Source organism: Bufo bufo, chromosome 2, assembly GCF_905171765.1.
Source record: "Bufo bufo chromosome 2, aBufBuf1.1, whole genome shotgun sequence".
Classification (NCBI taxonomy): domain Eukaryota; kingdom Metazoa; phylum Chordata; class Amphibia; order Anura; family Bufonidae; genus Bufo; species Bufo bufo.
Window position 1 is genome coordinate 350,845,310 of NC_053390.1, and position 72,089 is coordinate 350,917,398.

Consider the following 72,089-nt stretch of genomic DNA (forward strand, 5'->3'; position numbering starts at 1 on the left):
GTACAAAATCAAAATAATACACTGATATTCCTTAAAATGTTGAAATGAATGTGTTTCTTCTTTAACTTTAAGCCTTTTGGAAAAATATACTACAGTTTTCAAACCAGCACCTGGATCTGAATACTTTTGTAATTGTATGTAATAAAAAAATTTGTATAGCCACTGAGTTATTCAATAAAATATATCTGTATAGCGTCATCTGCTGTTTGTTCTTTTTCGTATTTCTTTGTCCTGCTCACTTAGATGGCCGCACATGCTCAGTTTCATCCTTCAGCTGCCTCCTGAGCTGTGATAGGGAGAGCATGGACACGCCCCCTTTGCTGCAGCAGAAAAGACACTCCCCTGAGCTCTCAGCTTGATATAAATCTAGCAGATCAATGGATGGGAATATTTATGGATCCATGTGAGGTACAGGGCTGGTTCTAGCTTTGTTAGAAAGAGATTGTCATGTACTGTATGATGTCTTATTTTCATTTTTTACATTAATGAAGTGGTAACCCCTTTAACTGTTCACATTAATTTTGACTAGGGGTGCCCAAACTTTTGCACGCCACTGTAATTATAAAAGGACATAATGCAGTGTAAGATTTCCAAATGAAGGTAACCCGTTAAAGAGAACCTGTCCTCTCTCCTGACATGTCTGTTTTAGTAAATTCTTGCATTACCCAACAAACAACAGTTCCGGAGCATCTTTTCTCGTAGCTATGTCATTCAATTGTTATTCCTCCCAGAAAAGTCTCAAGGTTGCTAACCTCTACAGTACATCATGGAGCCTGTTACAGAAAAATAATAATAACAGCATTTACTAATCTCATCTAAGCATATATATGTTTACCTGGCTTAGTACTGGGTGGAGTAGAAATAATTATAGATCTGAAGATGCTTGCTGCTGGTAATATGGAGATTTATAAGACAATGAGGACACATTAGGTAGGTTTGTGTTATGAATTTAAAGAACATTACCCACACCCCTTCTAAATCTCACTAATACAGGATGATGGTATTTATCTATATATGTCCTTTTCTTGTGAGCTGTTATCTTTGATGGTATAATGTAATAAATTATAGGGTTGTATTATGATCCCTCTGACCAGTGTCGGACTGGGATACTTAGGGCCCACCAGTGTAACTGATTCTGTAACCTTAGGGCTCCTGCACACTAACTTATTTTTTTTCCATGTCTGTACCGTTCACTTCACTTCAAAGGGTCCACAAAAAAAAAAAAAAATTACTCTGTGTGCATTCTGTGTCTGTATGTCCGCATGGCCGTTCTGCAAAATGATAGGACATGTCCCTATTATTGTCGGCATTACAGACAAGGATACTACTGTTCTAATAGAGGCCGGCTGTTCTGTTCCGCATAATGTGGAATGCACACATCCAGTATCCATGTTTTGCGAATCCGCAATTTTTAGACTGCAAAACATCCAACGGTCGTGTTCATGAGCACTTACAGTGATAACAGAATATTAAAGATGAAGTATGATGGCAGACATTCACAGCAAAATGCACAAACATACATGTGGCAGAATGTACACATATATGAATATCCTGCACTTACGGTAAGTCAGAAACCAGACACATGCAGCGCACACCAATCACTATTATAAATAAAATTAAAAATCTGTCCCAAAATATGTGTCAAACTAAAATAGAAATGCTCGCTAGTTAAAGGACCTGTGTCCACTTTTCTAGTTATCATCTATCCACAGAATCGGGGATAACTAAGTGATCCGTGGGGGTCTGAATGCTGGAGTCCCCACTGATCCCTCGTCTTGATTGAGTGGCAGGTCGCGCATATGCCCTGCCTCTTGATCCATTCTCTATTGGGTGGCTGGAGATGGCAGAGTACAGCGCTGGCTATTTCCAGTGGTCCCAAAGAGAATAAATGGAGCAGCAGGGCATATGTGTGGGCTGCCACACTATCAAAAAGGGGGAACAGGACCCGTTCCTGGGATCAGTGGGGGTTGCAGAATCGGACCCCACTAATCATATAGTTATGCCCTATGGTGTGGAGAGGATAACTTGAAAACCTGGACAACCCCTTTAAATCATCCACTCCACCACCAGTATCTCTTTACATGGCAGCAGTGATGCCTGTAAATACGGAATATCATCACTACCGCCATGTAAACCATACGTGTCAATACTGGAGAATGTGATGCTCTGTGCAGAATTTTTCTGTCATAAGTCACAACCCTTAACAAAGCCCAAGCAAAGGTGCTAAAGGAGCAATGTGAGCAAAGGGCACAAACGGAGGGTCATAACTGAAACAGAGCATTAGGGTCACCTGAGGCAGGGGAGTAGTGTGGATCCTGGAGCAGGGGTAACTGGAGAAGAGACAATATTAGTGGTGCATTTAGAGTGGGGGCATCTGCAGCTGGGGCATTTATCGGGGTGCACCTAAAGCAGAGGCATTGGGGTCGCCTGAGACAAGGTAATAGTGGTGATCCTGGAGCAGAGGTATTAGGGGGGCAACTGGAAAAGATGCAATATTAGGGATGCATTTAGAGTTGGGGCATTAGGGGGCATCTGGAGCTGTGGCACTAATGGGGGTGCACCTAAAGCAGAGGCATTGGGGGTACCTAGGGCAGAGTCCCCCTAATGCCACTCTGAACTCTGCAGAGAGCAGCACACATTCATAGATCTGTGTTTGCTATAAACAAATCCGCTATTTTCCCCTTACAGTTTCCTACAGCTCACTACTGTCACACACCTGAGAAATCAACCCACCACCGCAGAGGAGTCCTTCTCTCCAGCAACTACAGTTTTCTGACAGCAGGGAGGGCAGGAGGATGGCCAGACATGTTCTCTCCTCCTTCACTGTCAGCAGCCCGGGAAGTTTAGAAGATACTGCGGGGTCTTCTGTACAATTTACACCAGTAGGAGGCTGCATCACTGTGCGATACTGCCGCCTAGTGGATACAATAATTATCTCCTGAGAAACAAGAGAAATAATTACTCCTCCGTCTTATCTCTGGGCGCAGGAGACAGGGGGCCTACCAAGGAATCCCCCGCCTCCCCGGTGGGCCAGTCCAAGCCTGCCTCTGACATTGACAAGTATGAAAATCACATCACCTATAACTACTGTGCAAATACATAAAAACCAATACAGATTTGTGTGGTGCTATATAAACAGTATCAACTCCATGAATATCAGATTGGTAGGGGTCCGATGCCTGGCATCCTGCTGATCAGCTGGTTAAAGAGAAGGCTGCGCTCGTACCAGCACTGCCCTCCCTTCATTGTTTACCTGCTTACCGTTGACATCGCAGCAGCAAGCAGGTGTTTACCGACAGTAGATCGGCACGATCTGCTGCCGCCAAACAGTTATTTTTGAGACCTCGTGAAAGATATGAAACGCTCGTTCATAGGACGAACACTGTTAGCGATTATGTGGTCGATCCTTGGCCAGGGTAATACAGTTCTTAGAAATAATGGACAAAGGAATTGTTAAAGATGAAATCAACAGTTGGGTCGCACCTCTTCCTTTCAGAATCCAAAGGCAACCAACGCCTGCCTAATAACAGAGAACAAGTGCTGAAACACCTTTGTTCTTTTAAACAATCTGCAGATAAATCACTTCTTCTCTTTCATGGAAAGGCTATTTGAAAATGGCCATGCAGAAACAGCTGCCGTTATCAGAGTTTGAGTGATGCTGGTACCCACTGACTTTAGGAGTATATCATCCCAAGAAACTAGGTTAGATTAGAGTGGTGTTTGATATGGGCAGCACGGTGGCTCAGTGATCTCTTGCAACACTGGGGTCTTAGGTTCTAATCTAATGATAACATCTCCATGGAAGTTGTATGTTCTTCCTGTGTTTGTGTGGGTTTCCTCTGGGTTCTCCGGTTTCCTTCTAAGCTCCAAAAGACAAACTGATAGGGAACTTCGATTGTGAGCTTCATGCGGGACATCGATGACAACATATACATTTGAGGAGGGGAGGATCATTTGAACGGTGTATAGCACCTGATGTATGAACAAGCAGCTGGAAGTGCAGATGATTCATGTGATGCCAGCCCAGAGCCTAGAAACAGTTTGGCATTTATAAAAACATCTTACTTAAAACTTGATTATTGTCATGTGCAAGATGAAAGAATAGAAATAATACCTGGATAAACCCTTTAAAGGAAAATAAGCAGAAACCTAATATGGCCATAACATGTCCATAAAACCGTCAGGCAGAGCTGCTGTAAAATTGAAGTCACTTTCTAGGTTGAGGACTACTTGAGAGTCCTGTATGGTACACACAGTGTACCAGAAAAATAAAGTGGAGACTTCCCTCTTCTGATGTAGAAAGGAGCAGCTCACTGTGGCATAGGTAAAGTACAGTACATGTGGTACTAAACTGTACCGTAGAAAAGCATAGCGCATGCACTTCACTAAGACAGATGTATTACCAGTGAAATAGTCCTGCACGTTTAGATGTGCACTTGTCAGCATATAGTAACGCTTTGTCCCATCATGCCCCAATGGATGAGAAATAAGGATGTTAATTGTATGCAAATTAGCGTCTTGGGGCAATAAGGCTCTAATCATTTTCCTTGCTGGCCATGCCCCCACAATTTTGATTGATAGGGCCAGGCAGTATATATGTACTCCTATCTAGCCCTGAAGTCCCGCAGCAGCACATGGAGATCGCTGGGCAGATGGAATCTGCATATCTGTCTGGCAATCTCCAGCCATGTACACATTAAAGTTAGGGTATTGAGTAAATTGTTCTAAATGATAATGTTTACCAAAGAGGTAAGAAAAATTGAAAGGTTCCATCTGGATTCAAAGTCCAGAGTGCTAACCATTACACCGTGGAACCTCATATGCCTTGTCAGTGTATCACAGCGTTGACTGACCTCTTTTGATGACTTATTTGTATACTGGGCTCATTATTAGGTGGAGTTGAAAAGTCAGAAATAATTATAGACCTGAACATACTTGCTGCTGTTAATATGAGTAACTGCAAGAAAATTGTCCTCAAGTGAACTGCAGTAAAGTATTAGGGATAGAAACACCACCACCACCACCAAACCTTTTTTTATTACTTTCATGTTTTGATTGTGTTTTGGTTCTTCACCTATGGCCCTTTTTTTCTAGATTTACTACAATATTTTAATATATATAATAAAAGCAGATTTTAATGACACTTTCAGTGATATGTGTTCCAGTAGTGTCATATTCCTATTGTTATAATGGTATACTTCAGTGATTTATTTTTCTGATGAGACTCTTGGCCATGCCCTCCCCTGCCTCCTGCCCATGACTGGCAGGTTTCTTACCTGTTATGCATTGGACAGTATCCAGACAATCATAGGAGGTGGGGAGGGTGGGGCCACGAGTCTCATCAGACTCATCTCCCTCGTAATTCTGGCATGAGTTGCAATTTTCGGCCTGCGAGTCCTATAAAAGTACTGAATAGTAGCCCAGAAGTAATAGGTTGCTGAAATCAGTGGGTTTGTCACAATGAGGGCAACATAGTAGAGTTAACAGGCATAACAAAGTCTCATATTATGGCACACGCCATGTTTGTGCTATAATTAGTGATTTAATTTTTTTTTTAAGTTCACACTGGTCAAAATTATAATTGAAATCTACGCCATATTTTCTAACAGGCCTGTGCCTCTTGCCAGTCTAACACACACTAACTGAGCAGACAATTATCAGGAAAGAACTTACTTCCCGATGACTGCCTGCTCATCCAAGGAAGTGAGAGCTGCATTTACTTGCAGCAATCACCTCTGCTGTGTGGAGACACCAATCCCCACTGTAATTGCTAGTACCTATACAGATTCATTAGGCCCCTTTCACACGGGCGAGATTTCCACACGGGTGCAATGCGTGAGTTGAACGCATTGCACCCGCACTGAATCCGGACCCATTCATTTCTATGGGGCTGTGCACATGAGCGTTAGTTTTCACGCATCACTTGTGCGTTGCATGAAAATCGCAGCATGTTCTATATTCTGCGTTTTTCACGCAACGCAGGCCCCATAGAAGTGAATGGGGCTGCGTGAAAATCGCAAGCATCTGCAAGCAAGTGCGGATGCGGTGCGATTTTCACTCACGGTTGCTAGGTGACGATCGGGATGGGGACCCGATCATTATTATTTTCCTTTATAACATGGTTATGAGGGAAAATAATAGCATTCTTAATACAGAATGCATAGTACAATAGGGCTGGAGGGGTTAAAAAAAAAAAAAAAAATTTAACTCACCTTAATCTACTTGCTCGCTCAGCCCGGCTTCTCTTCTGTCTTCATCTTTGCTGTTCACAGGAAAAGGACCTTTGATGACGTCACTGCGCTCATCACATGGTCCATCACATGATCCATCACCATGGTAAAAAGATCATGTGATGAGCACAGTGACATCATCAAAGGTCCTATTACTGTGCACAGCAAAGATGAAGACAGAAGAGATGCCTGCTGCGCGAGCAAGTGGATTAAGGTGAGTTAAATTATTATAATTTTTTTTAACCCCTCCAGCCCTATTGTACTATGCATTCTGTATTAAGAATGCTATTATTTTCCCTTATAACCATGTTATAAGGGAAAATAATACAATCTACACAACACCTAACCCAAACCTGAACTTCTGTGAAGAAGTTCGGGTTTGGGTGCCAAACATGCCGATTTTTCTCACGCGCGTGCAAAATTCATTGCAATGTTTTGCACTCGCGCGGAAAAATCGTGCATGTTCCCGCAACGCCCGTGTGAAACCAGCCTTATTTCTGGGCAGCAGATCCTTTTTTACACAGCACAATCTGCTGTCCATAAATGATGAATTATGTAACATAGTAACATAATATATAAGGCCAAAAAAAGACATCTGTCCATCCAGTTCAGCCTGTTATCCTGCAAGTTGATCCAGAGGAAGGCAAAAAAAAAACTGTGAGGTACAAGCCAATTTTCCCCACTTAAGGGGAAAAAAATTCCTTCCCGACTACAATATGTGTCAGCATAAACAAAGAATTTATCTGATTAATTTATCTGTGCATTTGGGCGGCACCTTTATATGGGCTGATTATCCGGAATGAGCGTCTGTACAAATATTTGTTTCTGAAAATCGTCCCGATAGTAATCCCGAGTAAGGCTACGTCTACACAACGACATTTGTCGCGCGACATTTTGTTGCACTAATGTCGCGTGACAATTTTTATAATAGCAGTCAATGGTGTCGCACTGCAACATGTGACATGCTGCGACTGCGACGCAACAGTCGCAGAAAATCCATTCGAGATGGATTTTTCTGCGACTGTTCCGTCGCAGTAACAGCATGTCGCATGTTGCAGTGCGACACCATAGACTGCCATTATAAAAATTGTCGCGCGACATTAGTGCAACAAAATATTGCATGACAAATGTTGCCCCCTATCTGTCGCGCGACTTATTGTCGCGCGACAAATGTCGTCGTGTAGACGTAGCCTAAGGCTACTTTCACACCAGCGTTTTTGCTGGATCCGGCAGGGTTTAGCAAAAACGCTTCCGTTACTGATAATATAACTATCTGCATCCGTTCAGAACGGATCCGGTTGTATCATCTTTAACATAGCCAAGATAGATCCGTCATTCAATGGGGGACTGATTTGTTTTCTATTGTGTCAGATTCTGTCAGAGAAATCCCAGGACGGAAAGCAAACTGCAGCATGCTGCGGTTTGCTCTCCGGTCGGAGAACGGAACGGAATGCATTTTGGATCACTCTGTTCTGTTCAGTTACATTTTGTCCCAATTGACAATGAATGGGGACAAAACGGAAGCGTTTTTTTCCAGTATTGAGCCCCTATGACGGATCTTAATACTGGAAAATAGAAACGCTAGTGTGAAAGTAGCCTAAAGAGATCATAAGTATATCTGCCCTACTGATTTCTTTGTAGTTTAGTCTCCTGCATAGAAAGTGAGCGCCCCCAAACATTTTCTGGTTCTGAAGAAAAATGATCCCATACAAGGGACAATGGGTAAACAGCCTTGAGTGAAGATTTTTTTTTTTTACATTTGACCACAGCATCTGAGGGGTTAAGTGTGTGTGGTCGATGTTATAGTTGATTGCATACATTAGCTTCGAGAGCCTGCTGGTGGGCAGCATATTTAAATACCTGACCACTGAAGTATATATATTCGTAAGGCAGTCGAGAACAGGTTAAAGACAGTATTTGTTTTGTTTTTTCATCTCTTCATTCTGAAAGCTGTAACTTTTATTTTTTCTGTAGACAAATTAGGGTTTCTTTTTTTGCAGATGAGATATTTTTAATAGCACCCTTTTGGAGTAAAAATTGTTTTATTTTTAATTATTGCTGAGGGGCATAGTATTGGAAAACAACAATTTTACCATTCTTTCTTTGAATTTTTTTCTGCTGAATTAGGCCTCATGCACATGTCTGTATGTATTTTGCGGTCCGCAAAAAGCGGTGCAAAAAATACGGATGACGTCTGTGTGCATTCCGTATTTTGCAAAACGGAACAGCTGGTCCCTAATAGAACAGTCCTATCCTTGTCAGTAATGTGGACAATAATAGGACAGGTTCTATTTTTTTGCAGAACGGAAATATGACATACGGAAACGGAATGCACACGGAGTACCTTCTGTTATTTTTGCGGACCCATTGAAATAAATTGTTCCGTATACGGTCCAAAAAAAACCCGGAACTTTTATGTGCTAGAGCCCTTGTTCAGTGGGTCATTATGATTATAACAGCAATAGCAAATAGATTTTTTTCACTTTTAACCTTTCACTCAAAGAGTTATATGCACCATACTTCCTAAGAATAAAAGATAAATTTATATGTGCATATATTCACTTAAAAAATCCTGAGAAATTGAAAGATCAAAAGTCTGTTTTTAAGCTGGAAATTAAAAAAAATAACCTATAAAAATCTTGTGTAAGGCCTCATGCACACGACCGTTTTTTTTTAAGGTCCGCAAAAACGGTTTTTTTCGTCCGTGGGTCTTCCTGGATCCCAATGAAGTAGCTATATAAATCTAACATAAGGGTGGGTATGATCCACAATGGATTCTATCTGAGCATTAGGCCTCATGCACACGACCGTTGTGTGCATCCGTGGCCTTTGTGCCGTTTTCAGTTTTTTTTCGCGGACCCATTGACTTTCAATGGGTCAGTGAAAAAATCGGAAAATGCACCGTTTTGCAGCCGAGACCGTGATCCGTGTATCCTGTCCGTCAAAAAAATATGACCTGGACTTTCTTTAATCATTATAAGTTAAATATCCATAACAAGAATTGTCCTTTGGCCGTAGAGTTCTTTCAGCTGCTGTCCCCCCCCCCCCCCCTAGAATGACTACTCTGTCAATCCTCCCTCCTTTGATTGCCGTTGTGAAGGCGCCAGGGAAAAGAGATAATTACTCTTACCGGTAATTGTTTTTTTCCCTCCCTTTTATTTTTTGTTATATAATGATGTAATTGTTTTTGGTTAATACATAATTTTTTCTTGCATGAAAAAAAAAATAAAAAAAATAGGACCTGTCCTATTTTTTTGACGGACAACGGTTCACGGACCCATTCAAGTCAATGGGTCCGTGAAAGAACACGGATGCACACAAGATTGGCATCCGTGTCCGTGATCCGTGGCCGTAGGTTACTTTCATACAGACGGATCCGAAGATCCGTCTGCATAAAAGCTTTTTCAGAGCTGAGTTTTCACTTCGTGAAAACTCAGAACCAACAGTATATTCTAACACAGAGGCGTTCCCATGGTGATGGGGACGCTTCAGGTTAGAATATACTAAAAGAACTGTGTACATGACTGCATGGGCAGACCCCCCCCTGTTTTTAACTCATTGGTGGCCAGTGCCCCCCCTCCCCCCCTGTAGTTAACTCTTTGTTGTCCAGTGCGGCCGGCCCCCCTCCCTCCCCTGTAGTTAACTCGTTCGTGGCCAGTGGGCCCCCTCCCTCCCCTGTAGTTAACTCTTTGTTGTCCAGTGCGGCCGCCCCCCCCCCCCTCCCTCCCCTGTAGTTAACTCGTTGGTGGCCAGTGGGCCCCCCTCCCTCCCTTGTAGTTAACTCTTTGTTGTCCAGTGCGGCCGGACCCCCCCTCCCTCCCCTGTCGTTAACTCGTTGGTGGCCAGTGGGCCCTCCCCCCTCCTAATTAAAATCTCCCCCCCTATCATTGGTGGCAGCGGAGAGTACCGATCGGAGTCCCAGTTTAATCGCTGGGGCTCCGATCGTTAACCATGGCAACCAGGACGCTACTGCAGTCCCGGTTGCCATGGTTACTTAGCAATTTGTAGAAGCATTATACTTACCTGCGAGCTGCGATGTCTGTGTCCGGCCGGGAGCTCCTCCTACTGGTAAGTGACAGATCATTAAGCAATGCGCCGCAGAGACCTGTCACTTACCAGTAGGAGGAGCTCCCGGCCGTCAGGAGAGAGACCCTGGTCCCCAAGAAGATAGTTTGAGCAAAGTGTCTGATCTGAACATAGAAATAACTGGTCGGAGAGGGAAGGTTATATTTGCTCTGAACAGGTGAGAAAGGTAATAGGTCCCTAGTGAATGGATCTACAATGTCTGCATATCGAAAGCCACCACTCTGAAACCACAGTCTCGTTGCTGAGGTGGTGATACTCGCTGAGAGTAGTGGATGATATAGAAAAAGTCATAGAAGAGTGGCAGGAGACCAGAGGGAATTTACTACTGCATGTCTGCCACACAGATTTAGTGGAGGCCATGGGCCCTAAAAGTTCACTAGGTGAGGACGTACTATATGGGCTAGACCATAGTAGAGAATTAGGGTGCATGGGAGCCAACCAGAGTCTCTCTATCTGCATCCAAATAGATTAAGGCTGCAGGGATGCCCAGGCTGAGATGTAGTGTAACTGAGCTGCCCAATAATATTTGATCAGGTTGGGTACTCCCAGGCCACCCTGAGACTTACTAGACAGGAGTACAGACCTATGGATCCTATGGCGTCTCTCGGTCCTCGGAGGGGAACTGAGATGGGTAAAGTTTCAAGTAGGTATAGGATCTTGGGTAAAATTGTCATCTTTACCGCTGCAATGCGGCCTAGGAAGAATATTGGTAGTGTTTGCCATTTGGAGAGGAGGTCCCTAATTTCTTTATATATACGTGGGAAGTTAATTTTATAGTGGTCTGTGTAATGGGGGGTAAGGTCCACACCCAAATATCGTAAGGAATCCCCTTTCCAACAGAAAGGGAAGTTTGCTCAGAGGGAGCACAGGGTCGCCTGAGGTATATTGAGGGGGAGGGCTTCAGTCTTATGGGGGTTGACCTTATACCCCGATAGTCATCCTTTTAATAGTGAGTGGAGATTTGGGAGAGAGATATGGAGTTTAGTGAAGGTGAGGAGGAGGACATCGTCCGCATATAGTGACATCTTGAACTCTTTATCCCGGACCTTAATACCCTTAACATCTGGGCAAGCCCTAATTTTAGCCGCTAGGGGTTAAATACACATTGCGAATAATAAGGGAGATAAGGGAGAACCCTGTCTTGTCCCATTGGCTATGTATATAGGTCGGTACTCGGCGTGTGGAAACTTGATTGTCGCCATGGGGGAGGAGTATAAGCCTCGAATGGCCTAAACAAAAAGGCCACAGAGACCGTATGCCTTCAAAGTCGCAAACAGAAACAGCCAGCTCAGGCGGTCAAATGCTTTTTCAGCGTCTAAACTAAGAAGCAATGCCTCCTCCCCTGATCGACCCACCACCTCCAGTAAGTCAATGTCCCATCTTGTATTATCACTGCCCTGTCGATATGGGACAAAACCTACTTGAACTTTATGTATCAATGAGGGGAGAAAAGCATTCAGACGAGAGGCCAATATTTTAGTGAAAATCTTAAGATCCGAATTGAGTAATGCAATAGGCCTATAATTTTGACAGTCAAGGTGGTCTTTTTGGGGTTTTGGGATTAAATGGGACATGGCAGTAGGCACCGCATCACCTGATAGGAAGCGATTGTAAAGATTTGTCATATGGGGTACTAATTCCGTTTTAAAAATCTTATAGTATTTATAAGAAAACCCATCGGGGCCTGGAGACTTGGTGTCACAGGTTAAGGGGAAGGGAAAACACCAAATACACACCACAACAAATAGACAACAATCTAGGCCTCAAAAGCTAAGAAAGAGGGATGGTGACCTAGTAATTAGAGTTGAGTGAACACCTGGATGTTCGGGTTCGAGAAGTTCGGCCGAACTTCCCGTAAATGTTCGGGTTCGGGATCCGAACCCGAACCGAACTTCGTCCCGAACCCGAACCCCATTGAAGTCAATGGGGACCCGAACTTTTGGGCACTAAAAAGGCTGTAAAACAGCCCAGGAAAGAGCTAGAGGGCTGCAAAAGGCAGCAACATGTAGGTAAATCCCCTGCAAACAAATGTGGATAGGGAAATGAATTAAAATAAAAAAAATAAAAAAAAAAAATGAACCAATATCAATTGGACAGAGGTCCCATAGCAGAGAATCTGGCTTCACGTCAGCAGAGAATCAGTCTCTTCATGCCATAGCAAAGAATCTGGCTTCATGTCAGCAGAGAATCAGTCTCTTCATGCCATAGCAGAGAATCTGGCTTCATGTCAGCGCAGAATCAGTCTTCATGTCATAGCAGAGAATCAGGCTTCACGTCACCCACCACTGGAACGGGCCACTGTCACACATTTAGGCCCCGGCACCCAGACAGAGGAGAGCGGTCCCGTAACAGAGAATCTGGCCTTATGTCAGCACAGAATCTGTCTTCATGTCATAGCAGAGAATCAGGCTTCACGTCACCCACCACTGGAACAGGCCACTGTCACACATTTAGGCCCAGGCACCCAGGCAGAGGAGAGAGGTCCCGTAACAGAGAATCTGGCCTTATGTCAGCGCAGAATCTGTCTTCATGTCATAGCAGAGAATCAGGCTTCACGTCAGCCACCACTGGAACAGGCCACTGTCACACATTTAGGCCCAGGCACCCAGGCAGAGGAGAGCGGTCCCGTAACAGAGAATCTGGCCTTATGTCAGCGCAGAATCTGTCTTCATGTCATAGCAGAGAATCAGGCTTCACGTCACCCACCACTGGAACAGGCCACTGTCACACATTTAGGCCCAGGCACCCAGGCAGAGGAGAGAGGTCCCGTAACAGAGAATCTGGCCTTATGTCAGCGCAGAATCTGTCTTCATGTCATAGCAGAGAATCAGGCTTCACGTCACCCACCACTGGAACAGGCCACTGTGACACATTTAGGCCCAGGCACCCAGGCAGAGGAGAGAGGTCCCGTAACAGAGAATCTGGCCTTATGTCAGCGCAGAATCTGTCTTCATGTCATAGCAGAGAATCAGGCTTCACGTCACCCACCACTGGAACAGGTCACTGTCACACATTTAGGCCCCGGCACCCAGACAGAGGAGAGCGGTCCCGTAACAGAGAATCTGGCCTTATGTCAGCGCAGAATCTGTATTCATGTCATAGCAGAGAATCAGGCTTCACGTCACCCACCACTGGAACAGGCCACTGTCACACATTTAGGCCCAGGCACCCAGGCAGAGGAGAGAGGTCCCGTAACAGAGAATCTGGCCTTATGTCAGCGCAGAATCTGTATTCATGTCATAGCAGAGAATCAGGCTTCACGTCACCCACCACTGGAACAGGCCACTGTCACACATTTAGGCCCCGGCACCCAGACAGAGGAGAGCGGTCCCGTAACAGAGAATCTGGCCTTATGTCAGCGCAGAATCTGTATTCATGTCATAGCAGAGAATCAGGCTTCACGTCACCCACCACTGGAACAGGTTACTGTCACACATTTAGGCCCAGGCACCCAGGCAGAGGAGAGAGGTCCCATAACAGAGAATCTGGCCTTATGTCAGCGCAGAATCTGTATTCATGTCATAGCAGAGAATCAGGCTTCACGTCACCCACCACTGGAACAGGCCACTGTCACACATTTAGGCCCAGGCACCCAGGCAGAGGAGAGAGGTCCCGTAACAGAGAATCTGGCCTTATGTCAGCGCAGAATCTGTATTCATGTCATAGCAGAGAATCAGGCTTCACGTCACCCACCACTGGAACAGGCCACTGTCACACATTTAGGCCCCGGCACCCAGACAGAGGAGAGCGGTCCCGTAACAGAGAATCTGGCCTTATGTCAGCGCAGAATCTGTCTTCATGTCATAGCAGAGAATCAGGCTTCACGTCAGCCACCACTGGAACAGGCCACTGTCACACATTTAGGCCCAGGCACCCAGGCAGAGGAGAGCGGTCCCGTAACAGAGAATCTGGCCTTATGTCAGCGCAGAATCTGTATTCATGTCATAGCAGAGAATCAGGCTTCAAGTCACCCACCACTGGAACAGGCCACTGTCACACATTTAGGCCCCGGCACCCAGACAGAGGAGAGGTTCATTCAACTTTCGGTTGCCCCGCAATATAATGGTAAAATGAAATTAAAAATAGTATTGAATGAGGAAGTGCCCTGGAGTAGAATAATATATTGTTAAGGGGAGGTAGTTAATATCTAATCTGCACAAGGGATGGACAGGTCCTGTGGGATCCATGCCTGGTTCGTTTTTATGAACGTCAGCTTGTCCACATTGGCTGTAGACAGGCGGCTGCGTTTGTCTGTAATGACGCCCCCTGCCGTGCTGAATACACGTTCAGACAAAACGCTGGCCGCCGGGCAGGCCAGCACCTCCAAGGCATAAAAGGCTAGTTCTGGCCACGTGGACAATTTGGAGACCCAGAAGTTGAATGGGGCCGAACCATCAGTCAGTACGTGGAGGGGTGTGCACAGGTACTGTTCCACCATGTTAGTGAAATGTTGCCTCCTGCTAACACGTTCCGTATCAGGTGGTGGTGCACTTAGCTGTGGCGTGTTGACAAAACTTTTCCACATCTCTGCCATGCTAACCCTGCCCTCAGAGGAGCTGGGCGTGACACAACTTGCTTCGGCGACCTCTTGCTCCTCCTCTGCCTTCGCCTTGGGCTTCCACTGGTTCCCCTGTGACATTTGGGAATGCTCTCAGTAGCGCGTCTACCAACGTGCGCTTGTACTCGCGCATCTTCCTATCACGCTCCAGTGTAGGAAGTAAGGTGGGCACATTGTCTTTGTACCGGGGATCCAGCAGGGTGGCAACCCAGTAGTCCGCACACGTTAAAATGTGGGCAACTCTGCTGTCGTTGCGCAGGCACTGCAGCATGTAGTCGCTCATGTGTGCCAGGCTGCCCAGAGGTAAGGACAAGCTGTCCTCTGTGGGAGGCGTATCGTCATCGTCCTGTGTTTCCCCAAAGCCACGCACCAGTGATGGGCCCGAGCTGCTTTGGGTGCCACCCCGCTGTGAACATGCTTCATCCTCATCCCCCTCCACCTCCTCCTCATCCTCGTCCTCCTCGTCCTCCAGTAGTGGGCCCTGTCTGGCCACATTTGTACCTGGCCTCTGGTGTTGCAAAAAACCTCCCTCTGAGTCACTTCGAAGAGACTGGCCTGAAAGTGCTAAAAATGACCCCTCTTCCTCCTCTTCCTCCTGGGCCACCTCCTCTTCCATCATCGCCCTAAGTGTTTTCTCAAGGAGACATAGAAGTGGTATTGTAACGCTGATAACGGCGTCATCGCCACTGGCCATGTTGGTGGAGTACTCGAAACAGCGCAACAGGGCACACAGGTCTCGCATGGAGGCCCAGTCATTGGTGGTGAAGTGGGTCTGATCCGCAGTGCGACTGACCCGTGCGTGCTGCAGCTGAAACTCCACTATGGCCTGCTGCTGCTCGCACAGTCTGTCCAGCATATGCAAGGTGGAGTTCCACCTGGTGGGCACGTCGCATATGAGGCGGTGAGCGGGAAGGCCGAAGTTACGCTGTAGCGCAGACAGGCGAGCAGCGGCAGGGTGTGAACGCCGGAAGCGCGAACAGACGGCCCGCACTTTATGCAGCAGCTCTGACATGTCGGGGTAGTTGCGAATGAACTTCTGCACCACCAAATTCAGCACATGCGCCAGGCAAGGGATGTGCGTCAAACCGGCTAGTCCCAGAGCTGAGGCTCACCGGCAGCAACCACTCGTCGGTCTGTTGTTCTATACCCCGCCACAACTCCTGTGCGGTGTGGGGCCTGTCCCCCAAACATATGAGTTTCAGAATGGCCTGCTGACGTTTACCCCGTGCTGTGCTGAAGTTGGTGGTGAAGGTGTGTGGCTGACTGGATGAGCAGGTGGAAGAAGAGGAGGAGGAAGCTGAGTAGGAGGAGGAGGAGACAGGAGGCAAAGAATATTGCCCTGCGATCCTTGGCGGCGGAAGGACGTGCGCCAAATAGCTCTCCGCCTGGGGCCCAGCCGCCACTACATTTACCCAGTGTGCAGTTAGGGAGATATAGCGTCCCTGGCCGTGCTTACTGGTCCACGTATCTGTGGTTAGGTGGACCTTGCCACAGATGGCGTTGCGCAGTGCACACTTGATTTTATCGGACACTTGTTTGTGCAGGGAAGGCACGGCTCTCTTGGAGAAGTAGTGGCGGCTGGGAACAACATACTGTGGGACAGCAAGTGACATGAGCTGTTTGAAGCTGTGTGTGTCCACCAGCCTAAATGACAGCATTTCATAGGCCAGTAGTTTAGAAATGCTGGCATTCAGGGCCAGGGATCGAGGGTGGCTAGGTGAGAATTTACGCTTTCTCTCAAATGTTTGTGAGATGGAGAGCTGAACACTGCCGTGTGACATGGTTGAGATGCTTGGTGACGCAGGTGGTGGTGTTGGTGGTACATCCCATGTTTGCTGGGCGGCAGGTGCCAACGTTCCTCCAGAGGCGGAGGAAGAGGCCGAGGCGGCGGCAGCAGCAGCAGAAGAGGCCGAGGCGGCAGCAGCAGAAGAGGTAGCAGGGGGAGCCTGAGTGACTTCCTTGTTTTTAAGGTGTTTACTCCACTGCAGTTCATGCTTTGCATGCAGGTGCCTGGTCATGCAGGTTGTGCTAAGGTTCAGAACGTTAATGCCTCGCTTCAGGCTCTGATGGCACAGCGTGCAAACCACTCGGGTCTTGTCGTCAGCACATTGTTTGAAGAAGTGCCATGCCAGGGAACTCCTTGAAGCTGCCTTTGGGGTGCTCGGTCCCAGATGGCGGCGGTCAGTAGCAGGCGGAGTCTCTTGGCGGCGGGTGTTCTGATTTTGCCCACTGCTCCCTCTTTTGCTACGCTGTTGGCTCGGTCTCACCACTGCCTCTTCCTCCGAACTGTGAAAGTCAGTGGCACGACCTTCATTCCATGTGGGGTCTAGGACCTCATCGTCCCCTGCATCGTCTTCCACCCAGTCTTGATCCCTGACCTCCTGTTCAGTGTGCACACTGCAGAAAGACGCAGCAGTTGGCACCTGTGTTTCGTCATCATCAGAGACGTGCTGAGGTGGTATTCCCATGTCCTCATCATCAGGAAAAATAAGTGGTTGTGCGTTAGTGCATTCTATCTCTTCCACCCCTGGGGAAGGGCTAGGTGGATGCCCTTGGGAAACCCTGGCAGCAGAGTCTTCAAACAGCATAAGAGACTGCTGCATAATTTGAGGCTCAGACAGTTTCCCTGATATGCATGGGGGTGATGTGACAGACCGATGGGCTTGGTTTTCATGCGCCATCTGTGCGCTTTCTGCAGAAGACTGGGTGGGAGATAATGTGAACGTGCTGTATCCACTGTCGGCCACCCAATTGACTAATGCCTGTACCTGCTCAGGCCTTACCATCCTTAGAACGGCATTGGGCCCCACCAAATATCGCTGTAAATTCTGCTGGCTACTGGGACCTGAGGTAGTTGGTTCACTAGGACGTGTGGCTGTGGCAGAACGGCCACGTCCTCTCCCAGCACCAGAGGGTCCACTAACACCACCACGTCCATGTCATTGTTCCCGTTCACCACAATTTTGAGAATGGCAAATTTGGGAATGCTTTTTCAACCCAGAACAAAAAGTCTGCTTTTACGGTCACTACAAATAACTTGACCAGCTAAAACTGTGCAGATTTGGTTGAATAGAGATGTGAGACCTGTTTTTTTTTTGCGCTGTGTGACAGTTATAGGTTTAATCACAGAATGACACTTCTATCAGCACGCTAGCGTGTGTCTTAGGTTTTTCTGAATGACACTATCAATACCTTCAATGTAAGATTTTCTTTTTGGGATAGATTTCAAGTAGGCCTCAAATACCACAAACTAGTTATTTTCAGAATGGCAAATTTGGGAATGCTTTTTCAACCCAGAACAAAAAGTCTGCTTTTACGGTCACTACAAATAACTTGACCAGCTAAAACTGTGCAGATTTGGTTGAATAGAGATGTGAGACCTGTTTTTTTTTGCGCTGTGTGACAGTTATAGGTTTAATCACAGAATGACACTTCTATCAGCACGCTAGCGTGTGTCTTAGGTTTTTCTGAATGACACTATCAATACCTTCAATGTAAGATTTTCTTTTTGGGATAGATTTCAAGTAGGCCTCAAATACCACAAACTAGTTATTTTGAGAATGGCAAATTTGGGAATGCTTTTTCAACCCAGAACAAAAAGTCTGCTTTTACGGTCACTACAAATAACTTGACCAGCTAAAACTGTGCAGATTTGGTTGAATAGAGATGTGAGACCTGTTTTTTTTTGCGCTGTGTGACAGTTATAGGTTTAATCACAGAATGACACTTCTATCAGCACACTAGCGTGTGTCTTAGGTTTTTCTGAATGACACTATCAATACCTTCAATGTAAGATTTTCTTTTTGGGATAGATTTCAAGTAGGCCTCAAATACCACAAACTAGTTATTTTCAGAATGGCAAATTTGGGAATGCTTTTTCAACCCAGAACAAAAAGTCTGCTTTTACGGTCACTACAAATAACTTGACCAGCTAAAACTGTGCAGATTTGGTTGAATAGACATGTGAGACCTGTTTTTTTTTGCGCTGTGTGACAGTTATAGGTTTAATCACAGAATGACACTTCTATCAGCACGCTAGCGTGTGTCTTAGGTTTTTCTGAATGACACTATCAATACCTTCAATGTAAGATTTTCTTTTTGGGATAGATTTCAAGTAGGCCTCAAATACCACAAACTAGTTATTTTGAGAATGGCAAATTTGGGAATGCTTTTTCAACCCAGAACAAAAAGTCTGCTTTTACGGTCACTACAAATAACTTGACCAGCTAAAACTGTGCAGATTTGGTTGAATAGAGATGTGAGACCTGTTTTTTTTTTTGCGCTGTGTGACAGTTATAGGTTTAATCACAGAATGACACTTCTATCAGCACGCTAGCGTGTGTCTTAGGTTTTTCTGAATGACACTATCAATACCTTCAATGTAAGATTTTCTTTTTGGGATAGATTTCAAGTAGGCCTCAAATACCACAAACTAGTTATTTTCAGAATGGCAAATTTGGGAATGCTTTTTCAACCCAGAACAAAAAGTCTGCTTTTACGGTCACTACAAATAACTTGACCAGCTAAAACTGTGCAGATTTGGTTGAATAGAGATGTGAGACCTGTTTTTTTTTGCGCTGTGTGACAGTTATAGGTTTAATCACAGAATGACACTTCTATCAGCACGCTAGCGTGTGTCTTAGGTTTTTCTGAATGACACTATCAATACCTTCAATGTAAGATTTTCTTTTTAGGATAGATTTCAAGTAGACCTCAAATACCACAAACTAGTTATTTTCAGAATGGCAAATTTGGGAATGCTTTTTCAACCCAGAACAAAAAGTCTGCTTTTACGGTCACTACAAATAACTTGACCAGCTAAAACTGTGCAGATTTGGTTGAATAGAGATGTGAGACCTGTTTTTTTTTGCGCTGTGTGACAGTTATAGGTTTAATCACAGAATGACACTTCTATCAGCACGCTAGCGTGTGTCTTAGGTTTTTCTGAATGACACTATCAATACCTTCAATGTAAGATTTTCTTTTTGGGATAGATTTCAAGTAGGCCTCAAATACCACAAACTAGTTATTTTCAGAATGGCAAATTTGGGAATGCTTTTTCAACCCAGAACAAAAAGTCTGCTTTTACGGTCACTACAAATAACTTGACCAGCTAAAACTGTGCAGATTTGGTTGAATAGAGATGTGAGACCTGTTTTTTTTTGCGCTGTGTTACAGTTATAGGTTTAATCACAGAATGACACTTCTATCAGCACGCTAGCGTGTGTCTTAGGTTTTTCTGAATGACACTATCAATACCTTCAATGTAAGATTTTCTTTTTGGGATAGATTTCAAGTAGGCCTCAAATACCACAAACTAGTTATTTTCAGAATGGCAAATTTGGGAATGCTTTTTCAACCCAGAACAAAAAGTCTGCTTTTACGGTCACTACAAATAACTTGACCAGCTAAAACTGTGCAGATTTGGTTGAATAGAGATGTGAGACCTGTTTTTTTTTGCGCTGTGTGACAGTTATAGGTTTAATCACAGAATGACACTTCTATCAGCACGCTAGCGTGTGTCTTAGGTTTTTCTGAATGACACTATCAATACCTTCAATGTAAGATTTTCTTTTTGGGATAGATTTCAAGTAGGCCTCAAATACCACAAACTAGTTATTTTCAGAATGGCAAATTTGGGAATGCTTTTTCAACCCAGAACAAAAAGTCTGCTTTTACGGTCACTACAAATAACTTGACCAGCTAAAACTGTGCAGATTTGGTTGAATAGAGATGTGAGACCTGTTTTTTTTTGCGCTGTGTGACAGTTATAGGTTTAATCACAGAATGACACTTCTATCAGCACGCTAGCGTGTGTCTTAGGTTTTTCTGAATGACACTATCAATACCTTCAATGTAAGATTTTCTTTTTGGGATAGATTTCAAGTAGGCCTCAAATACCACAAACTAGTTATTTTCAGAATGGCAAATTTGGGAATGCTTTTTCAACCCAGAACAAAAAGTCTGCTTTTACGGTCACTACAAATAACTTGACCAGCTAAAACTGTGCAGATTTGGTTGAATAGAGATGTGAGACCTGTTTTTTTTTGCGCTGTGTGACAGTTATAGGTTTAATCACAGAATGACACTTCTATCAGCACGCTAGCGTGTGTCTTAGGTTTTTCTGAATGACACTATCAATACCTTCAATGTAAGATTTTCTTTTTGGGATAGATTTCAAGTAGGCCTCAAATACCACAAACTAGTTATTTTCAGAATGGCAAATTTGGGAATGCTTTTTCAACCCAGAACAAAAAGTCTGCTTTTACGGTCACTACAAATAACTTGACCTGCTAAAACTGTGCAGATTTGGTTGAATAGAAATGTCAGGTCTATTTTTTAGGCGCTGGGTGACAGGCTCAACTTGCCCCTGATGTAATATATGGCCAAAAAATAACCACACTGTTGATGGTTAAATGCACTTGGGTGACACAGGCTCAGCCTGCACCAGATGTAGTATATGGCCAAAAAATAATCAGGCTGTTGATGGTTAAATGCACTTGGGTGACACAGGCTCAGCCTGCACCAGATGTAGTATATGGCCAAAAAATAATCAGACTGTTGATGGTTAAATGCACTTGGGTGACACAGGCTCAGCCTGCAGCTGATGTAGGATATAGCACAAAATAACCACACTATCGATGGTTAAATACACTTGGGTGACACAGGCTCAGCCTGCAGCTGATGTAGTATATGGCCAAAAAATAATCAGACTGTTGATGGTTAAATGCACTTGGGTGACACAGGCTCAGCCTGCAGCTGATGTAGTATATGGCCAAAAAATAACCAGACTGTTGATGGTTAAATGCACTTCGGTGACACAGGCTCAGCCTGCAGCTGATGTAGGATATAGCACAAAATAACCACACTATCGATGGTTAAATACACTTGGTGATAGCTCGTGCTGGCGCACCACAAGTCACAAAATGGCCGCCGATCACCCCAGAAAAAAAGTGATCTAAAAACGCTCTGGGCAGCCTCAAAAAAGTGAGCAAGTCAATAATAGCACTTCAATGATCCACAGCTGCAGATCGATCACAGAATGAAGTCTTTTGGAGGAGTTAATCTGCCTAATCTCGCCCTAACGTCGCAGCTGCAACCTCTCCCTATACTGATCATAGCAGAGTGACGTGCGGCGCTACGTGACTCCAGCTTAAATAGAGGCTGGGTCACATGGTGCACTGGCCAATCACAGCCATGCCAATAGTAGGCATGGCTGTGATGGCCTCTTGGGCCAAGTAGTATGACGCTTGTTGATTGGCTGCTTTGCAGCCTTTCAAAAAGCGCCAAGAAAGCGCCGAACACCGAACCCGAACCCGGACTTTTACGAAAATGTTCGGGTTCGGGTCCGTGTGACGGACACCCCAAAATTCGGTACGAACCCGAACTATACAGTTCGGGTTCGCTCATCCCTACTAGTAATCCCTAGGCCTTTCCCTAACTCCTGCCAGTATGAGCAGATTCTGATGGTGGAAATACTCATACACCGGATACCTAAAGCCCTGCTAAAACTGACGAGCCCTAGGATAGGTAGCAGGGGATGAGACAGCTGGTTCCTTCAAGAATGAAGGAACCTGTGTCTCCCTGAGGCCTAGAAACAACTCACACCAGATAATAAGAAACAGCGAAGGCAACAAGTACTTAGCTTAGAGATGTATGGAGAAGCAGGAGATCCAAGACAAACCAGCACTAGCAAATGCAAGCAGAAGCTATGAACCGCATGGTCAGCAGTGTGAGGTGGATCTAAATAAAGCCTTATCACTGATAACGAGCGGCACCTGAGAAGAGGTGAGATCCTGCCAAACAACAACATACATAGAGGAAAACAGAGAGACCTGTCAGATAGCCTCACGTGCAGCAAGTCTATTCGATCTTCTCACCTTTCTCACAGGAGGGACCGTGACACCTGGTCTCCGGTAAGTGGTCTATTACCTCCTCAATCTCCTCTACAGTTACAGGGCCATTCAGGGCAGCAACGTTTGTGGTCATTAGAGTGGGGAGGTTACAGGAGGCCAAGTATTTCTGCAATAAGTGCTCGCTGGTCCCTTCATTCGTGGGGAGGTCACTAGGCAAATTATAGAGGGCACTGTAGTAGGTTGAGAATCGCTTGGCAATTTCCTTGGGATCATAGTGGACTGTCCATCTGCTCCCCTAATGGCACACGGGCCTGATTGCAGGGGACAATTTCCTAGTTGCTTGGCCAAAAACATGTGAGGTTTATTTCCCCATGCGTAATACCGTTGCCGAGTATATAATAATAGTTTGTCGACCTTACCCATTGCTATCCTATGCAGGTGAGCTCGGGTGTCAACTATGTGTTTAAGCGTATGACGGGTAGAAAGGGCAGACATTGCCTCCTCTAATTTATGCAAGCGGGATTTCAGGGACCGTACAGTAGCTAATGAGTCCTTTTTTTATCTTGTGCCCAAGGTGATACAATGCCCTCTCATTACCGCCTTTTGGGCCTCCCATAAGGAATGTACATGATCGGACCAAGTAATTTGACTCATAGTGGCTCCTTTCAGCACACAGAGGGTGGAGATGGTTCCAAAAAAGAAATTAATTTAGGTATGTTGCTGTGGGGTGCGGAGTAGAAGGAAAACGGCCTATCCGTAAGGTAATTAAGTCGCCATAGGTCGTATAGGGAGTATCTCCTGATTAATTTACAAAAATCCCTGGGTAATCGCTGTTGCGATGGGTTCAAGGGCCTGCCTTGTAGAGCTAATTTGTCCTTAGAGTCCGAGAAAATAGTGTTAAAGTCTCCACCTAATAGGATCAGTGGGTCAGAGGATCCGAAAGCCTTACGTAACACTCTGCTAAGCATATGAGATGTGTTCGGGGCATACAGATTCCAAAGCGGGATTGACTGACCTGCAAGTTTGCCTTTCAGAATGAAGTAAAACCCCTGTGGGTCTAATATTGCGATGTCTATTCTGATGGGACAATGGGCTGATATAAGAATTGTGACTCCTGCCTTCCTGCGTGAGTAGGTGGCCGAGTATGCAGTGGGATATATGTGAGTTGTAAAACGAAAGGAGGAATTTTCATCAAAATGGGTTTCTTTGAAATACTATGTCCGCCTTGAGGGATTTCAACTCCAAAAGCAAAAGTCTCCTCTTGGTGTTGGAGTTGAGTCCCTTTACATTTAGGGTTACGCACAGCAACATGGTGGTGTGTGAGAGAGTGGAGTGTAGGGCGAATATAGCCCACCAGTATTCACAAGGTGCAACTCTGGCTGTTTCTCGGTCGGTAGAGGAGTAACCTCAAGCCGGATGCGTTCTCGCCGAGTGCGGGGACCAGGATCCAGAAGTGTGTTTACCCGAAAATGTGATGCAACTAGAGAGGATTATGGTAACAGAAGGGAGGGACAAACAACACAGGACAAGACAAAACTCAAAAACATATAGCTAACAATGAATGGTAATTCCCAGGGATGTATATCCCTGCTAGAGGCAACAATCAAAGCCTCTTCTGGGGTCGCAGTTTCAAAGTTCAACTGACAGGGACTCCTTACAGAGCAAATACTAACTAATTGTAAGATCCTCACTTGTCTTGCACTCCGGTGTGACCAAAAAGGGTCCTCGTGGAGCTGCGGGACAGGTTACGCGTGTCTCCATTGATACACCAGCTCCGACCCCTTTGTGAACCGATGCGGGGATGCGTTCGCATGTGCGCCGGAGGGGAAGACTGCATGGCTTTCGGGGACAGCTTGGCCGGTCTAGTGGCAGTACGCTGCGGCCGAGCTTGTCTCCGGTGCCTATTGCGGATTCCATTCCAGTGTTCATGTCGACGTGCTCGCTCGCACTCGCAGAGCCTGTCTTGCATCCACATTTACGTTCGAAAACGGGTTCGCAAGGGTGCTTCTTCTGCGCTTCGCCGACCAGTGAAGGGAATAGCACCTGGCCGCAAGTTCAAAGCAGATTAGGGGGCCGGCATTGGTCTAATTGACTAATGACAGACCAATGCCTTGTACACAGGGGTAGGGCAGGATCATGACCTATGGGGAGTGGACACTTGACGCCCTGGGATTTGTTAGGAGGCACATAAAAGTGTGCCTCCCAGGTCGGTCAGTGCCCACTGTTATCCTTCCTTATCCAAGTGCAGGTCAGTACTGCTAGCTACTGACTGAAGTTTGCTGGGACTCCGTCCGTTCCAGTGGGACCAAGGACCCGGGACTTTCCGTGACGCATCCGTTTACCTGGCAAGTTGCACAGAGACTTATGCACGGATCGGGACTACTCCTGGCTTTCCTTTGTTTTTTGTTTGCCTGATATTTGCCCAGTGAAGTTTACCTGGACTTTGTTTATTTTGTTAATAAACCCCTTTGACTTCATCCTCACTGGTCTGTTTAGTTGGTGCCTTACATTACAGAACAGTGAGCCCAACAAACAGTTGCCATGGAAAGAATCCAGCAGCAGCTAACTGGGTTAACAGGAGCAGTTAATCTGTTAACCCAACGATGCCCGAAGGTGACGTCAGTCGCTGCAGCTCAAATCTAGGAGCAACTGTCTAATGTGATGCGGGAGGTTCAGCAGCTGCTCCAAGGAGCTTCCACGTTACCCATCACGATCGCAAGACACCAAGTGGAGCCGAAGATTCCTCTGTCTGACTCCTTCACAGGAGATAGACAGGAATTCCTAAACTTCAGAGGACTCCTGCCTCTTATATTTCTGATAGCTTCCGGCAATATCAGACAGAGGATCATAATCCTTGCTGCGTGGAGATCCCCAACGTTGGGCGTCTAATTTGCCCCAGGACCACGCCGCCTATTTGTCAGTCGAAGCTTTCTTTGAGGCCATGGCCGTTATCTACGATGACCCAGATCGTACCCGTACTGCCGAGAACCATCTCAAGCATATTCAGCAAGGTCGCCTCCCTGCCGAAGAATACGCTGCAGAATTTAGGCGATGGGCAGCTTTCACCACCTGGGGCGACGCAGCCCTCCGCCATCGTTTCCGGCTGGGACTTTCTGATGCAGTCCGGGATCTTCTTCTAGCCTTACCCACTCCCGTCTCATTGGAAAAGGCCATCTCCCAGGCAATCGATGCTGACAGACAGATCCAGGAGAGGCTGGTAGAACGGTTTACTCGCTTTACACCTTCACGGCCACATCCAGGGGCTACCAAGCCGGCAGAAGAGCCAATGGAGGTTGGGTCCTCCCATTTTACACAAGCGGAACGAGCTCGTCGCCAACAGAAAGGTCTGTGCCTGTTTTGTGGAAAAGCAGGACATCTTGTTAAGACCTGTCCCCTCCTGTCGGTGGGAAACGAATGTACCTAGGGGCATAGAGGAGAACCTCCTAAGTGCTATTATCCCTCCTCCAACTTGAGCGATGGTACCCATTTCACTACAATGGCAAGACAAAGTCCATATGTTTTCTGCCCTGATTGATTCTGGAGCAGCAGGGAATTTTATGGACTCAGTCTTGGTGCATCGACTTGGCATCCCGCTTATCCAACCAAAGACCACCCTGTCGGTGACCGCTATTGATGGATATCCTCTCCAGGATGGTCGTGCCGTGTGAATGACGCCCGGGATGCAGGTAACAGTGGGGGCTGATCATCGGGAGACCTTAAGCCTTTTTGTCCTGGACATGCCATTCACTCCTGTGATTTTGGGTCTCCCTTGGTTGAGACTACATAATCCAATAGTGGACTGGCGCTCAGGTCAGATTTGCCGGTGGAGTACTGAATGCTTCACTCGGTGCATATGTCCTGAGTTGCCACTAGCCTCCACGGAAGTATTAAGTACATTACCCCAGCATTACCATCACTTCCAGGACGTGTTCAGTCCACAGGGGGCTGATGTGTAACCTCCCCATAGGTCATATGATTGTCCCATAGATCTGTTGCCAGGTACCATGCCACCCCGGGGTCATCTATATAATCTCACTGGGCCTGAGATTCAGGCCCAGGGTGATTATATTAAAGAGAATCTCGAGAAGGGTTTCATTCGTCCATCCACTTCCCCTGCTGGAGCCAGGTTCTTCTTTGTTGAGAAGAAGGATGGAAGCTTGAGACCCTGCATCGACTTTTGCACCTTCAATCGGATCACGGTGAAGAACTGGTACCCTCTGCCTCTGATTGACGATTTTTTTTCTCAGGTGGCAGGGGCCCGGATCTTCACCAAACTCAATTTGAGGGGTGCATATAACTTGGTACGTGTCAGAGAAAATGATGAATGGAAGACCGCATTCAACACCAGGGACGGGCATTACGAGTATCTCGTTATGCCTTTTGGTCTCTGTAATGCTCCTGCGGTCTTCTAAGAGTTCATCAATGATGTCCTCATGGATTTCTTAGGTAGATTTGTTGTTGTCTATTTAGACGACATACTAATCTACTCGTCGGATCTGGTGTCTCATCGGAGACACGTGTGTCAAGGTTTTCCAGAAACTGAGGGAGAACCGTCTCTTTGCCAAACTTGAGAAGTGTCTGTTTGAGGTAACGGAATTGCCTTTTCTGGGGTACATTATCTCAGAAAGGGGACTGGCTATGGATCCACCCAAACTTTCTGCTGTCTTGGATCGGCCTCGGCCTAAGGATCTGAAGGGACTGCAGCGTTTCTTAGGCTTTGCCAACTTCTACCGCAAGTTTATTAAGAATTTCTCTGCGATAGTGGTATCTCTCACTAACCTCACTAAGAAGGGAGCTAATCCTTCAAAGTGGACGAGAGAGGCAGACAGAGCCTTTGAAACGCTAAAGCAGGCCTTTTGCACTGCGCCAATCCTTACTTATCCAGACACTTCCCGACCTTTTGTCCTCGAGGTCGACGCCTCCGAGGTTGGCTGTTGGGGCAGTTCTTTAACAGTATTCTGGGGTCCCTGAGAGGTTACATCCCTGTGCCTTCTTCTCTCAGAAGCTTTCTCCAGCCGAGTGTAATTATGACATCGGCAATAGAGAACGTCTGTGAGTAAAATTGGCTTTTCAAGAGTGGAGACATTGGCTAGAGGGTGCGGAACATCCCATTACGGTTTACACTGACCACAAAAATTTTGAGTACCTAGAGACTGCCAAGAGACTCAACTGCCGACAAGCTTGGTGGGCATTGTTTTTCACCCGCTTCAATTTTCGTCTCACGTATAAGCCAGGTTCTAAAAATGTGAAGGCAGATGCTCAGTCCTTCTGCTTCCCTGAGGCTGCTTCCATCCTGAGCTCTGAGCCAGAGACTATTCTTCCCACTAAATGTTTTCTGGCCGCCCTAGCGACCGCAGACGTAATGGAGGACTTGTCCTCTCTTCTCGAGTCTTCACAGGCAGAGAGTCCGCCCATCAATCTCGAGGGGCGATGGTTTGTACCAGTTAACCTTCGGTTAAAGGTTATCCAACAGCTTCACGACTCCAAATCTGCAGGGCATCTGGGTGTTAAGAAAACACTTGCTCTTGTTAAACGTCACGTTTGGTGGCCCAGTATGTCCGTGGATGTTAAGGCCTACATCCAGGCATGTAGTGTGTGTGCTCAATGTAAACCATCTCGGTCCACCCCTTCTGGTTCTTTTCTCCCACTGCCCATTCCTCAGGTTCCATGGACTCACATCTCCATGGACTTCATCACAGATTTGCCAAGGTCCTCTGGAAGTACAGCAATCTGGGTAGTGGTGGACCATTTTAGTAAAATGGCCCATTTTATCCCACTTTCCAGATTGCCCTCGGCCAGACAATTGGCAGATCTGTTTTTGAATCATGTCTTTTGATTACACGGAGCGCCGGATGATATTGCTTCAGATAGAGGTGTTCAATTCATCTCTCGGTTCTGGCGTTCTTTCTGCTCTCGGTTGGGTATAAATTTGTCTTTCTCTTCCGGTTTTCACCCAGAGACCAACAGTCAGACGGAGAGGACTAACCAGACCCTGGAGCAATATCGTATCAGACTGCCAGGAGAAATGGGCCGTGCATCTACCCTTCGCGGAGGTGGCTTATAACAACTCTAAACATGCTTCCACTAAGATGTCTCCATTCAGGTGCGTGGGGGGCAGGGATCCAAGGCTCTCTTCTCTGGCCGGGCCCTCCACTGATTCACCGATGGTAATCAATGGTTCGAGGATAGACGTCCCATTTGGTCGTCGGTTCAGCGGAATCTCCGCAGTGCAGTGGCACAACAGAAGAAATTTGCTGATCGTCATCGCACTGTAAAGCAAAAGTTTAAGGTGGGAGATCAGGTGTGGGTCTCCACCCGGAACATTCCGCTGCATCAGCCGTCTTCCAAGTTGGGTCATCGATTCATTGGTCTATACCCGGTGACGCAGAAGATCAACCGAGTTACGTACGGTTGCTCTTCCACCTTTCATGTATCACTTCTCAAATCGGCGGCCGACTCTGCCACTTCATTCAGACTCCACCCCTGTTGGAGGTCCAAGGGGTGCCAGAGATCGAGGTTAACAGGATTTTGGACTCTTGTTTTGTCCAGAGGTCTCTTCAATACTTGGTAGACTGGAACGGTTTTAGTCCAGAGGAGAGATTCTCACCTGTCTCGCACTCCGGTGTGACCAAAAAGGGTCCTCGTGGAGCTGCGGGACAGGTTACGTGTGTCTCCATTAAAACACCAGCTCCGACCCCTTTGTGAACCGACGCGGGGATGCGTTCGCATGTGCGCCAAAGGGGAAGACCGCATGGCTTTCGGAGACAGCTTGGCTGGGCTAGTGGCAGTACGCTGCGGCCGAGCTTGTCTCTGGTGCCTATTGCGGATTCCATCTCGGTGTCCATGTCGACGCGCTTGCGCGCACTGGCAGGGCCTGTCGTGCATCTGCATTTACGCTCAAAAACGGGTTTGCAAGGGGATACGTGGTCGTGCGTATGCGCTTCTTCTGCTGCGCTTCACCAACCAGCGAAGGGAATAGCTCCTGCCCGCAAGTTCAAAGCAGATTAGGGGGCCGGCATTGGTCTAATTGACTAATGACCGACCAAAGCCTTGTACACATGTGTAGGGCAGCATCATGACCTATGGGGAGTGGACACTTGGCGCCCTGGGATTTGTTAGCAGGAACATAAAAGGTGGCCTCCACAGTTATCCTTCCTTATCCAGGTGCAAGTCAGTACTGCTAGCTACTGACTGAAGTTTGCTGGGACTCCGTCCGTTCCAGTGTGACCCAGGACCCGGGACTTTCCGTGATGCATCCGTTTACCTGGCAAGTTGCAAAGAGACTTATGCATGGATTGGAACAACTACTCCTGGCTTTCCCTTGTTTTTTTTTGCCTGATATTTGCCCAGTGAAGTTTACATGGACTTTGTTTATTTTGTTAATAAACCCCTTTGACTTTATACTCACTGGTCTGTTTCGTTGGTGCCTTGCATTACACTAATTAGACCTTCTAAGGTCAACCAGTGCTAAGGTAGGTCCGCACCACTAAAAAGAAAACAAGATAACATTACAGAAAAAAGTAACTGACTAAATAACAAATATAAAAGGCCGATAAGAACATAGGTATGTGAAATATATGCAACAGGGAAAAAACTACTGCTCATGCAATCAGTGCAGAGGCTGAATCAGGATCGTCCCCCTCCACTTAGGATATAATGGTCAATCTGGTGACCAATGCCCTGGTGAGGATGGACCCCATGTAGATGAGGATGAAGTCATGTTCGGTCCCGCTCTTCTCTTCCTAGCCGCCTGGGACCAAATCCGGGGCGGCGGTGGGACAGGGGGTTCAATCTCCCAGTCCGACATTGCAGGGATAGGAAGTCCAAACTTCTCACAAAAAAGGTGCAGATCCAAGAAGGAGCATAGGGTTGCTGTCTTTCCCTGATGACGCGCTGACAAGGCAAATGGAAATCCCCATCGGTATGCTATTTGACGGTCTGGCAGCAATGTGAGGAGGACGGTATTTGCAAGGTAAGCCAGGAGAGGTCAGGGAAAAACTGCACTGGGGCTCCGTCGAATTCAAAATTACGTAGAGCCCGGGCCTTTGTCATAATTGCCTCTTTGAGGGTGTAATCATGGACACAGCAGATTATGTCCCTGAGCCGAGTGGAGGTGCCCTTGGGTTGAGCGCTCTGTGGGATCTGGCCAATTTAATCTTGTGCGAGGGCGGCTCTCCAAGAATCATATTAAAGATAGCCTCCAAGGTGACAAAAAGGTCCTCATCCCCAGTTGCCTCCGGAAGACCCCGGACTCTGATATTATTTCTACGGCCCCTGTTGTCGAGGTCCTCCAGGTGTCGACCCATTTTCCTGAGAGCTGAGATGATACAGACTTGTGGAGGGTGGATATGTACTGTTTGGTGTCATCATGTGCGTTTTCAAGTGAGTCCACCCGGTCGAATGTGCTTAATGTCAGTGCGGATGGCGGCAATCTCTGCTCTACAGGCCCCCTTAACTTCAGATATGAGCATCCAAAAGTCCTCTTTTGTAGGGAATTAGCTGAGGTATACTTCCCAGGAATGTGGGGGATCAAGAGTGGCGGGAGAGGGTATATCAGCTAGCAGAGGAGGGCTTGGGGAGCTAGCCCAGGTATCTGTGGGGATGGAGAGCTGCTGCGTTCAATAGTGAGGGGATATCAGATCACCTGGCCATTAAAGACAGTAGCCACACGGACATATCGCTGATATAGTAGGACTTTACACCCACTCTAGGCGAAGAGCATGTGACTCTGTAGTGCATCTTTGCTACACACCACTGGAATATCTCTGTATGTCCAGTGAATGGTGGTAGTATAATTGTATTAAAGGAACCTGGCCAAAGCAGAGAAGTTGTACCTTAGTGTGCATATATAGGTATTGCTAAAATCCATAAGCATACCTCCTGCTCTGACCATGTTTAGTGCTGACTAGACTGAACACATACCATAGTCTTATTCAGAAACTACTCCCGATCTGCCTGTCTTTCTTGGTGATTTTAGTTAGGCAATACAAGCTGAGTGATTTTACTATAAAAGTTTTCAATAAAGATTTGTTTTGTTATTTTTAACCGTCCATCTAGGCACTGAAACTATTATTTATAGGTATGGTTTAATCCCATATTCTCAGTAAACCAGGCACACCTTATTTGCCCATAATTCATATTTCTATAATGGTTCTATTAAAAAGCTGGTCCACTGTACCATAATTTTGTTCTTTCTGGTAAGATTTTTGTCCCTTAATCCATAAAGAGAAATGTAGTGGGGACACATTGGCCTTATATAAGGAACTTTGTCTCTCTAATGAAATTTTGCTTTAAATGTAGCATAATTGAATATATTCTTCTGTATAATTTTGTCTGCCAGCATGATATAAAAAGTACAAGGTTCCACCGAGATTTGAACTCGGATCGCTGGATTCAAAGTCCAGAGTGCTAACCATTACACCATGGAACCTCTTATGACAAAGTACTGTGCTAATCTCTGTCTAAGAACATGTTTAGATCAGGATTGGGTGGAGTAGCAAAGCACAAGTCTGAAGTAATTATAGATCTGAACATATTTGCAGGTAATATTTGGGACCTACAAGAATTACCTCAGAAAATGAAATCTTAAAGGAGTTGTCCCATACTTACCCCTTGGACCCATACCCCTGCTCCTCTGCCTCCCTATGGTCGTATGCCACATACTGCTGAGGCCAGTGACTGGCTATAAAAGTCATGTATGTATACAGTATGGGCACATCACCACTGCAGTCAGGTAAATGAAGAGCGGAAGGAGGCAGATGAGTGGTGGTGCTTGAAGCAGCATAGTGATGGTGATGGTCAATCTGGTGACCAATGCCCTGGGGAAGATGGACCCCGTGTAGATGAGGATGAAGTCGTGTTCGATCCCGCTCTTCTCTTTAGCCGCCTGGGACCAAATCCGGGGCGGCGGTGGGACAGGGGGTTCAATCCACAGTCCGACATTGCAGGTATAGGAAGTCCCAACGTCTCGCAAAAAAGGTGCAGATCCGAGAAGGAGCATAGTTTTGCTGTCTTTCCCTGATGACGCGCTGACAAGGCAAATAGAAATCAACATCGGTATGCTATTTGATGGTCTGGCAGCAATGTGAGGAGGGGCTGTAGATGTCTAGTTTTTTTGCAGGGTAAGCCAGGAGAGGTCAGGGAAAAACTGCACTGGGGCTCCGTCGAATTCAAAATTACGTAGAGCCCAGGCCTTTGTCATAATTGCCTCTTTGAGGGTGTAATCATGGACACAGCAGATTATGTCCCTGAGCCGAGTGGAGGTGCCCTTGGGTTGAGCGCTCTGTGGGATCTGGCCAATTTAATCTTGTGCGAGGGCGGCTCTCCAAGAATCATATTAAAGATAGCCTCCAAGGTGACAAAAAGGTCCTCATCCCCAGTTGCCTCCGGAAGACACGGACTCTGATATTATTTCTACGGCCCCTGTTGTCGAGGTCCTCCAGGTGTCGACCCATTTTCCTGAGAGCTGAGATGATACAGACTTGTGGAGGGTGGATATGTACTGTTTGGTGTCATCATGTGCGTTTTCAAGTGAGTCCACCCGGTCGATTGTGCTTAATGTCAGTGCGGATGGCGGCAATCTCTGCTCTACAGGCCCCCTTAACTTCAGATATGAGCATCCAAAAGTCCTCTTTTGTAGAGAATTGCTGAGGTATACTTCCCAGGAATGTGGGGGATCAAGAGTGGTGGGAGAGGGTATATCAGCTAGAAAGGAGGGCTTGGGGAGCTAGCCCAGGTATCTGTGGGGGATGGAGAGCTGCTGCGTTCAATAGTGAGGGGATATCAGATCACCTGGCCATTAATGAAAGTAGCCACATGGACATATCGCTGATATAGTAGGACTTTACACCCACTCTAGGCGAAGAGCATGTGACTCTGTAGTGCATCTTTGCTACACATGACTGGAATATCTCTGTATGTCCAGTGAATGGTGGTAGTATAATTGTATTAAGGGAACCTGGCCAAAGCAGAGAAGTTGTACCTTAGTGTGCATATATAGGTATTGCTAAAATCCATAAGCATACCTCCTGCTCTGACCATGTTTAGTGCTGACTAGACTGAACACATACCATAGTCTTATTCAGAAACTACTCCCGATCTGCCTGTCTTTCTTGGTGATTTTAGTTAGGCAATACAAGCTGAGTGATTTTACTATAAAACTTTTCAATAAAGATTTATTTTGTTATTTTTAACCGTCCATCTAGGCACTGAAACTATTATTTATAGGTATGGTTTAATCCCATATTCTCAGTAAACCAGGCACACCTTATTTGCCCATAATTTTTCTATAATGGTTCTATTAAAAAGCTGGTCCACTGTACCATAATTTTGTTCTTTCTGGGAAGATTTTTGTCTCTTAATCCATAAAGAGAAATGTAGTGGGGACACATTGGCCTTATATAAGGAACTTTGTCTCTCTAATGAAATTTTGCTTTAAATGTAGCATAATTGAATACATTCTTCTGTATAATTTTGTCTGCCAGCATGATATAAAAAATACAAGGTTCCACCGAGATTTGAACTCAGATCGCTGGATTCAAAGTCCAGAGTGCTAACCATTACACCATGGAACCTCTTATGACAAAGAACTGTGCTAATCTCTTCTAAGAACATGTTTAGATCAGGATTGGGTGGAGTTGCAAAGCACAAGTCTGAAGTAATTATAGATCTGAACATATTTGCAGGTAATATTTGGGACCTACAAGAATTACCTCAGAAAATGAAATTTTAAAGGAGTTGTCCCATACCCCTGCTCCTCTGCCTCCCTATGGTCGTATGCCACATACTGCTGAGGCCAATGACTGGCTATAAAAGTCATGTATGTATACAGTATGGGCACATCACCACTGCAGTCAGGTAAATGAAGAGCGGAATGAGGCAGAGGAGTGGTGGTGCTTGAAGCAGCATGGTGATGGTGATGGTCAATCTGATGACCAATGCCCTGGTGAGGATGGACCCCGTGTAGATGAGGATGAAGTCGTGTTCGATCCCGCTCTTCTCTTTAGCCGCCTGGGACCAAATCCAGGGCGGCGGTGGGACAGGGGGTTCAATCTCCAGTCCGATATTGCAGGTATAGGAAGTCCCAACGTATAACAAAAAAGGTGCAGATCCGAGAAGGAGCATAGGGTTGCTGTCTTTCCCTGATGACGCGCTGACAAGGCAAATGGAAATCCCCATCGGTATGCTATTTGACGGTCTGGCAGCAATGTGAGGAGGGGCTGTAGATGTCTAGTTTATTGCAGGGTAAGCCAGGAGAGGTCAGGGAAAAACTGCACTGGGGCTCCGTCGAATTCAAAATTACGTTAAGTCCGGGCCTTTGTCATAATTGTTTCTTTGAGGGTGTAATCACGGCAGATTATGTCCCTGAGCCGAGTGGAGGTGCCCTTGGGTTGAGCGCTCTGTGGGATCTGGCCAATTTAATCTTGTGCGAGGGCGGCTCTCCAAGAATCATATTAAAGATAGCCTCCAAGGTGACAAAAAGGTCCTCATCCCCAGTTGCCTCCGGAAGACCCCGGACTCTGATATTATTTCTACGGCCCCTGTTGTCGAGGTCCTCCAGGTGTCGACCCATTTCCCTGAGAGCTGAGATGATACAGACTTGTGGAGGGTGGATATGTACTGTTTGGAGTCATCATGTGCGTTTTCAAGTGAGTCCACCCGGTCGAATGTGCTTAATGTCAGTGCGGATGGCGGCAATCTCTGCTCTACAGGCCCCCTTAACTTCAGATATGAGCATCCAAAAGTCCTCTTTTATAGAGAATTAGCTGAGGTATACTTCCCAGGAATGTGGGGGATCAGGAGTGGCGGGAGAGGGTATATCAGCTAGCAGAGTAGGGCTTGGGGAGCTAGCCCAGGTATCTGTGGGGATGGAGAGCTGCTGCGTTCAATAGTGAGGGGATATCTGATCACCTGGCCATTAATGACAGTAGCCACACGGACATATCGCTGATATAGTAGGACTTTACACCCACTCTAGGCGAAGAGCATGTGACTCTGTAGTGCATCTTTGCTACACACCACTGGAATATCTCTGTATGTCCAGTGAATGGTGGTAGTATAATTGTATTAAGGGAACCTGGCCAAAGCAGAGAAGTTGTACCTTAGTGTGCATATATAGGTATTGCTAAAATCCATAAGCATACCTCCTGCTCTGACCATGTTTAGTGCTGACTAGACTGAACACATAACATAGTCTTATTCAGAAACTACTCCCGATCTGCCTGTCTTTCTTGGTGATTTTAGTAAGGCAATACAAGCTGAGTGATTTTACTATAAAAGTTTTCAATAAAGATTAATTTTGTTATTTTTAACCATCCATCTAGGCACTGAAACTATTATATATAGGTATGGTTTAATCCCATATTCTCAGTAAACCAGGCACACCTTATTTGCCCATAATTTTCTATAATTTTTCTATAATGGTTCTATTAAAAAGCTGGTCCACTGTACCATAATTTTGTTCTTTCTGGGAAGATTTTTGTCCCTTAATCCATAAAGAGAAATGTAGTGGGTACACATTGGCCTTATATAAGGAACTTTGTCTCTCTAATGAAATTTTGCTTTAAATGTAGCATAATTGAATACATTCTTCTGTATAATTTTGTCTGCCAGCATGATATAATAAATACAAGGTTCCACCGAGATTTGAACTCGGATCGCTGGATTCAGAGTCCAGAGTGCTAACCATTACACCATGGAACCTCTTATGACAAAGTACTGTGCTAGTCTCATCTAAGAACATGTTTAGATCAGGATTGGGTGGAGTAGCAAAGCACAAGTCTGAAGTAATTATAGATCTGAACATATTTGCAGGTAATATTTGGGACCTACAAGAATTACCTCAGAAAATGAAATCTTAAAGGAGTTGTCCCATACTTACCCCTTGGACCCATACCCCTGCTCTTCTGCCTCCCTATGGTTGTAAGCCACATACTGCTGAGGCCAGTGACTGGCTATAAAAGTCATGTATGTATACAGTATGGGCACATCACCACTGCAGTCAGCTAAATGAAGAGCGGAAGGAGGCAGAGGAGTGGTGGTGCTTGAAGCAGCATGGTGATGGTGATGGTCAATCTGGTGACCAATGCCCTGGTGAGGATGGACCCTGTGTAGATGAGGATGAAGTCGTGTTCGATCCCGCTCTTCTCTTTAGCCGCCTGGGACCAAATCCGGGGCGGCGGTGGGACAGTGGGTTCAATCTCCCAGTCCGACATTGCAGGTATAGGAAGTCTCAACGTCTCACAAAAAAGGTGCAGATCCAAGAAGGAGCATAAGGTTGCTGTCTTTCCCTGATGATGTGCTGACAAGGCAAATGGAAATCCCCATCGGTATGCTATTTGACGGTCTGGCAGCAATGTGAGGAGGGGCTGTAGATGTCTAGTTTTTTGCAGGGTAAGCCAGGAGAGGTCAGGGAAAAACTGCACTGGGGCTCCATCGAATTCAAAATTACGTAGAGCCCAGGCCTTTGTCATAATTGTTTCTTTGAGGGTGTAATCATGGACACAGCAGATTATGTCCCTGAGCCGAGTGGAGGTGCCCTTGGGTTGAGCGCTCTGTGGGATCTGGCCTCCAAGAATCATATTAAAGATAGCCTCCAAGGTGACAAAAAGGTCCTCATCCCCAGTTGCCTCCGAAAGACCCCGGACTCTGATATTATTTCTATGTCCCCTGTTGTCGAGGTCCTCCAGGTGTCGACCCATTTCCCTGAGAGCTGAGCTGATACAGACTTGTGGAGGGTGGATATGTACTGTTTGGTGTCATCATGTGCGTTTTCAAGTGAGTCCACCCGGTCGAATGTGCTTAATGTCAGTGCGGATGGCGGCAATCTCTGCTCTACAGGCCCCCTTAACTTCAGATATGAGCATCCAAAAGTCCTCTTTTGTAGGGAATTGGCTGAGGTATACTTCCCAGGAATGTGGGGGATCAGGAGTGGCGGGAGAGGGTATATCAGCTAGCAGAGTAGGGCTTGGGGAGCTAGCCCAGGTATCTGTGGGGGATGGAGAGCTGCTGCGTTCAATAGTGAGGGGATATCCGATCACCTGGCCATTAACCACCTCAGCCCCCAGTGCTTAAACACCCTGAAAGACCAGGCCACTTTTTACACTTCTGACCTACACTACTTTCACCGTTTATTGCTCGGTCATGCAACTTACCACCCAAATGAATTTTACCTCCTTTTCTTCTCACTAATAGAGCTTTCATTTGGTGGTATTTAACTGCTGCTGACATTTTTACTTTTTTTGTTATTAATCGAAATTTAACGATTTTTTTGCAAAAAAATGACATTTTTCACTTTCAGTTGTGAAATTTTGCAAAAAGAAACGGCATCCATATATAAATTTTGCTCTAAATTTATTGTTCTACATGTCTTTGATAAAAAAAAAATGTTTGGGTAAAAAAAAAAAATGGTTTGGGTAAAAGTTATAGCGTTTACAAACTATGGTACAAAAATGTGAATTTCCGCTTTTTGAAGCAGCTCTGACTTTCTGAGCACCTGTCATGTTTCCTGAGGTTCTACAATGCCCAGACAGTACAAACACCCCACAAATGACCCCATTTCTGAAAGTAGACACCCTAAGGTATTCGCTGATGGGCATAGTGAGTTCATAGAACTTTTTATTTTTTGTCACAAGTTAGCGGAAAATGATGATTTTAATTTTTTATTTTTTCTTACAAAGTCTCATATTCCACTAACTTGTGACAAAAAATAAAAACTTCCATGAACTCACTATGCCCATCAGCGAATACCTTGGGGTGTCTTCTTTCCAAAATGGGGTCACTTGTGGGGTAGTTATACTGCCCTGGCATTATAGGGGCCCAAATGTGTGGTAAGGAGTTTGAAATCAAATTCTGTAAAAAATGACCAGTGAAATCCGAAAGGTGCTCTTTAGAATGTGGGCCCCTTTGCCCACCTAGGCTGCAAAAAAGTGTCACACATCTAGTATCTCCGTATTCAGGAGAAGTTGGGGAATGTGTTTTGGGTTGTCATTTTACATTTACCCATGCTGGGTGAGATAAATATCTTGGTTAAATGCCAACTTTGTATAAAAAAAATGGGAAAAGTTGTCTTTTGCCAAGATATTTCTCTCACCCAGCATGGGTATATGTAAAATGACACCCCAAAACACATTCCCCAACTTCTCCTGAATACGGAGATACCAGATGTGTGGCACTTTTTTGCAGCCTAGGTGGGCAAAGGGGCCCATATTCCAAAGAGCACCTTTCGGATTTCACTGGTCATTTTTTACAGAATTTGATTTCAAACTCCTTACCACACATTTGGGCCCCTAGAATGCCAGGGCAGTATAACTTCCCCACAAGTGACCCCATTTTGGAAAGAAGACACCCCAAGGTATTCGCTGATGGGCATAGTGAGTTCATGGAAGTTTTTATTTTTTGTCACAAGTTAGTGGAATATGAGACTTTGTAAGAAAAAAAAAAAAAAAATCATCATTTTCCACTAACAGGTGACAAAAAATAAAAAATTCTAGGAACTCGCCATGCCCCTCATGGAATACCTTGGGGTGTCTTCTTTCCAAAATGGGGTCACTTGTGGGGTAGTTATACTGCCCTGGCATTCTAGGGGCCCAAATGTGTGGTAAGGAGTTTGAAATCAAATTCTGTAAAAAATGACCAGTGAAATCCGAAAGGTGCTCTTTGGAATGTGGGCCCCTTTGCCCACCTAGGCTGCAAAAAAGTGCCACACATGTGGTATCTCCGTATTCAGGAGAAGTTGGGGAATGTGTTTTGGGGTGTCATTTTACATATACCCATGCTGGGTGAGAGAAATATCTTGGCAAAAGACAACTTTTCCCATTTTTTTTATACAAAGTTGGCATTTAACCAAGATATTTATCTCACCCAGCATGGGTATATGTAAAATGACACCCCAAAACACATTCCCCAACTTCTCCTGAATACGGAGATACCACATGTGTGACACTTTTTTGCAGCCTAGGTGGGCAAAGGGGCCCATATTCCAAAGAGCACTTTTCGGATTTCACTGGTCATTTTTTACAGAATTTGATTTCAAACTCCTTACCACACATTTGGGCCCCTAGAATGCCAGGGCAGTATAACTACCCCACAAGTGACCCCATTTTGGAAAGAAGACACCCCAAGGTATTCGCTGATGGGCATAGTGAGTTCATGGAAGTTTTTATTTTTTGTCACAAGTTAGTGGAATATGAGACTTTGTAAGAAAAAAATAAATAAAAAAATCATCATTTTCCACTAACTTGTGACAAAAAATAAAAAATTCTAGGAACTCGCCATGCCCCTCACGGAGTACCTTGGGGTGTCTTCTTTCCAAAATGGGGTCACTTGTGGGGTAGTTATACTGCCCTGGCATTTTCCAGGGGCCCTAATGTGTTGTAAGTAGGTAAATGACCTGTGAAATTCGAAAGGTGCTCTTTGGAATGTGGGCCCCTTTGCCCACCTAGGCTGCAAAAAAGTGCCACACATGTGGTATCGCCGTATTCAGGAGAAGTTGGGGAATGTGTTTTGGGGTGTCATTTTACATATACCCATGCTGGGTGAGATAAATATCTTGGTCAAATGCCAACTTTGTATAAAAAAATGGGAAAAGTTGTCTTTTGCCAAGATATTTCTCTCACCCAGCATGGGTATATGTAAAATGACACCTCAAAACACATTCCCCAACTTCTCCTGAGTACGGAGATACCAGATGTGTGACACTTTTTTGCAGCCTAGATGCGCAAAGGGGCCCACATTCCTTTTATGAGGGCATTTTTAGACATTTGGATCCCAGACTTCTTCTCACGCTTTAGGGCCCCTAGAATGCCAGGGCAGTATAAATACCCCACATGTGACCCCATTTTGGAAAGAAGACACCCCAAGGTATTCAATGAGGGGCATGGCGAGTTCATAGAAATTAATTTTTTTTGGCACAAGTTAGCGGAAATTTATTTTATTTATTTTTTTCTCACAAAGTCTCCCTTTCCGCTAACTTGGGACAAAAATTTCAATCTTTCATGGACTCAATATGGCCCTCACGGAATACATGGGGGTGTCTTCTTTCCGAAATGGGGTCACATGTGGGGTATTTATACTGCCCTGGCATTCTAGGGGCCCTAAAGCGTGAGAAGAAGTCTGGAATATAAATGTCTAAAAATTTTTACGCATTTGGATTCCGTGAGGGGTATGGTGAGTTCATGGGAGATTTTATTTTTTGACACAAGTTAGTGGAATATGAGACTTTGTAAGAAAAAAAAAATAATTTCCGCTAACTTGGGCCAAAAAAATGTCTGAATGGAGCCTTACAGAGGGGTGATCAATGACAGGGGGGTGATCAATGACAGGGGGGTGATCAGGGAGTCTATATGGGGTGATCACCCCCCTGTCATTGATCACCCCCCTATAAGGCTCCATTCAGATGTCCGTATGTGTTTTGCGGATCCGATCCATGTATCCGTGGATCCGTAAAAATCATACGGACATCTGAATGCAGCCTGACAGGGGGGGTGATCAATGACAGGGGGGGTGATCAATGACAGGGGGGGTAATCAATGACAGGGGGGTGATCAGGGAGTCTATATGGGGTGATCACCACAGTCATTGATCACGCCCCTGTAAGGCTCCATTCAGACGTCCGTATGCGTTTTGCGGATCCGATCCATCTATCAGTGGATCCGTAAAAATCATGCGGACATCTGAATGGAGCTTTACAGGGGGGTGATCAATGACAGGGGGGTAATCAATGACAGGGGGGTGATCAGGGAGTCTATATGGGGTGATCACCACAGTCATTGATCACGCACCTGTAAGGCTCCATTCAGACGTCCGTATGCGTTTTGCGGATCTGATCCATCTATCAGTGGATCCGTAAAAATCATGCGGACATCTGAATGGAGCTTTACAGGGGGGTGATCAATGACAGGGGGGTAATCAATGACAGGGGGGTGATCAGGGAGTCTATATGGGGTGATCACCACAGTCATTGATCACGCCCCTGTAAGGCTCCATTCAGACGTCCGTATGCGTTTTGCGGATCCGATCCATCTATCAGTGGATCCGTAAAAATCATGCGGACATCTGAATGGAGCTTTACAGGGGGGTGATCAATGACAGGGGGGTAATCAATGACAGGGGGTGATCAGGGAGTCTATATGGGGTGATCACCACAGTCATTGATCACGCCCCTGTAAGGCTCCATTCAGACGTCCGTATGCGTTTTGCGGATCCGATCCATCTATCAGTGGATCCGTAAAAATCATGCGGACATCTGAATGGATCTTACAGGGGGGTAATCAATGACAGGGGGGTGATCAGGGAGTCTATATGGGGTGATCACCACAGTCATTGATCACGCCCCTGTAAGGCTCCATTCAGATGTCCGTATGCGTTTTGCGGATCCGATCCATCTATCAGTGGATCCGTAAAAATCATGCGGTCATCTGAATGGAGCTTTACAGGGGTGTGATCAATGACAGGGGGGTAATCAATGACAGGGTTGTGATCAGGGAGTCTATATGGGGTGATCACCACAGTCATTGATCACGCCCCTGTAAGGCTCCATTCAGACGTCCGTATGCGTTTTGCGGATCCGATCCATCTATCAGTGGATCAGTAAAAATCATGCGGACATCTGAATGGAGCTTTACAGGGGGGTGATTAATGACAGGGGGGTAATCAATGACAGGGGGGTGATCAGGGAGTCTATATGGGGTGATCAGGGGTGATCAAGGGTGATCAAGGCTGAATAAGGGGTTAATAAGTGACGGGGGGGGTGTAGTGTAGTGGTGCTTGGTGCAACATATTACTGAGCTGCCTGTGTCCTCTGGTGGTCGATCCAAACAAAGGGGATGTAAAGGGGGGATATTAATCACCAATATTTATGCAAATATCGATAATTAATATTCATAAATGGGAGGAGCCGTCTATTGATGACTCCGCCCATTTATGCCTTTATATAATAATAATAATAACAATACCTTTGCTATGCTTTACACTAATCACTACGCTAGCTGCATGCGCCTTACTAACTAACTATCGCCAATAACTACACATTACACAGATAGTTACAAATATAACGGTATTTATTAACAATACACTACGCAATACACTAACAATACAGCACTAAATATACAGTACTCAACTACACTACACGTTCCCAAATTCCACCCACAAACTAACTATACAGTTCACACATACAAGTATATAACAGCCCACCCCACCTGACTATTCACTGTCCCTACGGGGTACGACGAGGGTTAATGGTGGCCTCACAGGGGTGTAAACCGACCACAAACACAAAGGGTTAACAATGGGGATAATATCAGAACTGTACAGCAATGCAAGGGTGAATACCCTGCAAGTGTACAGGGGGGGGGGGGGGGTGTGGCAGGGTTTGAGCAGGGGTTACCACCAGGGGTTAATCAGGGTAGGGAAAGGGTTACACGGTGGAGATACAGTGGGGGTCATCAGGGGGGTGTAACTGAACCACAAATACAACCAGTGGCACAGGATCAGGGGTACAAACAAGGATACAATAAGGCAAGGGTTTGGGGGATAGGGGTTACAGGACCAGGGGTGTGGGTTAACCAGGGGAGAGATATAGCGGTCGGGGGTCAGGGGATATACTTAATCCTTCCAGAGTAGGCCTCTTCCAGGCGGTCATCATGGAGCTCCTCTCTCCCATGCGTAATCTAGTCTGGTTGCAAGAGAGGGCACCTCTGTCCGGTTTGGGGTTTTATAGCCCAAAAGCAACCCCCTCCTCCTTCCTCAGGCATGTGACATCATAGTGTGCCTTAGTCCCCCCTCCTAGTCCCAAAAATGCTGGGAGTAATGGGCATGGCCATGGGGCAGAGGTGTGGAAAACAGGTTATGATGTCTCTGGTTAGAAGGCCCTAACGGTGCCAGAGAGTCTGATTGTAAGGGGCCTGAACAAAAGGGGACTAGATGCTAATCAACTGTTATCCTACAGGCTATCAGAACAACTCTGTTGATAACAGTTGGAATTGCATATATGCATATATATATCCACAGATGCTTGGGGCACATCTATAAACACATACAAAACCGGGGGTATGAATGGGCAGCAATAAGCCCACATACATACTGTCATGCTGACATAAGTGTATATACATAGACACGTGTGCAAATACATACACACATATCTATATATACACACACCCTCGCATATATCTGGGGCATCACATACAGGGGACATGCATATGTCCCCACTTGCCATACAGGGCCAATATATACACGGTCATACAGGAAATATATACTAACTATAAGGGGACACATATAAGGGGGCACATATATATACTAATATAAGGGGGATTATAAGGGGGCACAGCTTCCAGGGACCACATATTTCCCACAAGGGCCACCATGAGCCCCTGGGGATCACCATGGGCAGACGTGCGCAGATGCTGGGCACATCTGCGCACATCTTCCTATGATGCTGTGGTTAATGTATGCAGATATATACCATACATGACCGCACGTGTTTGCAGGCATGCATGGATATATGCATACGTCTCAACCGTTCCTCAACAATCCCCCTGTTGTCGGTCTATAATACGACAATATCTTGGGGGAACGGGTTGAGATATATTTGCCCCCCTTCAACCCCATCTTTGGTGGAAGTTCAGGAAGAACTGTAGTGCACACTGATCTTTAGGTACTTAGACATCCCTCATCTTCCTCCGACCTGCCCTTCACCGTAACCTCCTCCTCCGTCCACAGGATACACCGTCTACTTCTTGACATCTTTAGGATACCACACACCCACAGTCTCTCGGTTATTCTGCCGATCTTCAGGTATCTTCGCCCCCCCCAATTCTGGAGTGGGTTCACCCTTACAGTCTTTAACTGGCCTTTCTATAACAGTCTCTTGGTGTCGGCCACCCCCAACTTTGGAGTGACCACACCCCCACCGTCTCTCGGTAATTCTGCCGATCTTCAGGTATCTTCGTCCCCCCCCAATTCTGGAGCGGGTTCACCCTTACAGTCTTTACCTTTCTATAACAGTCTCTTGGTGTTGGCCACCCCCACTTTGGAGTGGCCACACCCCCACAGTCTCTCGGTAATTCTGCCGATCTTCAGGTATCTTCGCCCCCCCCAATTCTGGAGCGGGTTCACCCTTACAGTCTTTGTCCCAACTTTCTTCTATCCAATGTCTGTTTCCATCTTGATGGGTGCGATTCTCCCGTGGACAGATTAATAGGTCTTTACAAGGCAGGTCAGACTCTTAAGCGGTGATGTCATAGTACCTAAATTCTACTGCGGAGAACACCTCCGCCACACTACACCTTCAGCCCTTCCCTTAAGAACCTCACCGTTCCAGGGTTCAAGGTGGCAAATGAATGATGCCTGTCCCTATCATGACCTAACCTTATCCCCATTCACACAAAACACATGTCACATCCCTCCCAACACCACCAAAATCATTATATGTATGTGTACCCATAGAGATTCATGCAACCTGGCATATCTCTACACCTCCAAAGACACAGGTAGGTCGCAGACCCCTGTGTCAATGGGAAACGACTATAGGATGCAAATGTGTACAGCCGAATATAGGCTGTCACACATTTGTACCTAGAGTGTCTATGGGTACACCATCGAGCAACAAACACAATCAATCAATAAATACAATGTGCTATGGGGTTTCGGGGTAGTACAAGTTATACGTCCCGAACCCTCATAGGAAACAAAGTGTGTCCATACAATATTTGGCTACAGGAACCATGTTTGAGTTATGTCCTGAGCCTCCTCCTCCGGATAGTTCTGTAAAGTTCTGTCTGGTTCTGGTGTATTTGGTCAGTAAGTCCCTTGACCCTCCGATTACGATGACCAGAACCAGAAGAAGTTTCACTGGGTGAAACAATTGAATAAGTTCTTCCACCCGAACGTCTCCCAAGTCTTCCTCCAGAGCCTTAAATAATGCTCCCGCTGGATTGTGGCACAGTCTTCATTGCTATAACACCTCTAGGTAGAGGTCGCTTCATTGCCAAAATCCAGTGGGATCCTCTGGAGCTTCACAACAGTGTCAGGGGGAATAGCTGGCCTCTTCTGTGGCATCTCCTAGGTTTTTCTTCCGCTCCATATAAAATCACACCTATGGCAGAAGAAAACACCAGGCGCTCCCAGTGGAATTTCTCCCCTAACAGTGCAATTAAATGTGAAAATTCCCAGCCCCAATACCTTTGACCCATGGGTAGAGAAAGGTATTGGGCTGCCCTTTATCTCACAGGACCCCTCGTTATCCCAACACTGGTGTCTGAACACCCTACCTTCAGAGGATTGAGTCCTCTGCTGCACATCCCTCTGCACCAACAGATAAGGATGGCCACCCTACTAGGTTAGGATAACTGGAGTTCTGTGGACAAAGCACCATCTTGTTATTGAGGGCACCGCATCCCTGTCCACTCGTGTGCACCCAGGCTGATTTCCCCCTGTGATCCCGTCCTGTGGAGGCCTGCAGAACCAATGGCATAGTCATGCCCCGGCTCCCCAGGACCCCACAACACAAGAACACAGTCCACACTCTGCTGCCAAACACTCTGCGTCCAATCCCTATCAGAGCTGTGCTACCTGCTTGGACTAGAATCAAGTGCGCAGCACAACATTACACCAATGTTGTCTGTTCGCCCCAGTCCCCAGCGCAACACAGCCCTACCGAAAACCTTGAGCAAAACAGTGCTATCTGTATCGATCTGAGACCCTGGTTGCCCAGAACAATATCACATCATCCTTTGTGTGCTGCATGGAGAAGGTCCCTATGCCTTCTCCCGACCAGCAGGATTTCCCGTGTGATATTATCTGCGAACCTATACGTTCTCGATCCACAGTATAACACTGTTCCACTCCAAGGGGACACAGAATGAGACAAAGACAGCAGACGGGACTTACAACAAACTACATAAATCAGCATGGTAGAACACATCCGTAGACAAGGACTACCACCATCAACATCAAGAAAAACTTACAAACAGATAACAAAAACACACAACATGGACATACACCGGGAACAAACGGTGTAACAAATAGTACATGGGTGTCAAGTGTTGCCTAGCCTAGCTTGGCCACTCTGACCCCTCAGCAGCCGGTGATGCTGCCGAGAGGTAACTCCTTTATGGCCAAGCTGACTAGACCCCACTGCACAATTTGTTACCTGGCTGATACTGTTGGACACATTGCAATTACTTGCACAAGGGCAATTCCTTGCAATGTGTCCTTTGTTCCCACACCTGAAACACGTGACTTGGTTTCCTGTCCTGTGTGTTTTGCAGTGTCTCGCTATGTGACCTAGGCCACCACATGCAAAATATCTGTAGTTTGCTCTGCATGGCCCAGGTCCATCTACACTGCAGCCGTGCTCCCTTCTCCTGAATTGTTCCATCCTCAGGGACGCACTCTTCACAGTTCTTTTTCCCAAAGTCAGGGAAAAATCTCTGTTAGTCTGGACCGGCTTGACCTGATGATCAGACCGGTCACAGACTACTCTCCCCCCTTGTGGCCCTGCACAGGGCAACATTTTGGGAGATTCCGACCCTGGCTTTACGGAAAAAGAAAGGGCCGGCACCAACTTGGTGATAACTTGTTGCATGCCAGACATTAGCTGGGACCTTACAGCAACCTCAGCCTTTAATTTGGCTACCGTCACGTCAGTAGAGGCAGTCCGCTCCTTGAAGGCCTTGACCTCAGTATAAGACTGAGTCAACTTAGCCTCAATTTCCTCCTTCTGCCTCTGCAGCTCTACTAACTGTGACTCTATCCTAGCCACCTGCGCATCTCGGTCAACAGTAGACTGCACATTCTCTGCCAGCTGTGCCTGCAATGTCGAAACCTGGTCCGAATTACTCGCACAGCACTGGCAGTGAATGGCCGGAGGAATTGTGTCCGTTGACTGAGACACCAGCGCCACTTCCTTTGGCTTACAGATGCTAGCCTCAAACGTATGAACGAGTTTGGCCAGCATCCGAAGCCGTTTGGTGGCCTTGTTCAAAACCGTCCGTTTGTTAACACAAAGCTTGTCGTAACTACAAGCCTGTGCTAACAAATCGGACCACAGCATTTCTGCTGACTTGTATGTAGTGGGGAGGATGGGGTTAAATGTGCTGTGTCTGCTCAAGTGTTGCAGTGTGGGGAAGTCCATACTCACCGTTTGATGAGTGTCCATCTTCTCCTTGGCGCCGTACCTCGCAGCTGCTTGGAAGAAGTCCATTTTCCCGGATCGCTTCTTCCCCAGCCGGACTTGTACGCCGCTCCCACGAAGATGGATCTCCTTCAGTGACGTGTCCGCTTCTCCCTATCAATCACTTGAGCGATGCAGTGACCGTGCAAAGCAAATAGCAAAATATTAATTCACAGAACAGATTATAGATTCTCTGCTAAAGATTTTGATCTGCGCTTGGTGCTGTAAGGAAGAGTCGCGTTACCTGTCCGAATTATCAGGTCCTAGACGCTCAGACCGCTGACCACGTCTCTCTTGCCTGACAATTCACAGGATGACCAACCTCTAACCTCAAAACCAAACACAGATTTCAAAATCTAAGCAGTGGGCCTGACTCGCCAATGTAAAGGGGGAATATTAATCACCAATATTTATGCAAATATCGATAATTAATATTCATAAATGGGAGGAGCCGTCTATTGATGACTCCGCCCATTTATGCCTTTATATAATAATAATAATAACAATACCTTTGCTATGCTTTACACTAATCACTACGCTAGCTGCATGCGCCTTACTAACTAACTATCGCCAATAACTACACATTACACAGATAGTTACAAATATAACAGTATTTATTAACAATACACTACGCAATACACTAACAATACAGCACTAAATATACAGTACTCAACTACACTACACGTTCCCAAATTCCACCCACAAACTAACTATACAGTTCACACATACAAGTATATAACAGCCCACCCCACCTGACTATTCACTGTCCCTACGGGGTACGACGAGGGTTAATGGTGGCCTCACAGGGGTGTAAACCGACCACAAACACAAAGGGTTAACAATGGGGATAATATCAGAACTGTACAGCAATGCAAGGGTGAATACCCTGCAAGTGTACAGTGAGGGGGGGGGGGTGTGGCAGGGTTTGAGCAGGGGTTACCACCAGGGGTTAATCAGGGTAGGGAAAGGGTTACACGGTGGAGATACAGTGGGGGTCATCAGGGGGGTGTAACTGAACCACAAATACAACCAGTGGCACAGGATCAGGGGTACAAACAAGGATACAATAAGGCAAGGGTTTGGGGGATAGGGGTTACAGGACCAGGGGTGTGGGTTAACCAGGGGAGAGATATAGCGGTCGGGGGTCAGGGGATATACTTAATCCTTCCAGAGTAGGCCTCTTCCAGGCGGTCATCATGGAGCTCCTCTCTCCCATGCGTAATCTAGTCTGGTTGGGGGTTTTATAGCCCAAAAGCAACCCCCTCCTCCTTCCTCAGGCATGTGACATCATAGTGTGCCTTAGTCCCCCCTCCTAGTCCCAAAAATGCTGGGAGTAATGGGCATGGCCATGGGGCAGAGGTGTGGAAAACAGGTTATGATGTCTCTGGTTAGAAGGCCCTAACGGTGCCAGAGAGTCTGATTGTAAGGGGCCTGAACAAAAGGGGACTAGATGCTAATCAGCTGTTATCCTACAGGCTACATCAGAACAACTCTGTTGATAACAGTTGGAATTGCATATATGCATATATATATCCACAGATGCTTGGGGCACATCTATAAACACATACAAAACTGGGGGTATGAATGGGCAGCAATAAGCCCACATACATACTGTCATGCTGACATAAGTGTATATACATAGACACGTGTGCAAATACATACACACATATCTATATATACACACACCCTCGCATATATCTGGGGCATCACATACAGGGGACATGCATATGTCCCCACTTGCCATACAGGGCCAATATATACACGGTCATACAGGAAATATCTACTAACTATAAGGGGACACATATAAGGGGGCACATATATATACTAATATAAGGGGGATTATAAGGGGGCACAGCTTCCAGGGACCACATATTTCCCACAAGGGCCACCATGAGCCCCTGGGGATCACCATGGGCAGACGTGCGCAGATGCTGGGCACATCTGCGCACATCGTCCCATGATGCTGTGGTTAATGTATGCAGATATATACCATACATGACCGCACGTGTTTGCAGGCATGCATGGATATATGCATACGTCTCAACCGTTCCTCAACAGGGGACCACCAGAGGACCAGGTAGCAGGTATATTAGACGCTGTTATCAAAACAGCGTCTAATATACCTGTTAGGGGTTAAAAAAATCACATCTCCAGCCTGCCAGCGAACGATCGCCGCTGGCAGGCTGGAGATCAACTCTCTTACCTTCCGTTCCTGTGAGCGCGCGCGCCTGTGTGCGCGCGTTCACAGGAAATCCCGGCTCACGCGAGATGACGCGTATATGCGTCGCTGAGCGCAGGGCTGCCACCTCCAGAACGCGAATCTGCGTTAGGCGGTCCGGAGGTGGTTATTAAAGACAGTAGCCACACGGACATATCGCTGATATAGTAGGACTTTACACCCACTCTAGGCGAAGAGCATGTGACTCTGTAGTGCATCTTTGCTACACACCACTGGAATATCTCTGTATGTCCAGTGAATGGTGGTAGTATAATTTTATTAAGGGAACCTGGCCAAAGCAGAGAAGTTCTACCTTAGTGTGCATATATAGGTATTGCTAAAATCCATAAGCATACCTCCTGCTCTGACCATGTTTAGTGCTGACTAGACTGAACACATACCATAGTCTTATTCAGAAACTACTCCCGATCTGCCTGTCTTTCTTGGTGATTTTAGTTAGGCAATACAAGCTGAGTGATTTTACTCTAAAAGTTTTCAATAAAGATTTATTTAGTTATTTTTAACCATCCATCTAGGCACTGAAACTATTATTTATAGGTATGGTTTAATCCCATATTCTCAGTAAACCAGGCACACTTTATTTGCCCATAATTTTCTATAATTTTCCTATAATGGTTCTATTAAAAAGCTGTTCCACTGTACCATAATTTTGTTCTTTCTGGGAAGATTTTTGTCCCTTAATCCATAAAGAGAAATGTAGTGGGGACACATTGGCCTTATATAAGGAACTTTGTCTCTCTAATGAAATTTTGCTTTAAATGTAGCATAATTGAATACATTCTTCTGTATAATTTTGTCTGCCAGCATGATATAAAAAATACAAGGTTCCACCGAGATTTGAACTCGGATTGCTGGATTCAAAGTCCAGAGTGCTAACCATTACACCATGGAACCTCTTATGATAAAGGACTGTGCTACTCTCGTCTAAGAACATGTTTAGATCAGGATTGGGTGGAGTAGCAAAGCACAAGTCTGAAGTAATTATAGATCTGAACATATTTGCAGGTAATATTTGGGACCTACAAGAATTACCTCAGAAAATGAAATCTTAAAGGAGTTGTCCCATATTCCTGCTCCTCTGCCTCCCTATGGTCGTATGCCACATACTGCTGAGGCCAGTGACTGGCTATAAAAGTCATGTATGTATACAGTATGGGCACATCACCACTGCAGTCAGCTAAATGAAGAGTGGAATGAGGCAGAGGAGTGGTGGTGCTTGAAGCAGCATGGTGATGGTGATGGTCAATCTGGTGACCAATGCCCTGGTGAGGATGGACCCCGTGTAGATGAGGATAAAGTCGTGTTCGATCCCGCTCTTCTCTTTAGCCGCCTGGGACCAAATCCGGGGCGACGGTGGGACAGGGGGTTCAATCTCCCAGTCCGATATTGCAGGTATAGGAAGTCCCAACGTCTCGCAAAAAAGGTGCAGATCCGAGAAGGAGCATAGTTTTGCTGTCTTTCCCTGATGACGCGCTGACAAGGCAAATGGAAATCCCCATCGGTATGCTATTTGACGGTCTGGCAGCAATGTGAGGAGGGGCTGTAGATGTCTAGTTTGTTGCAGGGTAAGCCAGGAGAGGTCAGGGAAAAACTGCACTGGGGCTCCGTCGAATTCTAAATTACGTAGCGCCCGGGCCTTTGTCATAATTGTTTCTTTGAGGGTGTAATCATGGACACAGCAGATTATGTCCCTGAGCCGAGTGGAGGTGCCCTTGGGTTGAGCGCTCTGTGGGATCTGGCCAATTTAATCTTGTGCGAGGGTGGCTCTCCAAGAATCATATTAAAGATAGCCTCCAAGGTGACAAAAAGGTCCTCATCCCCAGTTGCCTCCGGAAGACCCCGGACTCTGATATTATTTCTATGGCCCCTGTTGTTGAGGTCCTCCAGGTGTCGACCCATTTCCCTGAGAGCTGAGATGATACAGACTTGTGGAGGGTGGATATGTACTGTTTGGTGTCATCATGTGCGTTTTCAAGTAAGTCCACCCGGTCGAATGTGCTTAATGTCAGTGCGGATGGCGGCAATCTTTGCTCTACAGGCCCCCTTAACTTCAGATATGAGCATCCAAAAGTCCTCTTTTGTAGGGAATTGGCTAAGGTATATTTCCCAGGAATGTGGGGGATCAAGAGTGGCGGGAGAGGGTATATCAGCTAGCAGAGGAGGGCTTGGGGAGCTAGCCCAGGTATCTGTGGGGGATGGAGAGCTGCTGCGTTCGATAGTGAGGGGATATCCGATCACCTGGCCATTAAAGACAGTAGCCACACGGACATATCGCTGATATAGTAGGACTTTGCACCCACTCTAGGCGAAGAGCATGTGACTCTGTAGTGCATCTTTGCTACACACCACTGGAATATCTCTGTATGTCCAGTGAATGGTGGTAGTATAATTTTATTAAGGGAACCTGGCCAAAGCAGAGAAGTTGTACCTTAGTGTGCATATATAGGTATTGCTAAAATCCATAAGCATACCTCCTGCTCTGACCATGTTTAGTGCTGACTAGACTGAACACATACCATAGTCTTATTCAGAAACTACTCCCGATCTGCCTGTCTTTCTTGGTGATTTTAGTTAGGCAATACAAGCTGAGTGATTTTACTATAAAAGTTTTCAATAAAGATTTATTTTGTTATTTTTAACCATCCATCTAGGCACTGAAACTATTATTTATAGGTATGGTTTAATCCCATATTCTCAGTAAACCAGGCACACTTTATTTGCCCATAATTTTCTATAATTTTTCTATAATGGTTCTATTAAAAAGCTGGTCCACTGTACCATAATTTTGCTTTTTCTGGGAAGATTTTTGTCCCTTAATCCATAAAGAGAAATGTAGTGGGTACACATTGGCCTTATATAAGGAACTTTGTCTCTCTAATGAAATTTTGCTTTAAATGTAGCATAATTGAATACATTCTTCTGTATAATTTTGTCTGCCAGCATGATATAATAAATACAAGGTTCCACCGAGATTTGAACTCGGATCGCTGGATTCAGAGTCCAGAGTGCTAACCATGGAACCTCTTATGACAAAGTACTGTGCTAATCTCGTCTAAGAACATGTTTAGATCAGGATTGGGTGGAGTAGCAAAGCACAAGTCTGAAGTAATTATAGATCTGAACATATTTGCAGGTAATATTTGGGACCTACAAGAATTACCTCAGAAAATGAAATCTTAAAGGAGTTGTCCCATACTTACCCCTTGGACCCATACCCCTGCTCCTCTGCCTCCCTATGGTTGTATGCCACATACTGCTGAGGCCAGTGACTGGCTATAAAAGTCATGTGTGTATACAGTATGGGCACATCACCACTGCAGTCAGCTAAATGAAGAGCGGAATGAGGCAGAGGAGTGGTGGTGCTTGAAGCAGCATGGTGATGGTCAATCTGGTGAGGATGGACCCCGTGTAGATGAGGATAAAGTCGTGTTCGATCCCGCTCTTCTCTTTAGCCGCCTGGGACCAAATCCGGGGCGACGGTGGGACAGGGGGTTCAATCTCCCAGTCCGATATTGCAGGTATAGGAAGTCCCAACGTCTCGCAAAAAAGGTGCAGATCCGAGAAGGAGCATAGTTTTGCTGTCTTTCCCTGATGACGCGCTGACAAGGCAAATGGAAATCCCCATCGGTATGCTATTTGACGGTCTGGCAGCAATGTGAGGAGGGGCTGTAGATGTCTAGTTTGTTGCAGGGTAAGCCAGGAGAGGTCAGGGAAAAACTGCACTGGGGCTCCGTCGAATTCTAAATTACGTAGCGCCCGGGCCTTTGTCATAATTGTTTCTTTGAGGGTGTAATCATGGACACAGCAGATTATGTCCCTGAGCCGAGTGGAGGTGCCCTTGGGTTGAGCGCTCTGTGGGATCTGGCCAATTTAATCTTGTGCGAGGGTGGCTCTCCAAGAATCATATTAAAGATAGCCTCCAAGGTGACAAAAAGGTCCTCATCCCCAGTTGCCTCCGGAAGACCCCGGACTCTGATATTATTTCTATGGCCCCTGTTGTTGAGGTCCTCCAGGTGTCGACCCATTTCCCTGAGAGCTGAGATGATACAGACTTGTGGAGGGTGGATATGTACTGTTTGGTGTCATCATGTGCATTTTCAAGTGAGTCCACCCGGTCGAATGTGCCTAATGTCAGTGCGGATGGCGGCAATCTCTGCTCTACAGGCCCCCTTAACTTCAGATATGAGCATCCAAAAGTCCTCTTTTGTAGGGAATTGGCTGAGGTATACTTCCCAGGAATGTGGGGGATCAGGAGTGGCGGGAGAGGGTATATCAGCTAGCAGAGTAGGGCTTGGGGAGCTAGCCCAGGTATCTGTGGGGGATGGAGAGCTGCTGCGTTCAATAGTGAGGGGATATCCGATCACCTGGCCATTAATGACAGTAGCCACACGGACATATCGCTGATATAGTAGGACTTTACACCCACTCTAGGCGAAGAGCATGTGACTCTGTAGTGCATCTTTGCTACACACCACTGGAATATCTCTGTATGTCCAGTGAATGGTGGTAGTATAATTTTATTAAGGGAACCTGGCCAAAGCAGAGAAGTTGTACCTTAGTGTGCATATATAGGTATTGCTAAAATCCATAAGCATACCTCCTGCTCTGACCATGTTTAGTGCTGACTAGACTGAACACATACCATAGTCTTATTCAGAAACTACTCCCGATCTGCCTGTCTTTCTTGGTGATTTTAGTTAGGCAATACAAGCTGAGTGATTTTACTATAAAAGTTTTCAATAAAGATTTATTTTGTTATTTTTAACCATCCATCTACGCACTGAAACTACAGTATTATATATAGGTATGGTTTAATCCGATATTCTGAGTAAACCAGGCACACCTTATTTGCCCATAATTTTCTATAATTTTTCTATAATGGTTCTATAAAAAATCTGGTCCACTGTACCATAATTTTGCTCTTTCTGGGAAGATTTTTGCCCCTTAATCCATAAATAGAAATGTAGTGGGGACACATTGGCCTTATATAAGGAACTTTGTCTCTCTAATGAAATGTTGCTTTAAATGTAGCATAATTGAATACATTCTTCTGTATAATTTTGTCTGCCAGCATGATATAATAAATACAAGGTTCCACCGAGATTTGAACTCGGATCGCTGGATTCAGAGTCCAGAGTGCTAACCATTACACCATGGAACCTCTTATGACAAAGTACTGTGCTAATCTCGTCTAAGAACATGTTTAGATCAGGATTGGGTGGAGTTGCAAAGCACAAGTCTGAAGTAATTATAGATCTGAACATATTTGCAGGTAATATTTGGGACTTACAAGAATTACCTCAGAAAATGAAATCTTAAAGGAGTTGTCCCATACTTACCCTTTGGACCCATACCCCTGCTCCTCTGCCTCCCTATGGTCGTATGCCACATACTGCTGAGGCCAGTGACTGGCTATAAAAGTTATGTATGTATACAGTATGGGCACATCACCACTGCAGTCAGGTAAATGAAGAGCGGAAGGAGGAAGAGGAGTGGTGGTGCTTGAAGCAGCATGGATTAGACAGGTAAGTTTTGTTTTGTTTTTTGTTATGTTTTATCAGCTCGGACAACCCTTTTAATAATCAATGAAGATTGACTTTTATCTGTCTCATTTGATACAAAACATATTTACTTTTTAATATTTTTTATATTAAAATTACAAAGAGTAAGCTCATAGGACAGATTTTTCCACCACAAAAACCCACTGCAGAAACCTAAAGGCTGCTCATGGTTTTGCAATTTGAAAGTGGTGGCTATAATGCATCACCTGCCACAGTTTTCACCAGGCCTTTCTTGGTATGATCTGGAAATCCATACAGAATTAAACCATTGGCTATGGATGGCACTGTGTCCCTCATTGGCCACAATGTGAGGCGGTTTTTGGTGCTGAAATCGGTACTGAAAACCCACAGTGTGAACGAGGTCTAAACGTTCATACATGATAACAGCTATACGGTTTTATTATATCCCCTTTTGGGCCATCTAGTACTGTGATGGCAAACCTTTTAGAGACCAGGTGCGCAAACTGCAATCCCAAATCCACTTATTTATCACAAAGTGCCAACACGGCAATTTAACCTGAATACTATGAATACTACAGTCCAATACAGCCCCCTAATTTTTAAGGATTCTCTATGGACTGGTACAGTGCCAAGTGATTGGCGCAAGGCAAACGTGGTGCCCATATTCAAAAAAGGATCAAGGTCCTCCACAGGTAATTATAGACCAGTTAGTTTAACTTCTGTTGTGGGAAAAATGTTTGAAGGACTCTTAAGGGGCTATATACAGGAGTATGTGACTATAAATAATATTATAAGTGATAACCAGCATGGGTTTACCAAGGACAGAAGTTGTCAGACTAACCTGATTTGTTTTTATGAGGAGGTGAGTAGTAGCCTGGACAGAGGGGCGGCTTTGGATGTAGTGTTTCTGGATTTTGCAAAGGCTTTTGATACTGTCCCTCATAGACGCTATGAGTAAAGTAAGGTCTATTGGCTTGGAAAGTATAGTTTGTAATTGAATTGAAAACTGGCTGAAGGTTCGTGTCCAGAGAGTTGTGGTCAATGATTTCTATTCAGAATGGTCCCAGATTATAAGTGGTGTACCCCAAGGTTCAGTGCTGGGCCCTTTATTATTTAATTTATTTATTAATGATATTGAGGAGGGGATTAATAGCACCATATCTATTTTTGCAGATTACACTAAAATGTGTAGAACTGTACAGTCTATGGAAGATGTCCACAAACTACAAGCTGACTTGAACACTCTGAGTGATTGGGCATCAACTTGGCAAATGAGCTTCAATGTGGACAAATGTAAAGTTATGCATCTTGGTAGTAATTATCTCTGTGCTTCATATGTCCTAGGTGATGTAGTACTGGGAGAGTCACTTATAGAGAAGGATTTGGGTGTTCTTGTGGATGATAGATTAAAATATAGTATAAAATGTCAATAAGCTGCTTCTAAGGCCACCAGGATATTGCCATGCATTAAACGAGGCATGGACTCGCGGGGCAGGGATGTAATACTACCACTTTACAAACAGTGGTGCGGCCTCATCTGGAATACGCACTCCAGTTCTGGGCACCAGTACATAGAAAAGATGCACTGCAGCTGGAAAAAGTACAGAGGAGAGTGACTAAAATGATAAGGGGCATGGAGGGTCTTAGTTATGAAGAAAGATTAAAAAATTTGAATTTATTTAGTCTTGAGAAGAGACATCTAAGGGGAGACATGATTAACCTGTACAAGTATATAAATGGGCCATACAAAAAATACGGCGAAAAGCTGTTCGATGTAAAAATTGCTCAAAAGACAAGGGGGCACTGCCTCCGACTGAAGAAGAAAAAGTTCAGTCTCCAGAAGCGTCAAAGCTTCTTTACTGTAAGAACTGTTAATCTGTGGAATAGACTTCCTCAGGACGTGGTCACAGCAGGAACAGTGGACAGTTTCAAAAAGGGTTTAGACGAGTTCTTAAAAGTAAAAAACATAAATGTGTAGAAATCTGAGTCTCACTTCCTTCTGGGATTCGCGTCCCAACCTATCCCTTGGTTGAACTTGATGGACGTTTGTCTTTTTTCAACCGTATTAACTATGTAACTATATGTAACTATGTAATAGTATGTCTTCCATGTAATTTATCATTTAGCTATAATAGCCTGCCTGTATCCAATCAAGAACTCCTCCCCCGTGGGCTCAGGACACCCAGGCAGGCCCCCATGTCCAACACTATACATTTACTATACTTTTTTTTGACACTGTTGATATGCATATCAAAAGTGCTGATAGCAGGGATCACAACTCTGAGACCCCTGCTGATCTCTATAACAAGCAATCTGAAGCGCTCATCAGACCGCTGCTTCTCCTTACTGATGAGCAGGATGGTGAGGACATCCCATAGACTTTATATTGAGACTGTCTTCGCTACGGCGCTCAGCAGTGAGGAGAAGTACAGCTCTGTGGAGTGTTTCAGACTGCTTGTTATAGAGATCAGCGGGGGTCTCAGAGCTGGAGCCCCCGCTAAAGCCCACGGCCCACCACTTACTGGTGATGGATCATGTGATAGACCATGTGATGAGCACAGTGACGACACCACAGGTCCTGAAGAAAGAAGACAGAAGAGAAGCCGGGCTGCGCGAACAAGTGGATTAAGGTGAGTTAAATTATTATTATTATTTTTTTAACCCCTCCAGCCCTATTGTACTATGCATTCTGTATTCAGAATGCTATTATTTTCCCTTATAACCATGTTATAGGGGAAAATAATACAATCTACACAACCTTGAACCCAAACCTGAACTTCTGTGAAGAAGTTCGGGTCTGGCTACCACATTCAGTTTTTTATCACGCACGTGCAAAACGCATTGCACCCGCGCGATAAAAACTGAACAACGGAACGCAATCGCAGTCAAAACTGACTGCAATTGCATACCTACTCGCGCGGGTTTGCCACAACGCATCCGGACACGCTCGTGTGAAAGAGGCCTAAGAGTTATGTACAGTACCTTCCCTGCCCATGTTTGCTAGACCATGTGTCTGTGGTCAGATGTATCTTGGCACTGACACTGTGTGCCAGAGATATATTAACTTGCCGCTGAACGTGGCCATATAGTTCAGGGATGCCCTTCTGGGAGAAATATTTCCTTCCATGGACCTTCCGTTGCGGTGTGCCAATGGCCACGAATTTTCTAAAGGCCTCTGAGTCCACCAATTTATATGGCAGTAGTTGGCGGGCTAGCAGTTCCGACAAGCCAGCGGTCAGCCGTTCGGCAAGAGGATTATCCAGCGTCAGAATTTTTTTACGCTCAAACATTTGGGCCACGGAAGCCTGCCTTGTGCCAGACAGGGCCGGACTGGGGATAAAAACCAGCCCTGGAAAAAGTTGCATACAAGCCCCACAGCTTTGCGTCATTATTTACTTGTTTATAATAGGAGAAAGCATTCATTTTAAAACACGTGTGTAAACACGAATATGAACTTTGCCCCATGATAGCTCTTTTGTAGAGCCCCCATTGTTCATATTATCACAGTGTTTTCCCAACCAGGATGCCTCCAACTGTTGCAAAACTACAACTCTCAGCATGCTCAGACAGTGTTTTACCACGCCCTTTGACCCGCCCCTTTTTTGTTGGCCACCTATTTAATGATTGTTGCATGCAACATTTTACTTGACCAGCTGTTTTAGATATTCTACGGCAGTCCTGTTACAATCCCCCCCAATGAGCCTTTCGACCAAATAATAAAAATATTTATAAAATCTCACCCATATGCTGCAAAAAAAATAAAAAAATCTGCAATGTAAAATCGATAATAAAGATCAACTACAAACATAAACATATTTCACATAAAAACTTACAGTTACTTGGCTTGGGCCTTGGGGATCTCGGACGCCACTTCAACACTTTGGCCGGGGGCACGGTGGAGCTGATGTTGTGCTTTATCCTAATGAGAAAGATTTCATAATAAGGATTTGGAGAAGGGGCAGAGGGATAGCAGAGCAGAGAGAGGCTGGTGCTGCTACTAGCGGGTCATACCATGGGGGAGTAATAAAGCCCACCATAATGCCCCCCAGTAGTAATAATTCTCCTTATAATGTGCAAAACATACCCCTTTGTAATGCCCCCAGTTGAGCTAATGTTCCCATAAGGCCTCTTTCACACTTGCATTGTCCGGATCCGTCGTGTACTCCATTTGCCGGAGGTACCCGCCGGATCTGTAACACCGCAAGTGAACTGAAAGCATTTGAAGACTGATCCGTCTTCAAAATGCGTTCAGTGTTACTATGGCAGCCAGGACGCTATTAAAGTCCTGGTTGCCATAGTAGTAGTGGGGAGCGGGGGAGCAGTATACTTACCGTCCGTGCGGCTCCCGGGGCGCTCCAGAATGACGTCAGAGCGCCCCATGCGCATGGATGACGTAATCCATGCGATCACGTCATCCATGCGCGTGGGGCGCCCTGACGTCACTCTGAAGCGCCCCGGGAGCCGCACGGACGGTAAGTATACTGCTCCCCCGCTCCCCACTACACTTTACCATGGCAAACAGGACTTTAGCGTCCTGGCAGCCATGGTAACCATTCAGAAAAAGCTAAACGTCGGATGCGCCGGTAATGCGCCGAAACGACGTTTAGCTTAAGGCCGGATCCGGATTAATGCCTTTCAATGGGCATTAATTCCGGATCCGGCCTTGCGGCAAGTGTTCAGGATTTTTGACCGGAGCAAAAAGCGCAGCATGCTGCAGTATTTTCTCCGGCCAAAAAACGTTCCGGTCCAGAACTGAAGACATCCTGATGCATCCTGAACGGATTTCTCTCCATTCAGAATGCATGGGGATAATCCTGATCAGGATTCTTCCGGCATAGAGCCCCGACGACGGAACTCTATGCCGGAACAGAACAACGCAAGTGTAAAAGAGCCCTAATGTGCCAATATAAAATACCCCTTCTCAGTGCCCCCGTAGATGACCCCCATAGTGCTCCCCCCCTTCCCCATAGTACCCACCATAATGTGTCCCAGTATAAAATGCCCCTATACAGAGCCCCCCATATAAAATACCCCTTCTTTTTAGCCTCAGTAGATGCCCCTATAGTGCCACCCAATAATCTGCCAGTAATAAGTGCCCCAATAGATGCCCCCAATCATGTGCCAGTAATAAGAGCCCCCCCACCATCACGTGCCAGTAGCTAGAGCCCCCCCACCATCATGTGCCAGTAGCCAGAGTGCCCCCCTATCATGTGGCAGTAGCCCCCCCCTTATTATGTGCCAGAAACCCCCCTTATGTGCCAGTAGCCCCCCTTATGTGCCTGTAGCCCCCCTTACCATGTGCCAGTAGCCCCCCTTATCATGTGCCAGTAGTCCCCCCATCATGTGCCAGTAGTCGTCCTTATGTGCCAGTAGCCCCCCTTATCATGTGCCAGTAGTCCCCCTTATGTGCCAGTAGCCCCTTATCATGTGCCAGTAGCAGCCCCTTATCATGTGCCAGTAGTCGCCCCTTATCATGTGCCAGTAGCCACCCCTTATGTGCCAGTAGCCGCCCCTTATGTGCCAGTAGCCACCCCTTATGTGCCAGTAGCCCCCCTTATCATGTGCCAGTAGCCCCCCTTATGTGCCAGTAGCCCCCCCTTATCATGTGCCAGTAGTCCCCCTTATGTGCCAGTAGCCCCCCTTATCTGCCAGTAGTCCCCTTATGTGCCAGTAGTCCCCCTTATGTGCCAGTAGCTGCCCCTTATGTGCCAGTAGCCCCCTTATCATGTGCCAGTAGCCCCCTTATCATGTGCCAGTAGCCCCCATATCATGTGCCAGTAGCCCCCATTTCATGTGCCAGTAGCCCCCTTTATCATGTGCCAGTAACCCCCCTTATCATGTGCCAGTAGTCCCCCTTATCATGTGCCAGTAGTCCCCCTTATGTGCCAATAGCCCCCTTATGTGCCAGAAGCCCCCCTTATCATGTGCCAGTAGCCCCCTCAACATGTGCCAGTAGTCCCCCTTATGTGCCAGTAGCCCTCCTTATGTGCCAGTAGCCCCCTTATATACGGCTCAGGCGGCGCGATGACATCATCGCGCCGCCTGCACCGGCCTCTGATAGGCTGCCAGCACTAGGCCGGCAGCCTATCAGAGGAACAGGAGGGGACACACCTCTCCCTCCCCTGCCGCAGCATAGACATCTGTATCGCCGTCCTGAGGACGGCGATACAGATGACTATGGAGATGAGCGATTCCACAATGGAAGCGCTCATCTCCTGCTGCTGTGCCCTGCCGCCGGCCACCCCCACTTGTCACCAGGGCCGCGGCCTTGCGGCACTCAGGCCTGCCGGCCTAGCGGGAAATTTCCCGGTATCCTGGCAGGCCAATCCGGCCCTGGTGCCAGATGAACGCAACGACGGCATGGTGGAAGGTGGAATGGTGGACAAATGGGAGGAAAGAGGAGAAGAGGCAGGATGTGGAGCGCCGGGAGTGTGGCTTTGTGGGTTCTGACGGCTTTCTCCCACTGGGCTCGGTGATGGGAGGCCAGGTGCCTTCTTAAGGCGGTCGTCCCTAGGTGAGTGTTGGGCTTACAGCGACTTATGCGTTGACAGCACAGACTGCAGATGGCAACACTATTATCTGCAGCTGACACGTTAAAAAAAGCCCACACTGCGGAGCCATGTGACGGCAATCCTGGGAGCACCAGATGTGACCGTGCATGTCGGATGGCTCGCTTCAGATACATTTGCAGTCTGCTTTTTGCCTCCTGTGCACTGCGAGTTCTGCCTGCTTCTCCTCCTTCTCCTCCCTATCTGCTGCTCCGTCTCTCCCTCTGAACTCCCCTCCTCTTCCTCTCTTGTGGGCACCCACGTGACGTCCATCGACACGTCATTATCGTCACCTTCACCACCTGTCACGGTGGGGAGAGGGGGAAAACCCCAACCGTACAATGTAAAAGGATAAGGGATAGCTGCTAGGCCAAGAATCCAGGAAAAGGAAAGCAGGTCACCTCCTATAGAGTCCTTAATCCTCTCCCTAACTCCTCACCGTATGAGCGGACCCCTATGATAGGACGACTCATACCCTGGGAACCTGGGATCCTGAGTCGCCCTTATAATCTAATAGCAGGAAAAAGGAGAGACCATACACAACAAGAGGATCGTCAGGTAAGAACACAAGATAACACACATACCTGCCAAAGTCTCCATGACTGGAACCCATGCATACAGTACAGACCAAAAGTTTGGACACACCTTCTCATTCAAAGAGTTTTCTTTATTTTCATGACTATGAAGGCATCAAAACTATGAATTAACACATGTGGAATTATATACATAACAAACAAGTGTGAAACAACTGAAAATATGTCATATTCTAGGTTCTTCAAAGTAGCCACCTTTTGCTTTGATTACTGCTTTGCACACTCTTGGCATTCTCTTGATGAGCTTCAAGAGGTAGTCCCCTGAAATGGTTTTCACTTCACATGTGTGCCCTGTCAGGTTTAATAAGTGGGATTTCTTGCCTTATAAATGGTGTTGGTACCATCAGTTGCATTGAGGAGAAGTCAGGTGGATACACAGCTGATAGTCCTACTGAATAGACTGTTAGAATTTGTATTATGGCAAGAAAAAAGCAGCTAAGTAAAGAAAAACGAGTGGCCATCAGTACTTTAAGAAATGAAGGTCAGTCAGTCAGCCGAAAAATTGGGAAAACTTTGAAAGTAAGGGCTATTTGACCATGAAGGAGAGTGATGGGGTGCTGCACCAGATGACCTGGCCTCCACAGTCACCGGACCTGAACCCAATCGAGAAGGTTTGGGGTGAGCTGGACCGCAGAGTGAAGGCAAAAGGGCCAACAAGTGCTAAGCATCTCTGGGAACTCCTTCAAGACTGTTGGAAGACCATTTCAGGGGACTACCTCTTGAAGCTCATCAAGAGAATGCCAAGAGTATGCAAAGCAGTAATCAAAGCAAAAGGTGGCTACTTTGAAGAACCTAGAATATGACATATTTTCAGTTGTTTCACACTTGTTTGTTATGTATATAATTCCATATGTGTTAATTCATAGTTTTGATGCCTTCATAGTCATGAAAATAAAGAAAACTCTTTGAATGAGAAGGTGTGTCCAAACTTTTGGTCTGTACTGTACGTACAGGAGCCCTAACACCAAACAGGACGCCGTACCAGCAACTCACACAGGTATCCAGCACACCAGACTCCGCTAGGACCCCCATGCCGCAAGGTGCATGGCAGCCCCAGGCAGCGCTGCATACAGGCTAATGGTTCACCCCTCCGGGAAACCAACCCCCTTCCGGAGGAAACAACACACAGAGAATACATGCAGGGACAAACACAAACAACAGCCCAGACATGTAACAACAATCAAAACGTACAACACACCCTGAACATAAACCCACACCTAACATAAAACAAGAGAGGTAGGGTATAAGGAGCATACAAAAGGAAGACAATTTATGTCCAACAAGGAATGGGCAGAATCACCCAGGAAAGGAGCAGAGCTCCATCACCAAACAAGGCTGGAGTACCACTGCCCCCAGCCAGGAAGCCACAGATAAAATCAAGCTAGTGGCCACACTCAGGACACACCTAAATCCCCACTAGCTAGAGGATTAACCCCTCTCTCACCAAACAGCAGGGAGGCACACCTTAAAGGGGAAGTGCACGTGAAACCACAAACTACACGTTGCCCCAGGCAACCAGTCTTCACGGCAACCGCGTCACGGTCCAACAACAATACGACCATGACAACCTTAAAGGGGAAGTGCACGTACAAACCGCAAACAACATGCTGCCACAGGCAACCAGTCTGCACGGCAACCGTGTCACGGTCAAACAACAATTTGACCGTGACACCACCACTGACATTAGAGATCTCGGGGTAGGCAGCAACAGCGGGGACCACCCTCCTTGGGCTGATCTGGGTACTGTCGGCAGACCGCTGGGTGGCAGGCGTTGCTACCTCCTCTTCCTCATCCGATGCCAAGAATCGCATCGGTAAGGTCTGGGAATGGATAGGAAAATAATTCCTCTGACTCGAGTGGAGGGGCTATGGTGGTGGTGTCTTTGGGGGTGCACACAGCAGAGAGTGAGGAGGGTGCAGATACAGACGATGAGGAGGGTGCAGAAGCGGAAGGCTGAGTGAGCCACTCAACCAACTCTGGTGCATCCTTTGATGTAATTGCATGCACCTTCTCCAACTTCCCACTTATGCTCCGGCCTGGTGCACCTGCCCGACTCCTACCACCCCTGCGGAACGACCTGCCTCTTCCTCTGGCAGTCATTTTCAAAATGACCCTGTGCCAAAGTCCCTAGAGAAGAGCAGTATTTGTGGAAGCAGGTATATCGCAGGCCTCAATCAGTATTTGGTGGAAGCTGGTATATCAAACCCCTTAATCAGTATTTTGTAGAAGCAGGTGTATCGCAGGCCTCAATCAATATTTGGTGGAAGGAGGTAAATCAATCCACTTAATCAGTATTTTGTGGAAGCAGGTGTATCGCAGGCCTCAATCAATATTTGGTGGAAGCAGGTATATCAATCCCCTTAATCAGTATTTTGTGGAAGCAGGTATATCGCACCCCTCAATCAGTATTTTGTGGAAGCAGGTATATCGCACCCCTCAATCTGTATTTTGTGGAAGCAGGTATATCGCACCCCTCAATCAGTATTTTGTGGAAGCAGGTATATCGCACCCCTCAATCAGTATTTTGTGGAAGCAGGTATATCAAACCCCTCAATCAGTATTTTGTGGAAGCAGGTATATCAATCCCCTTAATCAGTATTTTGTGGAAGCAGGTATATAGAACCCCTTAATCAATATTTGGTGGAAGCAGGTATATCGCACCCCTCAATCAGTATTTTGTGGAGTCAGGTGTATCGCAGTCCTCAATCAATATTTTGTGGAAGCAGGTATATCACACCCCTCAATCAGCATTTTGTGAAAACAGGTATATAGAACTCCTAAATCAGTATTTTTTGGAAGCAGGTATGTAGAACCCCTTAATCAATATTTGTTGGAAGCAGGTATATCGCACCCCTCAATCTGTATTTTGTGGAAGCAGGCATATCAAACCCCTTAATCAGTATTTTGCGGAAGCAGGTATATCGCACAACTCAATCAGTATTTTGTGGAAACAGGTATATAGAACCCCTTAATCAATATTTGGTGAAAGCAGGTTTATCGCACCCCTCAATCAGTATTTTGTGGAAGCAGGTGTATCGCAGGCTTCAATCAATATTTGGTGGAAGCAGGTATATCGCACCCCTCAATCTGTATTTTGTGGAAGCAGGTATATAGAACCCCTTAATCAATATTTGGTGGAAGCAGGTATATCGCACCCCTTAATCTGTATTTTGTGGAGGTAGGTATATCAAACCCCTTAATAAGTATTTTGTGGAAGCAGGTATATCAATCCCCTTAATCAGTATTTTATGGAAGCAGGTATATCGCACCCCTCAATCAGTATTTTGTGGAAATAGGTATATAGAACCCATTAATCAATATTTTGTGGAAGCAGGTATATAGCACCCCTCAAACAGTATTTTGTGGAACCAGGTGTATCGCAGGCCTCAATCAATATTTGTTGGAGGCAGGTATATTGCACCCCTCAATCATTATTTTGTGAAAACAGGTATGTAGAACCCCTTAATCAATATTTGGTGGAAGCAGATATATCGCACCCCTCAATCAGTATTTTGTGGAACCAGGTGTATCGCAGGCCTCAATCAATATTTGGTGGAAGCAGGTATATTGCATACCTCAATCAGTATTTTGTAAAAAGAGGTATATAGAACTCCTAAATCAGTATTTTGTGGAAGCAGGTATATAGAACCCCTTAATCAGTATTTTGCAGAAGCAGGTATATCACACAACTCAATCAGTATTTTGTGGAAGCAGGTATATCGCAGGCCTCGATTAGTGTTTGGTGGAAGCAGATAAATCGCAACCCTCAATCAGTATTTTGTGGAAGCATGTATATCGCACCCCTCAATCTGTATTTTGTGGAAGCAGGTATATGGAACCCCTTAATCAATATTTTGTGGAAGCAGGTATATCGCACCCCTCAATCTGTATTTTGTGGAAGCAGGTATATCAAACCCCTTTATTCAGTATTTTGTGGAAGCAGGTATATCGCACCCCTCAATCAGTATTTTGTGGAAGCAGGTATATCAATCCCCTTAATCAGTATTTTGTGGAAGCAGGTATATAGAACCCCTTAATCAATATTTGGTGGAAGCAGGTATATCGCATCCCTCAATGAGTATTTTGTGGAAGCAGATGTATCGCAGGCCTTAATCAATATTTGGTGGAAGCAGGAATATAAATCCCCTTAATCAGTATTTTGTTGAAACAGCAGGTATATCGCACCCCTCAATCTGTATTTTGTGGAAGAAGGCATATAGAACCCCTTAATCAATATTTGGTGGAAGCTGGTATATCGCACCCCTCAATCAGTATTTTGTGGAAACAGGTATATCGCAGGCCTCAATCAATATTTGGTGGAAACAGGTATATTGCACCCCTTAATCAGTATTTTGTGGAAGCAGGTATATTGCACCCCTCAATAATTTTTATTTGGGGCAACAGGTATATCACACCCGTTGCAAATAGTTGTTTCAATAGCGCTTGTCCCTCTATATAGCTGCAATATCGCAGCAGAACCACACACAACTGCTGCAGAATGTTAGAAACTATATTATAGGTATATCACACCCCTCAATCAGTTTTTTGGGGGGCAACAGGTATATCACACCAGTTGCAATTAATTATTCTAATAGCGTTTGTCCCTCTATATAGCTGCGGTATAGCAGCAGAACCGCACACAACTGCTGCACAATACAAATGCACTATAATATACTTTCTATGTTAGAAAGTATATTATAAGTTTATCACACCCCTCAGTATATCACACCTATCGATAGCACACCTATACCAGTCCTTAAAAGGACTTTTGTGGCCCCATTAGCTACAGTTTGGTGTCCCTAACAGTCTGTCCCTGCTCCACAAAGCAACCTCTCCCTACACTGGCAAAACACAAAATGTAAAATGGCTGCTAGATCGGGTTCTGTTATAGGGTGGGGGTGTGTTCATGTGCTGAAACGTCTCAATTGGCTGTCCTGTCCCACCTGATATATGTGTCATGGGTCAAAGTTTGGCTCAATGCAAAAGAATATGGCGCATGTGAACATTGGCATATGTTTGCATGTTCTGCAAATCGCGAACGAGTAAAGTTCACCGTGAAACGACCGCCGGGTGAACCGCAAGGCCATCTCTACTGATGAGTAATTAGTTACAGTAAGCAAGAATAAACCAAAGCAACTATAAGAACATATTCACACAGCAGATGTTACCCCTTTATTTCCTTTAATTTTCCATAACAGGTTGGTTGTTACCAGCATTAGTATTCTGCCACGGATGTTACATGAGAGAAGTCTCTGATGAGTGTGAGTGGCAATCTCTTGTACAAGCAGGGGAAGATGGTTAACTAGCTATACTCATTCCCCTAGCAACACCAGTTGCATGTAGAATTCCAGTGAGAGAGATGCAATAGAAATGCCTTTAGGAAATTTATTGAATGTACCTTGATAAACTATATTAGAGGTCAAAGTAAAATCCTCTCTCCAGCTCATTGACGCATGTCTGAGAAACAGGAAAAGACTGAAGGACACAGGATGTGAACTCACAGAAAATGAGGAATTACAAGATGAATGACATAATGAAATACAACCATAGATAACTTATATAAACCAAATATAACAATGGCCTCTAGATGGTAGTAAAGTACACTAAGTGTAATGGATAAGAAATGCAATCCAGAATACAAAAATTAATTCTAGTTGCCATTTTCACAAAATAGAAGGCGTTACAATTTGAATATCTTATATTAAAAATAACCATAGATAACTTATATAAACCAAATATAACAATGGCCACTAGATTGTATCACAGTATGAAGTATAGTGGTTAAATATAACATAATACAATAATAAATTCTAGTTGAAAGCCATAGCTGGGACAGAATAGCCTGATAGATCAAAATATGTTTTGTTTTCAGTTATAGGGTTATGATAACATGTTTAAACGAGGGGGAAAGAATAATAAGAATTAAAAGAAAGGCTAAATGTTTTACTTAGGTGAGCAGTGACAGCTGCAGAGAAACTATAGGTAATGCGAGGGAATACAATTACTAATGCAGATATTAGGGGAAGAAAAAGAGAGGGACCTAAATACTATGAGGGACATTCATTCTTAAACTATCACCACACACATCTTAATAATTGTAGCATATGTTTAGGTCCATGCTTAAGAACTTAAACAACGGCCATGTGCAAGAGGCCTAACTCTGCTGAGCTGAATATGCCAGGCCCCACACCGCCCACACTCTCCACTTTTTCAAAAAGTGGAGAATGGGTTTGAAACCCCCCCCAAAAATTGCCAAATTTTGCACAAGTGTGTCATGCACTACATTTTGTGACTTTTTGACACCAGTTTTCTGGCGTACAGAGGTTGATACATGCTCTCCTTTGTTTGTTATTAGGTCAAATGCTAAAAGTATATCTGCAAAAAAATCACAGGTTCCACTGAGATTTCAACTCAAATTGCTGGATTCAAAGTCCAGAGTGCTAACCATTACACCATGGAACCACAATACTAAATGCACTGAAATATTAGTTATAAGCTTTTACAAATCCTATATAATTACATAATTGCAAGCCTGGTTCAGTATTGGGTGGAGCACCAGAACATAAGTCGGAAATGAATATGTATGTCAAAATACTATTTTAAGTAACCAGCAATTTTAAATCTTCTTTATGCACTTTTTTTTACTTGGTTGCTCATGTAAACTATCCCAATAATCCATACAACTCTTTAGCTGATCAACAAAGTATCTAGTATTTACAAGCAGACGCCCCTCATGGGCAATCCTGCTTTCCTCACTGGACTAAGGGTAGACAAGTTTCTAATATGGAATAGCTCTTCGTATACCATATCCAAAATGCCATGAAAAATGCAAAAGTAGTGCCTTAATCTGGATGACAGGCTTAGGGGCTCTCTATGGCTCACATACGCTCAGTTGAGATCTTTCCTAAATAGTTTACTCAGCCAATGGCATTGTCATAACGGACTTTGACACTTTTTTTCTACAACCCGACACTCACTTCAGATATCACAGATGTATAGGATTCTGTTGGATCAGAGCAATGCAGATGTAGCTTCTTATTTTTCGAAAACTCACTTTTACATCGGAAAACTCACTTTTACATCGGAGGACATTCTCAAGATGTGTACGTTCACTCATGGATTGTCTGTGGCAGCCCATGCAAAAGAGAAGAACTATAAGATTCTCTCCAGGTGGTATTACTGTCCGATGACCCTTCACAGCATGTTCCCTAATGTAGCCATCTTATTTTAAAGATGTGGACAAGAGGAGGGAACCGTGTTACATGTATGGTTTTCTTGCCCTACCATAACCAAATTCTGGGACCAAGTGCTTCAGGTTTATGGCAAAATCTCAGAGGAGAGAGTGCCCAACCTGCTAAGGTGACTCTTCTTTCGCTAGTAACAGGGACTTTGGCTCAAATGAAGAAGAGTGCCCTGAGGCTTTTTCTCACAGCGGCACGATTAGTGATACCGAGGCATTGGAAATCTAGGGTTGCACCCTCTCTCTGTGAATGGGCTGCTGAGCTCTGACATTTATTTAAAATGGAAGAACTGATTGCACACTCTCATGACCAGGGGGACTTATTCTATCTTAGATGGAACTCTCTTTGTCTGTTTCTCTACTCCACAGAGTTCTCCAGTCTTATAGGAGAGCTTTCCAAGTGATGTTAAGAAGCTAAAACCGTAGTTTTATCATATATAGGTGGGGACGGGTCTGAGATCTAGGTATTAGTAAGAGGTGTGAGAACAAGTGGCTCTTAACCTCCACTGCTCATTCCTTCCTTCCATTCCTCTCTATACCCCTGGGAGGGAAGGAATGCAAATGAGCTCTTAACAAGCTCTGCCTCTAATGCCACTAGATGTAAGGCAGCTATCCTATAAGTCAATGTTCAGCTCTTAAAATAAGCCTTGAGACATGACTTGGATATTAAATAAGCCAGCACCTCATCTGCAGACAGCTGTTTTGGGGTGATTGCCCCTCATCAGTGCAGAGCAGAGAGTACTGGGTGAGAGGCCTGGGTCCGGGTCAGGGGGGAACTAACTTTCCTTAGTGAGAGAGCACCTTAATCAGTGTGAGGAGACTTATTTGCATCCCTTCCCTCCCAGAATTCCAGAGGAGCATGTATGGCCTATAAGTCTCCTCACACTGATTAAGGTGCTCCCTCCCTAAGGAGAGTTAGTTACCCCCTGTCTCTATACCCCTTATACAATTTTTTTTATTTTTTACTGAATCCGGACCCATTTATTTCAAAGGGTCTCTGTACATGAGCGTTGTTTTTCACGCATCACTTGTGTGTTGCGTGAAAATCGCAGCATGTTCTATATTCTGCATTTTTCACACCGCCCTGGCCCCATAGAAGTGAATGAAGCTGCGTGAAAAACGCATCGCATCCGCAAGCAAATGTGGATGCGATGCGTTTTTTACTGATGGTTGCTAAGAGATGTTGTTTGTAAACCTTCAGTTTTTTATCACGAGCGTGAAAAACACATCAATGCGTATTTCACCTGCGCGAAAACAACTGAACTAATGAACGCAATCACAGCCAAAACTGACTGAACTTGCTTGCGAAATGGTGTGAGTTTTCCTGAACACATCCGGACCCAATCCGTATCGTTCATGTGCAAGAGGCCCTGCACTTCAGATTTAGCTATTGCTGATGGCATCTAAAGAATTGCAGTAGCTGTCAATATACAGTTGTAAGAAAAAGTATGTGAACCCTTTGGAATGATATGGATTTCTGCACAAATTGGTCATAAAATGTCATCTGATCTTCATCTAAGTCACAACAATAGACAATCACAGTCTGCTTAAACTAATAACACACAAAGAATTAAATGTTAACATGTTTTTATTGAACACACAATGTAAACGTTCACAGTGCAGGTGGAAAAAGTATGTGAAACCTTGGATTTAATAACTGGTTGAACCTCCTTTGGCAGCAATAACTTCAACCAAACGTTTCCTGTAGTTGCAGATCAGACGTGCACAACGGTCAGGAGTAATTCTTGACCATTCCTCTTTACAGAACTGTTTCAGTTCAGCAATATTCTTGGGATGTCTGGTGTGAATCGCTTTTTTGATGTCATGCCACAGCATCTCAAATCGGGTTGAGGTCAGGACTCTGACTGGGCCACTCCAGAAGGCGTATTTTCTTCTGTTTAAGCCATTCTGTTGTTGATTTACTTCAATGCTTTGGGTCGTTGTCCTGTTGCAACACCCATCTTCTGTTGAGTTTCAGCTGGTGGACAGATGGCTTTAAGTTCTCCTGAAAAATGTCTTGATAAACTTGGGAATTCATTTTTCCTTCGA

General features: G+C 45.6%; 5 non-coding genes across 5 annotated transcripts; all 5 read right to left on the reverse strand.

Annotated features, from left to right (window-relative positions):
* Window positions 1-32,088: 32,088 nt before the first annotated feature.
* TRNAQ-UUG lies at window positions 32,089-32,160 on the reverse strand. Its single transcript has one exon. It is a non-coding gene; the product is annotated as a tRNA-Gln (tRNA).
* Window positions 32,161-34,231: 2,071 nt separating this feature from the next.
* Window positions 34,232-34,303, reverse strand: TRNAQ-UUG. The gene has a single exon. It is a non-coding gene; the product is annotated as a tRNA-Gln (tRNA).
* A 2,056-nt stretch (window positions 34,304-36,359) lies between these two features.
* TRNAQ-CUG lies at window positions 36,360-36,431 on the reverse strand. Its single transcript has one exon. It is a non-coding gene; the product is annotated as a tRNA-Gln (tRNA).
* Window positions 36,432-50,959: 14,528 nt separating this feature from the next.
* Window positions 50,960-51,031, reverse strand: TRNAQ-UUG. Its single transcript has one exon. It is a non-coding gene; the product is annotated as a tRNA-Gln (tRNA).
* Window positions 51,032-55,226: 4,195 nt separating this feature from the next.
* Window positions 55,227-55,298, reverse strand: TRNAQ-CUG. The gene has a single exon. It is a non-coding gene; the product is annotated as a tRNA-Gln (tRNA).
* Window positions 55,299-72,089: the final 16,791 nt, after the last annotated feature.